The sequence below is a fragment of the Triticum dicoccoides genome, chromosome 2B, assembly GCF_002162155.2.
Source record: "Triticum dicoccoides isolate Atlit2015 ecotype Zavitan chromosome 2B, WEW_v2.0, whole genome shotgun sequence".
Taxonomy (NCBI): Eukaryota; Viridiplantae; Streptophyta; class Magnoliopsida; order Poales; family Poaceae; genus Triticum; species Triticum dicoccoides.
The window spans coordinates 611,493,718-611,565,806 of NC_041383.1; positions in this window are offsets into that span (position 1 = coordinate 611,493,718).

Here is a 72,089-nt window from a genome sequence, read left to right on the forward strand (position 1 = left end):
TCCATGATCTGGCCCCGAATTTCATCCTCAATATCTCGGCATTTATCGTCGTGTGTGAGGCCTTCCTCTGCATCCAGCCCCACTTCGGCTTGTGGCTCAAGACCTTCAGTGTCAAGCCGAAGGTTGTGAAGGGCAGTCAAGCGGAGTGCGGAGGCGCCATGGTGGGCAGGATGTCCCATGTTACTTAGCTTGAGGGCACTTTCGTGGAAACCATCAAGGGGTGGCAATCGGGGTGGTTCTACATCACCGAGCCGCGTGACCCCGAATGGGCAGCGGCCCCCGAATTCAGATCTGGCATCCCCACATGGCTCACCTCCTGGAAAGAGAGCGGCCGGACTTGGGGTGATTCAGAGGAGCTGACCGGACTCCAAGCCTGCGTCCAAAAGCTGGTGGACAAAAAGCTCAAGCTTGTCAACGTGGTCCAGGTCATGCTCATCCGCCAGATTCTCCCGTGCCAACGACGGGGCTTCAACATGTGGGAGTTCGATCCGGCGCAACACCAGACTTTGAGCGGGCTCTTCGACACTACGTACGAAGATGTCTGGAAGGTGATGTTCAAGGGCGCCGAGGCTCCCGCATCGGCTACCGAAGATCGCGGATTCAGCTCGCAGCGTCCAGCTGACGAGGTAAGTGATTTTTGTCCTTTACAGGACGCTTGTTTTCCATAATTTGACTCTATGCGGGATCTAAACTCCCTTTCCTTTGACAGGACTGGCTGAAGAAGGCCGAACAGGCTATCTGTCCGGCCCCATTGCCAGAGGACCCAGCGGACGCCCGCTTAACGGGGCTGCTGGCTCCGACACCCCACGTGGTGCCGGGGAAGAAGGCCAAGAAGAAGGCCACGGGGACTCGGAAGAGTTCCCGTTTTCAGGTGCTATCGGATGATGAATCCGAGGCCGACTCCTCCCACCAAGGCGAGGAGGAGAAGAAGAAAGCCTCTCCCCCAGCGGGGGGGGGGGGGGAAGAAAAGGAAGGCCTCCCCAACAAGGGAGGCCGAAGGGTCCAAGAAGGAAAAAACTCTTCCCCCGGACTGCTCTGCCAACGCCAAAGACGACGACGAGGACTGGCCTCCTAGGGCCAAGCCTCCGGCGAGATCGTAAGTATACGGACTTCCGAATAACTTCATGGTTTTTCTTTCTTTGCCACACATTGTCTTTCTAATGCCGCATACAACCCTGCAGTCCGCCCAAGGACGATCTTCCCGCTTCGTCGAGCGGGTCCTTAGGTGCGTCGGATATGGATTCTCTTCCGACCGCCTCCACCCCCCGTGACACGGATGATGCCGAGGTGGGATCCCGGGAAGGGACCCGCTAGGAGGAGGAGGCCCTGGAGGTGTCGCAGGACAACCTCCCGGACTTTGCACCGAACTCGGCTTCGGATCCCATAGTGGCTCCGGAGTTCGGCGGGCGGCCCCTTCGTAAGAAGGGCAAGACCGTGACACCGACAGCCTCTGTCCAACCGGAGGCGCCGGATAACTTGCTAGAGGCGCTCAATGGCGCCACCATTGAAGAGGAACACCGCACTATTATGAGTGCGGTGATTCAGAAGGTGTAGCTCACCAAGAGCGGGCTGACCGAAGCCTGCAGCAGCCTTCTAACAGGCTTTGAGGTAAGAATTTCAATATATATAAAATGGTACCGCATAGACAGTAGCCCCTGATGCTCGGTTCGGTGTTCGGAAAGAAAAGCCGGACTGAGGATCTAAAAAGATATACGCAGGAGTCATAAAAAATATGTCAATATTGGATTGCAGGCGTCGCTGCTGACCTCTGCCGCACTGACTGCGGAGGTCAATACTTTGAAGGAAAGCCTCGAGTGGTCCGAGAACGAGCTCGGCCGTGCCAAGAAGCAGCTCGAGGACAAGGAAGGTGAGTAGCACCTTATTAAAATTGTACCTTACAAAAAAGGATTTTGGTTGCAAAAAGAATGAGAAGGATAACGTGGGTATTGCAGGGGCCACTAACGAGTTGGCGATCCTGAAGGAGGCGGTGGCCGCGGCCAAACGCAATGCGGCCGCGGAGTGCACCGAGCGAGAGGAGCAGGAGGCGCGGGTGGCGGAGGTACAGCAAGAGCTCCAGGATCTCGTGAAAAAACATGAGAGCCTGGAGCGTGACTCGAAGACTCGAGAGTCTGAGCTTGCAACGGCTCTTGAGAGTGCCAAAGCCGCTAAGGCCGAAGCCTACAAGGCCCTCCAAGAGATCGAGGCAGTGAAGAAAATAGCAGCAGGTAAGGCATTTTTCATGCAAAGTAAGCATGTGAGTGTTAATTTCCTGTTGCTTACCCGAATTCGGAGCTCTCCAGGGGCGTTCGCAGATCTTCCTCGCAGCGTGTCCGATGCTGCCGCATTCTACTGGGCCGAGGAGGGGAGCTCAACGGAGAAGGTCTTCTGGTCTCAGTATGTTGAGGCCGGACATCTGGTGCCCCTTAGCGACCAGCTGAAGCAGCTGGTCGAGCTCCACAAGGCGGCCGAACAGGCCATGAAGGGCCTCATAGTTTGGCTGTGGCCAAAGGAGGCCATGCCTGGGAGCTACTTCGGCCTGGTGCGGCGGCTGGTGGATGCGTGCTCGTGGGTTGAAGTCATCAAGCACTCGGCCTATATTGAAGGTGCCCGTCGGGCCCTTGCCCGCGCAAAGGTGCACTGGGGCAAGATGGATGCCCAGAAACTCGTGATGGACCCGCCACCAGAGGGCAAGGAGCATCGCACACCTGAGATGTATTATAAGAGTGTGCTGAAGGGCGCCCGCACTATTGCGGGTGAGTGCTCCAAAGATGTAATATTTGAGTAGAGTCGCATTTTGTTATCCTGTGCGCTGAAAACTTAGTTCATATGCGCTAAGCAACGCTTGTTAATTTAAAATATTACCTTCTGTGCGGCTGTTTATCAAATCTGAGAGATGGCAAGTCGTCGGCTTCAGCCCCCATGGCACGAGTGCTGGGGTGTTCGGGATAAACTTGAGCACTCTTGTTCCCATTGTTGGGTCCATCTAGGGAGGCGCTCAACACAGCGAACAAGGCAACCGGACTTATAATGCTTGAACACTCTCACTTAGCCATAGAATTCTATAATTTTAAATTTCGGCGAAGCTCCTAGTCTTCGGAAGGCCGAATTTGGGGCGCTATCCACGCCTGGGGCGGACAAGATCCGGCTCCTCGCTCTAAGCGGCATAAGTCTTTAAGGACTCGCAAAAAACCTCTCGAACAGCGACCGGCTCTCGCCTCATCATGACGGTCAGTTTTAGCTTTCTCCACTGAGGCGTTAACCCAGCTCAACTGGGGCGCAATCGCAGTGGTTCTCCCAGTGCTACCTTAGCCGATACAACGGAACGTAAGGTACCAAAACATGGGAGCCGGGCAAACCCAACTATTGACCCAAGACATGATTCGGAGGCGATGCATATAATGCTATAAGTTCGGGGTGCCGCACTTGTGAAAGTGTTCGGACTTATCACACCATGATGCGGGAAACATAAGCCCCTGGTGTATTTAGCCGTACCAAAACGTACGGATGCGTAATGTTACAAATGAACATATGTATAAAAGAGAAATGCAATTGGAAGCAAAAAGGTGCTGCATTACTTATTCAAGAAAAACTGATGTAAGTGCAGAACGATACAAATGGTGCGATAAGCAAGGGATGGGACTGTTAAACATGTCCCCCTCCAGGGGTAGGCTACGGAATGGTGCATAAAACGGATTAAATGCTCATAATGGAGACCACCTGGATATTCGTTGTAGCCTTTATCCTTCCCTGGCTGTTGCATCGTGAGTTCGGCAGGTCTGCTGCCGGACAGGGCCTCTGACGAACGGAGTCCTGTGAGTAAAAAAAGGAAAAGAAAAAAAAGAACGACACACTTGAGAGCCCCTTGGTGTGGTTGAGCCGCAGTCTAGGCCTATCGTGGTCGCGCCGCTCTCCCCATGCCCATGGTATCTTCAGAGCGTAATGGTGTACGCGAAGGATCTGTCTTGACATTTTACAGGGGCTGGGGTTGGGGCCGCACTGCTACGCGTGCTCGAAACGTGCCAGGTGGTCTTGTTTTATATTACTCCGGGCGCGCTTAGCCGTGTCCGGTCTCTTAACGGCCGGACTTGAGAATTGCCTTAAGAGGCTGCACTGTACTTCTGCCGCGAGAGCCACTGTATGTTCCTCCGTTCGGAGAGAGCGTTCAGTGTTTCCGTTGACCGTGATGACCCCTCGAGGGCCTGGCATCTTGAGCTTGAGGTATGCGTAGTGCGGCACCGCGTTGAACTTTGCGAACGCACTACGTCCAAGCAGAGCATGATAGCCGCCGCCGAACGGAATTATGTCGAAGATTAACTCCTCGCTTCGGAAGTTATCCGGGGATTCGAAGACCACTTCCAGTGTAACTGAGCCTGTACAATTGGCTTCTACACCTGGTATGATGCCTTTAAAGGTCGTCTTGGTAGGTTTGATCCTTGAGGGGTCTATGCCCATTTTGCGCACTGTGTCCTGATAAAGCAGGTTCAGGCTGCTGCCGCCGTCCATCAGGACTCTGGTGAGGTGAAATCCATCGATGATTGGGTCTAGAACCAATGCGGCGAATCCGCCATGTCGGATGCTGGTGGGGTGGTCCCTCCGGTCAAAACTGATCGGGCAGGAGGACCATGGATTGAACTTCGGGGCCACTGGCTCCATCGCGTATACGTCCCTTAGTGCACGCTTCTGCTCCCTTTTGGGTATGTGTGTTGCGTAGATCATGTTCACCGTTCGCACCTGTGGGGGGAAACCCTTCTGTCCTCTATTGTTCGGCGGTCGGGTCTCTTCCTCGTCATCGCTGTGCAGCCCCTTGTCATTGTTTTCGGCAATTAACTTGCCTGCCTGCTTGAATACCCAACAGTCCCTGTTGGTGTGATTAGCTGGCTTTTCGGGTGTGCCGTGTATCTGGCACAAGCGGTCGAGTATTCGGTCCAAATTGGACGGACTCGGAGTAGTTCTTTTGAATGGCTTTTTCCGCTGACCGGGTTTAGAGCCTCTGAATCCGGCATTGACTGTCGTATCCTCACTATTGTCGCCGTTAATGCGGCGTTTGTTTTTGTTACAACGCGACCTGCCATTACGGTCCTTGATATCCGGACTGGCAGAATTTTTGCTGAGGTTGTTGCTGCGTGCTAGCCAGCTGTCCTCACCCGCGCAGAAGCGGGTCATGAGTGATGTGAGGGCTGCCATGGATTTTGGCTTTTCCTGTCCCAGGTGCTGGGCAAGCCATTCGTCACGGATATTATGCTTGAAGGCTGCAAGAGCCTCCGCGTTCGGATAGTCGACGATTTGGTTTTTCTTGGTTAAGAACCGTGTCCAGAATTGTCTGGCCGATTCGTCTGGCTGCTGAATTATGCGGCTTGGGTCATCAGCGTCTGGTGGTCGCACATACGTGCCTTGGAAGTTATCGAGGAATGCGGCTTCCAGGTCTTCCCAACTCCCAATTGACTCTGCTGGCAAGCTGTTAAGCCAATGCTGGGCTGGTCCTTTAAGCTTGAGGGGGAGATATTTGATGGCGTGAAGATCGTCACCGCGGGGCATGTGGATGTGAAGGAGATAGTCTTCGATCCAAACTGCGAGGTCTGTTGTGCCATCGTAAGGTTCAATATTCACGGGTTTAAACCCTTCAGGGATTTGCTGATCCATTACTTTGTCTGTGAAGCATAGTGGGTGTGCGGCGCCTCTGTACTGGGCGATATCACGACGGAGCTCGAAAGAGCTTTGTCTATTTTGTTCGGCCCAGCCGGACTTACTGTGTCCGGCGCGACGGTTGTCGTCACGTATCATGGGGCGCCCACACGATCCATAGATCGATCTTGATTGTCTTGCCCTATCCTCCAATATATCTCGCAAGTCCGGAGCATTCCCCTGTGGCCTTGTGCTTTTCGAGCGATGCCGGGGTACGGGTTTAGTGAAGGGCCTAGAAGCCTCTCTGTCCCGACCACGGGGTGGTCGGTCAGCCGTATTGTCTCCTGGTGATGTGGGTTCATACGCCTCCTCCTCTAATTAGGGGAGCAACTTGCGTTTAGGGTAGCTTTTGGAGGGGCGTTCGAGCTCATGCTCTTCGGCCGCGAGGACTTCAGTCCATCTATCGGCTAGCAGATCTTGATCAGCTCTAAGCTGTTGCTGCTTTTTCTTGAGGCTGTTTGCCGTGGCCATAAGCCTGCGTTTAAAACGCTCTTGTTCGACCGGATCCTCAGGCACGATGAATTCATCATCGTCGAGGCTTGCCTCGTCTCCGGAGGGAGGCATATAATCCTCTACCTCTTCTTCTGCCGCTCTCTCATGAGGGTTGGCGTCTCCGTCCTCCTGCGCTGGATCTTGCTGGAGTGGGTTGTCTTCGGCACTATCCGGTGTATTATTATCTCCGGTGCCGGAATCTTCATTCTTGCTGTGGCGGGACTTAGAGCGGCGCCACTGACGCCGGCGCTTAGGCTGTTTCTTGGAGGGGTCATCCTCCGCTGTTCCTTCGCCATTCCCATCCTTTGGGATATCCACCATGTATAGGTCATATGATGAGGTGGCTTTCCAGTGCCCGGTGGGCGCTGGTTCTTGGTCGTCTCCGGCATCGTCGTCCATACCGTCGATGTCTTCGGAGTCGTAGTCTAGCATGTCGGTTAGATCATCGACATCGGCTACCAAGTGGGTGGTGGGTGGGTTTTGAACTTCTTCGTCGTCCGCATCCCAACCGTCCTGACCGCAGTCCGGCCAGGGCTCCCCTGATAATGAGAGATACTTTAGAGAACTCAAGATGTCGCCGAAAGGTGAGTGTTGAAAGATGTCCGCTGCGGTGAACTCCATGATCGGCGCCCAATCGAATCGGAGGGGCGCGGGAGGTTCGGAGTCCGGCGAGGAGTCCGACACCTCGGAGCCATGAGCTTTATGAGGGACAAGGTCAGTGTTTGGCTCTATCGCCGTAGAGGTTGCAGCCCCCGAGGCGGTGTCTAGCCATCCGTCCTCGATCTGCGCAGCCGGCTCCGAATTGAAGATCGGAGCGGGTTCGAGTGCGGCCTCTAGGGTAATGTCCGGCTGTAGAGCGAAATCATGCTTGCCGTGACAGTGCGGCATGCTCGGCTGTGGCTCGAATCCATCGAGGATCAAGTCCCTACGGATGTCCGCCGTGAAGTTCAAACTTCCAAATTTGACCTGACGGCCAGGGGCATAACTTTCGATCTGCTCCAGATGGCCAAGTGAATTGGCCCGCAGTGCAACGCCGCTGAATACGAAGATCTGTCCGGGGAGGAAGGTCTCACCCTGGACTGCGTCGTTGATGATGATCGAAGAAGCCATCGAGCCTATCGGTGACGACACAGAGGAACTCTCAATGAAAGCACCAATGTCGGTGTCAAAACCGGCGGATCTCGGGTAGGGGGTCCCGAACTGTGCGTCTAGGCGGATGGTAACAGGAGACGAGGGACACGATGTTTTACCCAGGTTCGGGCCCTCTTGATGGAGGTAAAACCCTACGTCCTGCTTGATTAATATTGATGATGTGTGTTACAAGAGTAGATCTACCACGTGATCAAGGAGGCTAAACCCTAGAAGCTAGCCTATGGTATGATTGTTGTTCGTCCTACGGACTAAAGCCATCCGGTTTATATAGACACCGGAGAGGGCTAGGGTTACACAGAGTCGGTTACAATGGTAGGAGATCTACATATCCGTATCGCCAAGCTTGCCTTCCACGCCAAGGAAAATTCCATCCGGACACGGGACGAAGTCTTCAATCTTGTATCTTCATAGTCTTGGAGTCCGGCCGATGATGATAGTTCGGCCATCCGGACACCCCCTAGTCCGGAACTCCTTCACTTGTCTTCCGCCGTCTTGCGTTTCGCCGTCCGTCGCACCCATGTCTGACGCTCGCCGAGCTCGTTGATACGTCTCCAACGTATCTACTTTTCCAAACACTTTTGCCCTTGTTTTGGACTCTAACTTGCATGACTTGAATGAAACTAACCCGGACTGACGCTGTTTTCAGCAGAACTGCCATGATGTTGTTTTATGTGTAGAAAAGAAAAGTTCTCAGAATGTCCTGAAAATCCACGGAGGCACTTTTTGGAATTAATAAGAATTTTTGGCGAAAGAATTAATGCTAGGGGCCCACAGCCTGTCCACGAGACAGGGGGCGCCCCCCCAGGGCGCGGCCTCCTATCTTGTGGGCCCCCTGGACCTCCACCGACCTCAACTCCAACTCCATATATTCCGTCTCGGGGAGAAAAAAATCAGAGAGAAAGTTTCATCGTGTTCTACGACACGGAGCCGCCGCCAAGCCCTAATCTCTCTCGGGAGGGCTGATCTGGAGTCCATTAGGGGCTCCAGAGAGGGGGATTCGTCACCGTCGTCATCATCAACCATCCTCCATCACCAATTTCATGATGCTCACCGCCGTGCGTGAGTAATTCCATCGCAGGCTTGCTGGACGGTGATGGGTTGGATGAGATTTACCATGTAATCAAGTTAGTTTTGTTAGGGTTTGATCCCTAGTATCCGCTATGTTCTGAGATTGATGTTGCTATGACTTTGCTATGCTTAATGCTTGTCACTAGGGCCCGAGTGCCATGATTTCAGATCTGAACCTATTATGTTTTCATGAATATATGTGTGTTCTTTATCCTATCTTGCAAGTCTATAGTCACCTATTATGTGTTATGATTCGACAACCCCGAAGTGACAATAATCGAGATACTTCTTGGTGATGACTGTAGTTTGAGGAGTTCATGTATTCACTATGTGTTAATGCTTTGGTCCGATTCTCTATTAAAAGGAGGCCTTAATATCCCTTATTTTCCGCTAGGACCCCGCTGCCATGGGAAGGTAGGACAAAAGATGTCATACAAGTTCTTTTCCATAAGCACGTATGACTATTTACGGAATACATGCCTACATTACATTGATGAATTGGAGCTAGTTCTATATCACCCTATGTTATAACTATTGCATGATGAATCACATTCGGCATAATTATCCATCACTGATCCATTGCCTACGAGCTTTTCATATATTGTTCTTGGCTTATTTACTTTTCTGTTGCTACTGTTACAACTACTACAAAAACCCAAAAACATTTATCTTTACTGTTGCTACTGTTACCTTTATTATCATACCACTTTTGCTACTAAATACTTTGCTGCACATACTAAGTTATCCAGGTGTGGTTGAATTGACAACTCAACTGCTGATACTCAATAATATTCTTTGGCTCCCCTTGTGTCGAATCAATAAATTTGGGTTGACTACTTTACCCTCGAAAGCTGTTGCGATCCCCTACACTTGTGGGTTATCACCCGTGCCGAGCGTCGGGCTGCTCTCACGGCGCATGTCGCCCAGATGGCCCCCGTTGGCGGGCCTCCCCATCGTTCCCCATCACCTGCCGCCCACGCCGCCACCGGCCCGGCGGGGAACGAACAGCAGGCGTCGTCGCTGCATCCCCCGGTGCGGCGAGAAGGCCGCACCGCCACCCCGTCGCTGACTCCAGCAGGCTCGTCGTCGCACGCTCGTCACGCTCCCGCAGATGCGCACGCTGCGTTGCTCCTGGCACGTGAGCTCCTGCACTACCGCCCCGTCGATGACCTCTATGATGAGTGGCTCACTCGCATCACCGAGCTCATCAGCGCCGCAGGGGGCTCCCCTACGCCGCCCCTCTGGCTGCATCGCCCTCCGTCCTGCGCGGGCAACGCAGCTCCGGAGGCGCCTCCGACGCCTCCTCCCCAAGAAGGCACCCTGGCCCCAAGGCGTGCGGCCCCTGGACGAGACCCACCACGTCCAGCACCTGCACAACAAGAAAAGAGCTGCCAAGAAGTCCCTTGCCCCCAAGAAGGTGCTCGCGTGCTCCCTGCGCCAGCACGCCATGACCGTGCTCCTGCTCCAGCGTGCCAAGACCCTGCGCTGCTCCTCGCAGCAGCGCGCGGAGACCTCCAAGATCAAGCCCTACGTCACCAAAGGCCCTCAGTGGCCACCGCAGGCTACCGCGCCTTCACCGCTGAGCTGCACAGCATGGCCGGGCCGGGCAAGTTCAAGCTAGATCTGCCTCCTCGCTACGACGGCACCGCCGACCCCGCGGAGTTCCTCCAGCTCTGCGAGCTAGGCATCGAGGCGGCCAACGGAGACGAAAAGGTCATGGCGAACTGGTTTCCCATGGCGCTCAAGGATGGCGCCTGCACCTGGCTCCTGAACCTGCCTCCCAGCACGATCTCCTCTTGGGACGAGATGCGTACTCGCTTCATCGCCAACTTCCAAGGCACTCGCGATCGGCCCCCGGCCATGAGTGACTTGCGCCGCATCAAGCAATAGCCAGGAGAGACCCTACAAAAGTACATCCAGCGCTTCAACAACGCCCGCCTCAAGATCCCCAGGGTGACTGAGGAAGCCATCATCTCAGCCTTCTCCGATGGCGTTCGTGACATCAAGATGAAGGAAGAGCTGGCAATCCATGAGGATTTGTGCACATCTTTGGAGTTGTTCAATTTGGCGACCAAGTGCGCCAGGGCTGAGGAAGGGCGCCTCTCCCTCCTCGAGCTTCCAGCTGCTGATCGTGAAGAGAAAAAGCTCAAGGCAAAGGACGTAAAGTGCAAATGAGCGGTTGTGCTCGCAGATGAGCCAGACACCAAGCGTGGTAGAGATCAGCCGGAGTCATCCAAGGGCAGCCAGTACTGCATGTACCACGACCTCCACACTCACAACACCAACAAATGCCAAGAGCTCAGAGCCGTGCAAGATGGACGTATCGGCCGACGCCCCGAGCGCAACGATCGGGGCTATGGCCGAGGAGGAGGAAGAGGTGGAGGACGATGGGAATACCGTGGCCCTCGCCAAGGGTGGCGTGACCGACCTCGCGAGGACCGCTGGCAGGACCAGCCTCGCAAGGGAGGTTGGAGGGATCAGCCTCATGACGATCACCCGCAAGGCAACGCAGGCCTCCCTCCACTGCCACCACCGCCGAGGAGGAACGAAGACCAGCATCAGGACGAGGGGGCTAGGGGCTTCCAGGAGCCGCGCGCTATCACTTGCATCCTGGGCGGAGCTCAAGCCCCGGCCTCTCAGCGCATCTTCAAGCAGTTTGCTCGCGAGGTGAATGCAGTCCTCCCAAAGCCCGAGCCTCGCGCCCTCTCAGGTTGTCCACGTGTGCCATCACGTTCAGCTCAGCGGACCAGCTCAAGTGCGCAACAACAGCTGGGGTCCTCCCGATGCTCTGTTCCCCAGTCATCAGCAATGTGCAGGTCACCAAGACCCTCATCGATGGTGGCGCAGGGCTCAATGTTCTGTCTGTCGAGACATTCAACAATCTCCAAGTGCCTTACGACCAGCTTCAGCCGACCAAACCTTTCTCAGGAGTCACTGATGGTTCTACCACCCCCATAGGGCAGGTCCGCCTCCCTGTCACCTTCGGACAGAGCAAGAACTACCGCACTGAGCTCATCGACTTTGACATCACCCACATTCGCCTGCCATACAATGCCATCCTCGGGTATCCGGCCCTTGCCAAGTTCATGGCGGTGACTCGCCATGGCTACAATGTCCTCAAGATGCCAGGAAGCGGTGGTGTCATCACAGTCCCCTGTGAGGAGAAGGATGCAGTGTGTTCTCTCGAGCGTGCCTTCCAGGCTGCATCAATCGAAGAGCCAGATCACAGGAGCGGGAGCCTTCCCGAGGTAGTCCCTAAGAAGAAGAAGACATCACCTGGCCTGAGCCCTCAGGAGGTAGGCACCTCCAGTGGCACCGCATCAGGGTCCGCGCCCGTTCAAGGGGCGCCTCCCTCTATCGCATAGGAAGGCACCCCGGCGCCCTCCTCGGGCAAGGCTCGGGGGCTCTCTCCTGGAGGGCCACTGACTTTGCCAAGGTCACGAGGGAGGCGCTCGGGCACCACTTGGAGGCGTGCTTCACGACGCGTTTCCCTCAGGAAGGTGCGAAGCAGGGAAGGTCCAACCCTCAGGAGTTCATCGCAAGAAACACTCAGGAGCTGCAGGAATCAAGAGTCATGCGTGGCAGTTGCCGCTTACCCGCTGTAGCTCCCCATCCAGGCGAGGATGGTGGGCTGCGTGTCTGCATCGACGTACCAGGGCTCAACCGAGCCACGTCTCAGGAGCGCCTCTTGCCCTCGTGCATTGGACGTTGCGAGGGTCCACCTCACAGCTACGTTCGCATACCTCTCGGCCTGCCGAACACGGCCGCTGCCCATCAGCGCGTGATGAGGAGCATTTTGGAGGCTCACGAGGTCAGGCACTGTGCGGTCCTGGCAGAGAGGGAGATGGTCTTCGAGGAGCCGCCTGGGCCCCCAGAGCCTCCCGAGGCTCCGGGTCCTGGGAGCTCGTGAGGATCAGCTTCCTCACCGCGCGTCGTCCGCTACTTCAGCATCCCTTCATCCCCAACGATATCAGGTGACATCTTTCAAGTTACATTTTCAGCTGGGAGTCCCCCCGGGGCTGCATCATTCCCAGGCCGCGTGGGTCCGTCCCTGCGGCGTGTATCTCTTTTGCTCATGTCTTTAGTTTACCTTGCTGGGGGCGCCCCTCGGGCTGCATTATCCCCAAGCCGCTTGGGCCTGACCCGGTGGCATGTATCTTTCCCGCATCTGTCTTGGTCGTGTGCCTCGCATATTTGACCCGCTATGTTTATTATCTAGTGCCTACCACGGCGCCCCTTTTTCTCCTTCATGCTAATCGCTTGCACGTTAAAAGGGGGGCAACTGAGCATCGCAACTCACGGGCTCTTACTGGTGCTCCAGCCCTCACCTATTGGCCTTGTCCACGGCATCGCGACCTGGCATACCAGCGAAGGCTGAGCTCGCTCGAGGCCCTGGACCTGAGGACGTAGAGCGTTGGCATCTAACCAATCTTGCAGGAGCATACTACAAACAAAGGCCCAGAGCCAGGCGCAACCCGCCTTGAGGTAGGGCCTCGTGAGTCCCGCGCTGGCTCACGGGTGCCCAGATACACCTCGTCAAGCCCTACCGTGCTAGCCACGTGTCAGGGCGGGGCTGTACACACCCCGAGGGCTCCTCCCGGAGGGGCCCCCCTCCCACGTACCAGTGGAAGCACCATGCTCCGCACTGGCTGACGACACTGCCGAGGAGCGGCTATGCCCGTACACATACAGAAGCGCTATGCTCCGCGCTGGTGATAAACAACTGAGGCGGCCCACGGCCACATCAACCTCAGGGAGCCCAGAGCTTAGTGTCTGGCCCTATCGTAACGCCTCCCCACGGGAGCGCCACGCGAGGGGGCTGGACATGGGGGCTGCGTCTGGGCCACGCCCAGGCGCACGCCACCCAGCTAGGTCCCTCGGACCTGGTTCGTCGCGTGCCCCTCCCCGAGCGGAGCCAAGGTATGAAGACCATTTGAACGTCAAGGGGGACCCCTGAGCATCGCGACTCAGGAGCCTAACTGGTCACGTAGCCCCTCACCCCTTGGTCCGTCCTGGTTTCCGGTCGGGGCTAACGGCGGTTGAGGTATGCGCGGGGCCGGGCCCTACCGACGTAGAACGACAAATCCGCTCCTGCGCCTCCCTTCCCTATTTGCTGTTCGCGCGTAAAGGGGGACTCCTAAGCATTGTGACTCAGGAGCCTAACTGGTCACATAGCCCCTCACTCCTTGGTTCTGTCCTAGTTTCTGGTCGGGGCTAACGGCGGCTGAGGTATGCGCGGGGCCGGGGCCTGCCGATGTAGAACACAAGCAAATAGGAAGAAAAAGTGCAACTTCTAGAGGATTCAAAAGCAAATATTACAGGCCATAGATTGTTTCCACAACGCCAAACACAAGTTTAAACGCCTCCACGAGGCATGATGCATGTTGCAGGAGTTAAAACAGGATAGAAGCCGCGAAGAGATCACTTCTTGGCAGCACTGTCGCTTGTGGTGGGGTTATGCTGGGTAGCCCCACCTCCTGGAGCCGCGGGGCTGGCAGCATCTTGCCTGGGCCTGGTGCTGAAGGCGCGGAACTTCGCCAGCAAGGCCTCTGCTCGGCCCTTCACAGCCTCAGCAGCAGCGGCGCCAAGCCCGCCGCTCACAGGTTCCAGCAGGCTGTCAAGGTCGACGTTGGGGTCACGAAGGTAGACGTGGCTGAGGACACGCGTCAGCGCCGCAGAAGAAAGGACGCGCGCCTCGGCCTCGGCCGTGGGACCGAGGCCATCTGCGACATATTCAAGTGCATGGACCAAGAAGGGAAGCAGCTCGGCAGGACCGTCCTCTGTGCCAGCTAGCGGCTTCTCTAAGCCGCCATCATAAATCGTCTTCAGTGCGGCACGAGCTCTCTCCTCCAGCTTCACGAAAGCCACCCGATCCTCAGCCAAGACCTTCGCCTTGCCATCCAGCTCAATCCTCTCCGCCTTCAGCGCCTGCTCCACATCTCCAACCGGCCACGACGGTCATCAAGCTCAGCGTTCCGATCCCTGGCGGCAGCTTCTCGAGTCTTCATCTCCTTCTCCTTCTCTTGGCGGTCGCGGACCTCCTTGGAGAGCTCGTCGCGCAGGCCTTGCAGCTCGTCCTCCAGCGCCTTGCAGCGGCTCTGGGCGTTCGCAGCGTCACCCAAGGCAGCGTCGCGGGTGGTCTTGGCCTGAGAGGTGGCTTGCTTCTCCTCGTCGAAGGCCAACACAGCCCGTCTCAGCGCCGCTCGGATGGAGACGTTAGAGCGGACCCAGCCAGAGGCTAGCTCTAGGCGCCTGGCCACTAGGCGGGGGTCGGCGCCCTGGAGATCTTATCGCAGTCGGCTCAGCTCGGCAGTGGCGTGGTCCAAGATGGTGGAAGGAGTGAGGGAAGCGACAATCGGCGGAGTAGGAGGAGAGGACGGCAGCGTGATCACGGCATCAAGCGTCGGGGCCTTCTGAGCCTCGACGGCCTCGGCAACAGTGTCAAGCGCGGCTGCCTCGGGAGTCGCCAGGACCACGGGTGCTGGATCCACGCCAGTGCTCCCCACCTGGCCTCGCGAGAACGACCGGGCAGGGGAGGCGCGAGCCTCGTCACCTCTTTTTCCCCCAGATGAAGGCGTAGTCGCGGCAGGCGAACTCGCCCCAAGCAGGGCCACCGAGGCCCCTTTCAACCTTTTTGTTGTAGGCGCCAGCCTAGCCAAAATATGTAGACATCAAGCCTTGGCGATGGAAACGAGAAGCAAAGAAGAAATCGAGCACTTACTGGTCATCATTCGTAGACTCAAGCAGCCTCCGACCAAACTTGAAGCCTGAAAGCCTACTGCAGGGGTCAGCCTCGGGAGGTTCAGAAGTAGAGGGCGCGTCAGAAGGGCTGGAGCTGGCTTCAGGCAGCCCCAGCGCCAGAGTGGACCCTCGGGAGATCAGCCCCGTCCTGTCCTTCCTCGGGACCGAGGGCGAGTCCGCTCTGCCTCGCCTGGCACCGGTCTCGTCGTCGTCTGGCATGGAGCTGAGAGAGCGGGACCTACGCCAAGGGAAGGACTCCCCCGACCCCTCGCCGGTCGCCTCAGAGTCGGCCTCTTCTTCCTCCTCCTCTTCTTCCTACTCCCCCCCGCTGGAGTCGTCGGAGGACAAGTTCACCGTCGCCAGCGCCGCCAGATCCTCCGGAGCTTCCGCCGGCACCAGCCCCTCCCCGTTGAAGGTGGACATGGCATTCACTACCTGCTCCCAGTCATCGCGAAGGAACAGGGGGATAGGAGCGCCCTCCGGGCTCGCCACATCTTCCCCAACAAAGGAATGGAGGGCCGTGGCCAGATCTTCGTCGGCCAGGGCCTTAGAGCTCAGGCAGAGAGTGGCATCTGCTTCCCCGAGCCTCCACAACAGAATCGAGTGCGCCCTAAGTGGAGCCACCCGGTGCTCCAGGAACTCCCTCAGGCACATGGCCCCGGTCAACTTCACCGCCCCCAAGTTGGCTGGCCTCAGGTCCGCGTTCATCCTCTTCAGCACCACCTTTCACCCGGGGGTCATCAAGCTCCGCGCGAGAACACGCATCGACGGCCTTGGGCTGCCCCGTAAGCAGCACCAGTCGAGGGTGGATGCGCCCGACGTCCACCATGACCTACTTGCTCCGGAAGCCGTTGATCCTCTTCCCGGTCTTTTATATGGCGTTGGACTTGGAATATGCGATAAAGCTCGTCGGCACCGGAAACTCGGAGGGAGAAGTAATGGCGCAGCAGGGCCACTGAGGGCATCACACCAACGTGGGCCTCGCAATAGTAGGTGAAAATCGTCAGGAGAAAAATAGAGTTGGGGTGGAGATGCAGGGCTTGCAAGTTATATTGGCGAAGAACATCAAGGAATAACTCAGAAAAGGGGGGCACAAGACCGGCAATGATGGCGCTCACAAAGAGCAGGTAGAAGGTACTCCCCTTGCCTTCCGGCTGGGCAGAGCCAGGCTTGAGCATAGTCGCCCCCTTGTTGCCCTGCACCACCGTCTCAGGCGCGTGAGGGCGAGATTCTTCTCCGACATATTCGGAGGATCCAGAGCCGGCGAGTACCAGGCCCCGGCCGGGGTCTTGCGAGGTGCCATGGCTCGCCGGAGGTGAAAGATTGAGGAAGATCTGGAGGATTTCGGAAGCAAGGAGGAGGAGAGCGAGAAAGGGGATCTGGAGCAAGACGGAAAAGAACAAAGAAAGTAAGCCTGACCCGGGCCGCCATTTTTTGTCAGTTGGACGGTTGCCGAGGCATCATGGGGAAGCAGAGACGATCACGTCCAATCAACAGCCATGCGGCGCCCAAGGCCGCAGGCTATTGGGGCCCGCGGCGCTTCGCACTTGCCCCTTCGCTTCTCTGCTAAGCCAAGTCCGGGCGCACTTTGGGCCCGGGGGCTACTGTCGGCGTTCTGGGAACGGGGGTCCCCAGACTTGCCTGCCTGCGGCCTGCGGCGTGGCTCAAGCAGTGGCCCAGTGCGTCCCACCTTCATCAGCTCAAGCTCAAGACCCTCGCGAGGGGCCAAGCCTCGCGGGGCGGACGACAGGAAGCTTCCTCGGGAGCAGCCTCGTCAGGCAGGCTCGCGAGGAGGCGGAGAGATCAAGGCAGGGGTACCTCGCGAGGTGCCCATGACGCAAGCCATGACGATCGAGGCCAGGCGGGCGCCAAGCGGGCGCCGGCTTGTGTAGTGTCCTTGTTTCCTCTTTGGTGCAAAGGGAGCAAGCACAGGCCAAGGCATCAGGCAAAGGCTACCGTTTCAGTGCAACAAGACCAAGACCAATAGAGCGGTAGGATGGAGGTCACCGTGGATCCCAAGACAGCGTCACCGTCAGAGTCTTTGGCAGTCGAAGATCTTCATGAGCTGATCTCAATTTCTCAAGTTCCTGCTTCCTTTGAAGATAATCATAGGAAATCTTTTCATGAGAGGTTGAGAGCGATTCATGTCGACCTTCAAGTTCCTGGTACTTAACATGAAGATTTTTTATGTCTTCAATTAAGGACTGAGTCTTAGTCATTTCCGCATCCAACATGTCATCGCTTTTGTCTAACAGTTTTTGAATATGTTCCACAGCTTTCTGTTGTTCAGTTGCAATTTTAGCAAGTGTTTTGTAACTAGGTTTGGATTCACCATCAGAGTCATCTTCACTTGATGTTTGAAAGTAAGCATCGCGTGAGTTTACCTTGGCACCACATGCCATGAAGCAGTAGGTGGGAGCCGAGATGTCCTTGTCATTGTCATCAGCGTTGGTGACGGAGCCATTGTCTTCAGAGTTGAAGATGGACTTGGCGACGTAAGCTATAGCTAGATCCAGACTCGCAACACCAGAGTCGGACTCCTCAGACTCCACCTCCGCCTCCTCAGAAGCAGACTCCTCCTCTGAATCCATCTCCTTGCCAACAAAAGCACGAGCCTTGCCATATGAGCTCTTCTTGTGTGATGAAGACTTGGAAGAAGACTTGGAAGAAGACTTTGAGGATTTCTTCTACTTCTTTTCATCAGAATCATATTCTTTGCTCTTCTTCTTCTTCTTCTTCTTCTCATTGTCCCACTGTGGACACTCAGAGATGTAGTGACCAGGTTTCTTGCACTTGTGAGGTTCTCTTCTTGCTGTCATGGGTGGAAGCTTCATCATTTCTTGAGCTAGATTATGAAGACTTTCTGAAGCCTTTATTCTTGGTGATTTTCTGGAACTTCTTCACAAGCATAGCAAGCTCCTTTCCAATGTCTTCAGGATCACCACAACTGCAGTCAGATTTCTTCAAACGAGGAAACAGCCTTTGCCTTCAAAGCATGAGTTCGGCCATAGTTGGGGCCATAGATATCTCGTTTCTCAGATAGCTGAAACTCATGTGTGTTGAGCCTCTCAAGTATGTCAGACAGATCGAGAGTCTTGAAGTCAGGGCGTTCTTGTATCATCAGGGCTAAGGTGTCAAATGAGGTGTCAAGTGATCTCAATAGTGTCTTGACTATTTCATGCTTCGTGATCTCAGTGGAGCCGAGTGCTTGAAGCTCATTTGTCATATCAGTGAGGCGATCAAATGTGAGCTGGACATTCTCATTGTCGTGTCGCTTGAAGAGGTTGAAGAGGTTGCGGAGGAACTGATCCTTTGATCTCGCTAAGTTGAGACGCCTTCATTGACCTTGGAGAGCCAGTCCCAGACTAGCTTCGAGGTTTCCAGAGCACTCACACGACCATACTGTCCTTTGGTCAGATGACCACAGATGATGTTCTTGGCGGTAGAGTCCAGTTGAATGAACCTCTTGACATCAGCAGGGGTGACACCTTCACCAGTCTTGGGAACGCCATTCTTGACGACATACCACAGATCGACATGAATGGATTCAAGATGCATGCGCATCTTATTCTTCCAGTAGGGATATTCAGTGCCATCGAAGAGGGGGCACGCATCGGAGACTTTGATTATCCCAGCAGTCGACATAGTTAAAACTCCAGGTGGTTAAACCGAATCACACAGAACAAGGGAGTACCTTGCTTTGGTACCAATTGAATGGGTTAGTTATCGACAAGAGGGGGGGGGGTGAATTGGCGATTTTTATGGAAGTCTTCAAAACATGGGAGTTTCAAAGTCAAATGATAGAAATGACACTATTCGTATGCAGCGGAAGGTAGATTACACTAGACAAGCCATAGTCAATTATTCAATAAAGTGAAAGCACGAAGACTATCAGCAACTAGCTAGTAAGGATCAAGATGGAAGATAGTATGAAGCCAATCAGACCAAGTAGTCACGCAGTGAAGTCAAACAGATAATGCAAGCAAGCAATGACCTCACGAAGACAAACTGTAAGTAAAGAGAAGTGAGAGATAGAACCAGTCGCTTGGAGGAGACATAGATTTGTTCGACCAGTTCCAGTTGCTGTGACAACTGTACGTCTGGTTAGGGAGGCTGAGATTCAACTCAGAAGACCGCGTCTTCACCTTATTCCCCTTGAGATAAGGACACCTAGTCCCTGCCCAATCACTTAGGTAAGTCTTCAAGGTAGACTTCCAAACCTTCACAGACTTCGTTCACCGACAATCCACAATGACTCTTGGATGCTCAGAACGTGACGCCTAACCGGCTGGAGGATTCACAGTCCTCAAGTGTAACAAGTCTTCAAGTCACGTGAAAGACTTCAGTGATGGCAAACACTCTTTGGGCTCTGGGTGGTTTGGGCTTTGTCCTCGCAAGGATTCTCTCTCAAAAGCTTCGGAGGTGGGTTGCTCTCAAACGACAAAAGCCATGCACTAACTCTGAGTAGCCACCTATTTATGGTGTAGGGGGTGGGCTATTTATAGCCACTAGGCAACCCGACCTGATTTGTCTGAAATGACCCTAGGTCACTAAGGAACTGACACATGTTCCAATGATTAGATTTCAAACACACGCGACATCTTGACTTGGGCTACAAGTAAAGTTGACTCATCCGACTCTGGATAAGATTTGCTCTCATTGTCTTTGCTCGAAGACATAGGATTTGGTTGAGCATCACTTTAGTCACTCTGACTTTGTTCACTTGGACCCCACTTAACAGTGCGGTGGTTCCTATGACTCAACAAAGAAGAAAAGAAAATAACTAAATAGCTAAGTCTTCGCGCTCCATAGTCTTCATGCGATGTCTTCTCATGTTATAGTCTTCAACATGAATAGCTTCACAGACCACCATTGTCTTCAATGTCTTCACACATTTTTAGGGGTCATCTCCGGTAGGTAAACCGAATCAATGAGGGACTACTACCTGTGTTGTCCTGCAATTCTCACAAACACATTAGTCCCTCAACCAGGTTTGTCGTCAATACTCCAAAACCAACTAGGGGTGGCACTAGATGCACTTACAGGTTCGGTGCTCGGCGCCCTTGCCGGGGACGCCCCCCGAGGCGGCGTGGTTGATGGGGGCGGCGTGTTGGGGGTGGCCCTCAGTGGCTCCTCCTGCTGCCGTCCTTCTCTTGCAACCACGACAAGGTCAGTGCCAAAGAATTTCACCCTGGCACATGTTGATAAGGAGTGGGTGGTGAACGCACGCTGGGGGTTGAGACGGGGGCTGCTGTTCGGGCTGCTCTCCACCACCAGCGGCGCGTTCGAGGTGCCTGCCGGGGGCTGGCTGCCTGTCGAGGCCTTGGCCCTCTTCGCCACCCGCTGGGCCAGCGCCTCTGCATCCTTGCTAAGACAAAGGCAAATCAAGACAAGCAGCACGGTTGAGGAGGGCGGAAATGACATGGGGTAAGATGCATACTCGTCCTCCGCCTCCTCTTCCGTTGCCTTCCTTTTCCTCCTTGGGATGAGGGACAAAAAGTCGAAGGCGACCCCCGTGTTGGCGTCTGCGAGGGGAGGGGAAGGCGAAGGAGTCCGGTAGCACTTCGATGAAGAAGAGGCGGTCATCTTCTTCTTCACCACCGCGGCCTTCTTCTTTGCTGTTGCGGCCCTCGTTTCGCGCACGACCTCCCCCTGGGCCCCTTGCCGCCACTCGGCCCTGCCGGACTGGACCGGCTCGCCAGAGCTGGCCCGCCACAGGACACGCTTTTTCTCTGTGGCCGGAGGATCATTAGCTTCGGCCTCTTCTTCGGCCAAATCCTCGGCCACATCTTTGACAAGGGGGGCCTCGGTGCCGGTGCCACTACCTTCCCTGGCAGACTTCACCCACTAGCCGAGCTCCTCCTCCTCTACTGCCACGACGGACGCGTTCTCCATGCTGCCGGCGTTGCCAACCGCCCTGGCAAGCTCCGCCTCTGCCACCCTAGCGGTGATGTAGTTCAGTTCCTCCTGGGTGGTGTCCTGGATGAGCAGAACCTCATCATGGTCGAGCTCCTCAACCAGGGTGTCGAAAAACTCCTGCAACACATGTGTCGGGGGATCGACCCAGGGCGGGTTAAGGCCATGTGCGTTCAATATTGCATCATGTCGAGGATGTCAGACTGGCGGGAGTTGTTGCTCAGCGGGACCACTCCCGCCGGCAACCCGAATAAGGGCCCCTTGATGGCCTTGCCGGACTTCGTGGCCTTGCCGGTCCTCTCCACCCTGCCATCGGCAAACACATCGAGCTGGAAGAGCCTCTGGCAATACCAGGAGTGCCCCAACACCGTGAGGTTGTTCTTCAGGCCGGTGCGGAGCCTCATGATGTCAGCCACGTTCCTGAAATCCCAGGCTGGGCTCCCCTTGTTGTGCAGCAGAGCGATTCGGTGGCGGATGAAATCCGCTCCAATCATCTCAAGGATGAGCCCGGCCTCGGTGAGGCGGTGAATCCTGGTGATGGCGATCGAAAAATTCTTGTCATCGGCTTCGAGGTTGCTCCATTCCGCGCTACGGATCGGCGGCTCCCGACGAACACCCCGGCAGAACTCCGGTGGGTTCTCCTCCGCAATCCAGCACCACCGGCCCCGCCACTCCTCTCAACTCTCCTTCAGGGCACCCTCCGAGTATGCGCCTTTCCCCTGGGCCCTTGGGATCCAGGCGACGCTCCCAGAAAGGGCGCCCCCAGGTTGGATGCGGGGATAGAAGTAGTGGCAGAAGAGCGCCGTGCTGGGGAGCACCCGGCGAAGCCCTCACAGAGGTGGGAAAAGAACGCCAAGCACGCCACGACATTCAGCGTGAGATCCAATAGATGGAAGCCAAAGGTGCGCATGACATCGTTGAAGAAATCAGAGAAAGGGGGGCAGAGCCCGCAGAAGAAGAAGTCGACAAAAATGGGTACCTTTCTGGGCCGCCCTTGCCGCAATTGGCGGGAATGACACGGGTGGCAGGGTGCCCTGTCGTCTCCGTCCCCCACAAAGGCCTGAAGTAGTCCTTGAGGTTGAAGATGTCGATCAACGACGTTGAGAAGTAGGAGAACTGCGCCCGCCACGCTACCGCCTCGCTCTCCGGCACCTCCTTCGCCTTCGCGTCCTTGGCCGCTCCTTTACCCTTGCTGGATTTAAGGCGCCATGGCGGATGGAAAAGGCGAGGGGTCAAGAGCGATGGAGGGCGCAGCGGCGCGAGCGAATGCGGGAGCTTGAGGAGGAAGAAGGACGGGACGGCGGTCCCGAGATTGGGGAGAGTGCAGGGGGTAAATGAGTAGCGCGCCCGCGGTTATTCCTTTTTATGGGGAAGGTGTGGGCCGCCTATTTTCCCATTAACTGCGATGTGATGCATGCCTGCAGTAGCCGCTCCATGCATGACCCCCACGTCACACACGACCCCCACATCGCGCGTCCAGCACAAGTCATGGGGAAGTGCAGCAGACAAGAGAAGTTACTGCGGTAAAATCCGCCCCACCTGCCCGCACACTGTTTTGGGCCTAGCCTAACAACGCATTGCACTTATGTGTGGCCCAGGCCCGGGGGCTCCTGTCGGTGTACTAAAGTAGGGGCTCTCCTTTTTACCCCATACTAGTGCACGGGTAGTCAGAGTTGCACCCATGACCACAATTAGCAGGGCAGAGGGAGGAGTCAAAGCCGCAGGGAGGAGTCAAAGCCGCAGAACGGTCAAAACAATGCCAAGACGAGGAACACAAAGGCCAAGAGGGTGAGGTGGACTCCCCCGGCAAAATCCTTGCTGGGGCAGCCTCCACAGCTCCGGCAGGAGCCTTGCCGGGGCAACTCTCCCAACGCCAGCAGGGTGCACCACCCTTGTGCCCAAGGTTTCCAAACACCATTAATCACGTTGGAACCAGGGCTCGGGAGGCACCTCTGTGGTGGCATGCAGATCTTTGTGAAGACAAGGATCAGAAGACGACAATCCTTGGCGAGACCCTTGCCAAGGGAATCCACAAGACCTCCGGCATGATCCTTGCCGGGGACGACCATGGTGCCGCGGCAAGGCCCTTGCCGAGGGCATCCACGAGGCCACAGCCAGGCCCACACCCGCCAAGGTTCCACCGCCGATCCCATGCAGCTGCCAGCCCACTAGCTAGGCAGGCACCTGTGTGTCAACAAGAGGCCTCTAGGCCAACTCAGCGAACGCCTACATGGCGGCATGCAAATCTTCATGAAGACCCTACCACCATGCCACCTCAACAGCGCCAGAAAATAGTCTTGATAACCCACAAGTATAGGGGATCGCAATAGTTTTCGAGGGTAGAGTACTCAACCCAAATTTATTGATTCAACACAAGGGGAGCCATAGAATATTGTCAAGTATTAGTAGTTGAGTTGTCAATTTAACCACACCTGGATAACTTAATATCTTCAGCAAAGTATTTAGTAGCAAAGTAGTATGGAAGTAACGGTAACAGTAGCAAAAGTAACAGTAGCAGTTTTGTAGTAATGGTAACAGTGGCAACGGGAAAGTAACTAAGCAAAGCACAATATGTGAAAAGCTCATAGGCATTGGATAGGTGATGGATAATTATGTCGTATGCGATTCCTCATGTAATAGTTATAACACAGGGTGACACAGAACTAGCTCCAGTTCATCAATGTAATGTAGGCATGTATTCTGAATATAGTCATACGTGCTTATGGAAAAGAACTTGCATGACATCTTTTGTCCTACCCTCCCGTGGCAGCGGGGTCCTAATGGAAACTAAGGGATATTAAGGCCTCCTTTTAATAGAGAACCGGCCCAAAGCATTAACACTTAGTGAATACATGAACTCCTCAAACTACGGTCATCACCGGTAAGTATCCCGATTATTGTCACTTCGGGGTTAACGGATCATAACACATAATAGGTGACTATAGACTTGCAAGATAGGATCAAGAACTCACATATATTCATGAAAACACAATAGGTTCAGATCTGAAATCATGGCACTCGGGCCCTTGTGACAAGCATTAAGCATAGCAAAGTCATAGCAACATCAATCTCAGAACATAGTGGATACTAGGGATCAAACCCTAACAAAACTAACTTGATTACATGGTAAATCTAATCCAACCCATCACCGTCCAGCAAGCCTATGATGGAATTACTCACGGACGGTGGTGAGCATCATGAAATTGGTGATGGAGGATGGTTGATGATGACGACGGCGACGGATCCCCCTCTCCGGAGCCCCAAACGGACTCCAGATCAGCCCTCCCAAGAGAGTTTAGGGCTTGGCGGCGGCTCCGTATCGTAAAACACGATAATTCTTTCTCTATGATTTTTCTCTCCGCGAAAGCAAATATATGGAGTTGGAGTTGAGGTTGGTGGATGTCCAGGGGGACCACGAGGCAGGGGGCGCGCCCTAGGGGAGGGGGCGCGCCCCCACCCTCATGAACAGGGTGTGGGCCCCCTGGCGCTGATTCTTTGGCCAGTATTTTTTATTAATTCTAAGAAGTTTCTCCGTGGATTTGCAGGTCATTCCGAGAACTTTTATTTCTGCACAAAAATAACACCATGGCAGTTCGACTGAAAATAGCGTCAGTCTGGGTTAGTACCATTCAAATCATGCAAGTTAGAGTCCAAAACAAGGGCAAAAGTGTTTGGAAAAGTAGATACGACGGAGACGTATCAACTCCCCCAAGCTTAAACCTTTGCTTGTCCTCAAGCAATTCAGTTGATAAACTGAAAGTGATAAAGAAAAACTTTTACGAACTCTGTTTGCACTTGTTGTAAATATGTAAAGCCAGCATTCACGTTTTCAGCAAAGATTATGAACTAACCATATTCACAATAACACTTAGGTCTCATGTTTACTCGTATCAATGGCATAATCAACTAGCGAGCAATAATAATAAAACTCGGATGACAACACTTTCTCAAAACAATCATAATATGATATAACAAGATGGTATCTCGCTAGCCCTTTCTGAGACCGTAAAACATAAATGCAGGGCACCTTTAAAGATCAAGGACTGACTAAACATTGTAATTCATGGTAAAAGAGATCCAGTCATAGTCATACCTAATATAAACTAATAGTAATGCATGCAAATGACAACGGTGCTCTCCAACGGGTGATTTTTAATTAGAGGGTGATGGATCAACATAAAATTAAATAGATAGGCCCTTCACAGAGGGAAGCAGGGATTTGTAGAGGTGCCAGAGCTCGACTTTGAAATAGAGATAATAACATTTTGGGTGGTATACTTTCATTGTCAACATAACAACTGAGAGATCTTGATATCTTCCATGCTACACACGTATAGGCGGTTCCCAAACAGAATGGTAAAGTTTATACTCCCCCTCGACCAACAAGCATCAATCCATGGCTTGCCATAAACAACGGGTGCCTCTAACTAACAACAATCCTGGGGGAGTTTTGTTTAATTATTTTGATTTGATTTGAGCATGGGACTGGGCATCCCGGTGACCAGCCATTTTCTCGTGAATGAGGAGTAGAGTCCACTCCTCTTGAGAATAACCCGCCTAACATGGAAGATACAGACAGCCCTAGTTGATACATGAGCTGTTCGAGCATACAAAATAGAATTTCATTTGAAGGTTTGGAGTTTGGCACATACAAATTACTTGGAACGGCAGGTAAATACCGCATATAAGAAGGTATGGTGGACTCATATGGAATAACTTTGGGGTTTATGGAAGTGGATGCACAAGCAGTAATCCCACTTAGTATAGGTGAAGGCTAGAAGGAGACTGGGAAGCGACCAACTGAGAGAGCGACAACAGTCATGAACATGCATTAAAATTAATAGACACTGAGTGCAAGCATGAGTAGGATATAATCCACCATGAACATAAATATCGTGAAGGCTATGTTGATTTTGTTTCAACTACATGCGTGAACATGTGCCAAGTTGAGTCACTCAATTCATTCGAAGGAGGATACCACCCTATCATACCACATCACAACCACTTTAATAGCATGTTGGCATGCAAGGTAAACCATTATAAGCTCCTAGCTAATTAAGCATGGCATAAGCAACTATAATCTCTAATTGTCATTGCAAACATGTTTATTCATAATAGGCTGAATCAGGAACGATTAGCTAATCATATTTACAAAAACCAGAGAGGTTAAGTTCATACCAGCTCCTCTTATCCCAATCATTTCATAATATATCATCATCATTGCTTTTCACTTGCACGACCGAACGGTGTCGATAATAATAATAGTGCACGTGCATTGGACTAAGCTAGAATCTGCAAGCATTCATTTCAAGAGAGAAGACAAAGTAATATGGGCTCTTGGTTAAAGTAAATCAATTATGCATATGAGAGCCACTTAGACATTTTCATAATGGTCTTCTCCTCTCGACCCCCAAAGGAAAAGAAAAGAAATAAAACTATTTACACAGGAAAGCTCCCAACAAGCAAAAAGAAGAACGAGAAATCTTTTTGAGTTTTTCTTTTAATTACTACTACTACAGCATAGAAAAATAAACTAGCTAAAAGCTATTACTATTTTTTTGTTTTTCTTAAGGTTTATCAAACACACAAGAAGAAAGCAGGAAAATAAAATAAACTAGCATGGATAGTATAATGAAAGAGTATGAGCACTGACACTAGAATGAGTGTGTGAACATGAATGTAAAGTCGGTGAGGAATGCATACTCCCCCAAGCTTAGGCTTTTGGCCTAAGTTGGTCTATGGCCATGGGTAGCCTGGCTGATATCCGAAGTTATAACTGGGGTCGTACTGAGATGCAGCAGCCATTGCCTCCTGCGATGCAGCATGGTGGCGAGCTGCATCCATCCTCCTCTCGTACTCGTTTGCCTCCTCCCTGGTGATAACATATCTTCTTTTTGCCTGATAATCAAAAAGGGTAGGAGCAGGGAGAGTAATATGGGCAGCGCGACGTCTGTCAAAGATTAGTTGATACTGGAGGAATTGTTCATTCCTCTCAAGAAAATGATGACTAACCATGGCATTATAATCTAAATAAGTGGTAAGCAACTCCGTATCATTTTCATGTGCAGGTATACCAAGATAATTGGCCACACGGGTCGCATAAATTCCTCCAAACAAGTCTCCAGCTAAACCATTATGATGCAACCTACATGCAACAATTGCCCCCAAGTTGTATTATTTATCACCTAATACAACACTCTTGAGAACACAAAGATCAGGAACACACATGCGACATGCTTCATCTTTACCGTTAATGCATCTACCAATGAAGAGAGCAAAATAATGTATAACAGGAAAATGAATGCTCCCGATGGTAGCTTGTGCTATTTCTCTAGATTCTCCCACATTAATACTAGCAAGAAAGTCTTTATATTCAGATTTACGAGGTTCATTAACACTTCCCCACTGCGGGAGTTTACAAGCAGTAGTAAAATCTTCTAGGTCCATGGTATATGATTTATCTTGCATGAAGTCCTCAAGGTCAGCATTACGCACATATGCATCAAATTCATCCTTGATACCCGCTTTGACCATAAACTCCTCTGACGGCCATTCACAAGGCCGCACGTCAGCTACCCTTGGTGGTTCATCATCTTGCTCACGTATTGCGAGCCTGGGTCCTTTCTTACTTGAAGAACCACCTTGATACATTTTCCTAGACATATTTCTTCCTCTGCAAAATTTCTAAAAATTTTAGTGACTCAAAAATAAAAGTGAAAAAAACTCAGTAAAATTCATAGCAACTACTCCCACAAGTGCCTAGAGCCTCTATCATGCATCAGAATTAATTGGGACCTCATAAATTTAACATGCAAGCTCAAGAATAGGGTCACCTTAGCAGCAAGAAATTGTAATGAATAAAGCACTAGAACAAAAACTAATTGGACCATTGGAGGAGTCACATACCAAAGAACAATCCCCCAAAGCAGTTTTGTGAATGGAGCTTTGAGCAAGGAGATCGAAAATGGCACAAAACGAGCTAGAACTCGTGCTTGAGATGGATAGTGAATTTTTTGGGAGGAAGAAGGAGTGTGTGGGTGCAGGAATAAGTGGAGGGGAAGCACCATGGGCCCACGAGGCAGGGGGCACGCCCTGGACCCTAGTGGCCAGGTGCTTGCTCCCCTGTTGTGTTCTCAGTGCCAGATATTCTCAAATATTCCAGAAAAAATCATATTAAATTGGCATGGCATTTGGAGAACTTTTATTTTCGGGATATTTTTTATTGCCTAGATAATTCAGAAAACAGACAAGATATACTATTTCTACTTTATTTATTCTAAGTAACAGAAAGTGTCGGTGTTCTGGGAACGGGGGTCCCCAGACTTGCCTGCCTGCGGCCTGCGGCGTGGCTCAAGGGCGGCCCAGCACGGCCCATCTTCATCAGTACGAGCTCAAGACCCTCGGAAGGGGCCAAGCCTCGCGGGGTGGACGACAGGGAGCTTCCTCAGGCACGGCCTCGTCAGGCTGGCTTGCGAGGAGGCGGAGAGATCAAGGCGGGGTACCTCATGAGGAGCCCATGACGTAAGCCATGACGACCAAGGGCGCCAGGCGGGCGCCAGCCCGCGTAGTGTCCTCCTTTCCTCTTTGGTGCAAAGGGAGCAAGCGCAAGCGAGAGCATCAAGCAAACGTATCCGTTGTGGTGCAACAAGACCAAGACCGTCGCAACGGCGGGAAGGAAGTCATTGTGGAGCCCAAGCCGGCGTCACCACCAGAGCCTTTGACAGGCGAGGACCAACTTTAGTCAGGATAAGTGTACTAGATGTTCCCCTTCGAAATGGCCAATTGTTGGCGCCCTTCCCGCTCAATATTTGGGGAAGAGGACCAGGGCCTTGCTCTATAAATAGGACTAGCCACTCTCAATGCAGGGGATCGACCAATCGAACCTTAGCCAGAACCACCAATGCAAGAACCCCGCCCCTCGCGAGGCCGTTCTTCCTTTGTATTCTTCATCATCAGCCCCTGAGGCAATCCACACACCACACACTGGAGTAGGGTATTACACCACAATGGTGGCATGAACCAGTATAAACCTTGTGTCCCTTGTGTTGTTCTTAGTGTAGCTTAGATCCTTTGCGAGGTGGCGAGGTGCAGGTAGGTAGAGGGCGAGATCTCCGCGCGCACCCCAGTGTTTGAACCTAGAGGGCCTGCCAAAACCAGAAATCCGACATTTGGCGCGCCAGGTAGGGGTGCGCTGGAATTCGTCTTCCGCCGCCCTGTTCTTCACCGACCATCGCATCCATGTCAGACGCTCGTCGGGCCCGCGCCAAGCACCGAGCCGCTCTCGCTTCCTGCGTCGCCAGATGGCCCCCGTCGGTGGCCACCCCCGCCTTTCCCCGTCGCCTGCCGTCAACGCTGCCAACGGCCCGGCGAGGAACGAGCAGCAAGCATCGTCCCAACATCCGTCCGTGAGGCAAGACGGCCGCACTGCTACTCCCTCAGTCACCCCAGCTGGTTCTTCGTCCCGCGCACTCCGCGCGCCCATGGAGGCTCGAGCTACGCTCATCGCGGCAAACGAGCTCCTGCGCTACCGCCCAGTCGACGACGTCTACGAAGAGTGGCTCGACCGCGTCACCGAGCTCGTCCGCACCGCAGGGGGTTCCCCTGCGCCGTCCATCTTGCTGCACCGTACCCCGCCCTGCACGGGCAATGAAGCTCTAGGAGCACCTCAGCCGCCTCCCCCTCAAGAAGGCACCCTGGCCCCAAGGCGCGTGGCCCCTGGGCGGAACCCACTCCGTCCGGCGCCAGCGCGGCAAGAGCAGGGTTGCCAAGAGGTCCCTCGTCCCCAAGAAGCTGCCCGAGTGCTCCCTGCTCTGGCCCGTCGTGACCACGCTCCTGTTCCAGCACGCCAAGACCCCGCGCTGCTCCCAGCCGCAGCACATGGGGACCCGCAATACCAAGCTCTTCGTCGCCAAAGGCCTCCCGTGGCCACAGCAGGCTGCCGCGCCTTCACCGCCGAGCTGCGCAGCGTCGCGTGGCCCGGCAAGTTCAAGCCAGACCTGCCTCCTCGCTATGACGGCACGACCGACCCTGTGGAGTTCCTCTAGCTCTACGAGCTGGGCATCGAAGCCGCCAACGGGGACGAGAAGGTCATGGCGAACTGGTTTCCCATAGCACTCAAGGACGGGGCCCGCACCTAGCTCCTGAACCTGGCTCCTGGCACGATCTCCTCCTGGGACGAGATGCGCACCCGCTTTATCGCCAACTTCCAAGGCACTCGCGACCGGCCACCTGTCGTGAGCGACATGCGCCGCATCAAGCAGCAACCAGGGGAGACCCTGCAGAAGTACATCCAGCGCTTCAACAACGCACGCCTCAAGATTCCCAAGGTGACCGAGGAGGCCATCATCTCAGCCTTCTCCGACGGTGTGCATGACGTCAAGATGAAGGAGGAGCTAGCGATGCATGAAGATCTGTGCACTTCCTTGGAGCTGTTCAACTTGGCGACCAAGTGCGCTAGGGCTGAGAAAGGGCGCCTTTCCCTCCTCGAGCTGCCAGCCGCAGACCCAGAAGAGAAGAAATCCAAGGCCAAGGACGTGAAGCGCAAGGGGGCTGTCGTGCTCGTGGTAGAACCAGACACCAAGCGGGGCAGAGATCAGCCCGAGTCTTCTAGGGGCAGCCGATACTGTGTGTACCACGACCTCCACACCCACAACACCAACGAATGTCAAGAGCTCCGAGCCGTGCGAGAAGGGAGGACCGGCCGACGCCCCAACCGTAACGATCGAGGCTACAGACGAGGAGGAGGAAGGAACGCAGGACGCTGGGAAGACCGCGGCCCTCGCCAAGGGTGGCGCGACCAACCTCGCGATGATCGCTGGCAGGGGCAGCCTCGCGAGGGGGACTGGAGGGATCAGCCTCGCGAGGATCGTCCGCAAGGAAACGCAGGCCTCCCTCCACTGCCGCTGCAGCCAAGGAGAAATGAGGACCATCATCAGGACGAGGGGGCTGGGGGCTTCCAGGAGCCGCGCGCGATCGCCTGCATCCTTGGCGGAGCTCAAGCCCCAGCCTCTCAACGCATCTTCAAGCAGTTCGCCCGCGAAGTGAATGCAGTCCTCCCCAAGCTCGAAGCCACGTGCCCCCTCAGGTGGTCGGCGTGCGCCATCACGTTCATCTCAGTGGATCAGCTCAAGTGCGCATCCACAGCCGGAGTCCTCCCGATGCTTTGCTCCCTAGTCATCAACAATGTGCAAGTCACCAGGACCCTCATCGACGGCAGGGCAGGGCTCAATGTCCTGTCCGTAGAGACATTCAACAATCTCCAAGTGCCTTACGATCAGCTTGAGCCAACCAAGCCTTTCTCCGGAGTCACCGATGGCTCCACGGTTCCGATTGGGCAGGTCCGCCTCCCTCTCGCCTTCGGGGCGCGCAACAACTACCGCACCGAGCTCATCGACTTCGACGTCGCCCACATTCGCCTGCCATACAACGCCATCCTCGGGTACCCAGCTCTCGCCAAGTTCATGGCCGTGACTCATCACGGCTAAAACATCCTCAAGATGCCAGGAAGCGGTGGAGTCATCACGGTGCCTTGTGAAGAAAGAGACGCAGTGTGCTCCCTGGAGCGAGCTTTCCAGGCCGCATCACTTGAAGACCCAGATCGCCGGAGCGGGAGGCTCCCTGAGACCGCTCCCAAGAAGAAGAAGACATTGCCAGGCCCGACCCCTCAGGAGGCAGGCCCCTTAGGGTCTGCGCCTGCTCAGGGGGCACCTCCTTCTGTCGCATAGGAAGGCGCGCCCGACGCCCTCCTCAAGCAAGGCTCAGGGGCTCCCTCCTAGAGGGCCACCGACCTTGCTAAGGTCACGAGGGAGGCGCTTGGGCACCACTTGGAGGCGTGTTTCAAAGCACGTTTCCCTCAAGAAGGAGCAAGGCAAGGAGGGCCAAACCCTCAGGAGTTCGTCAGTCAGATCACGCAGGAGTTGCAGGAGTCAAGAGTCATGAGTGGCAGCCGTCGCTTACCCGCCGCAGCTCCCCATCCAGGCGAGGATGGTGGGCTGTGCGTCTGCATTGACATCCCAGGGCTCAACCGAGCCGCCTCTCATGAGCGCTTCTGGCCCTCACGTGCGGGGCGCTGCGAAGGCCCACCCCACAGCTACGTTCGCATGCCCTACGGCTTGCCGAACGCGGCCGCCACGTACCAGCGCCTCATGAGGAGCACCCTGGAGGCTCAGGAGGCCAGGCATTCCACAGCCCTAGCGGAGATGGAGATGGCCCACGAGGAGCCACCAGCGCCTCCGGAACCTCCCAAGGCTCCCGTGCCTGGGGGCTCGTGAAGATCGGCTTCCGCAGCCCACGACGTCCGCTACTTCAACACCCCTTCGTCTTCAATGCTATCAAGTGACATCCTTCAAGTTTCGTTTCCAGCTGGGAGCGCCCCCAGGGCTGCATTATTCCCAGGCCGCGTGGGTCCGTCCCTACGACATGTATCCCTCTTTTACTTTATGTTCCTAGCTTACTTTGTTGGGGGCGCCCCTCGGGCTCCATCATCCCCAAGTCGCTCGGGTCAGACCCGGCGGCATGTACCCCTCTTGCGTTTATTTTCGGGCCATGCATGACCCATCATGCTTGTTATTTGATGCCTGTCCACGGCACCTCTTCTTCCTTCATGTCGCTCGCTTGCACGTTAAAGGGGGGTACCTGAGCATCGCGACTCATGGGCTCTTACTGGCTCTCTAGCCCTCACCCTCTGGCTTTGTCCACGGCATCATGACCTGGCATACCAGCGATGGCTGAGACCCGCTCAAGGGCCGGGACCCGAGGACGTAGAGTGTCGGCATCTAACCAGATTTGCAGGAACACATCACAAGTTAAGGCCCAGTACCAGGCGCAACCCTCCTTGAGGTAGGAGGCCTGCGGCCGAGGTTGGTACGACGAGCTTCAGTCCGTGTTGTGGTCCATCCGCATGACCGAGACCAAGCCAACTGGCGAGACCCCATTCTTCCTGGTCTATGGAGCTAAAGCGGTCCTCCCTCATGAGGTCAGACGTCGTTCCGCACGGGTCCTAGCATTCGACGAGGCGCGGCAGGACGCCATGCGGGGGACGGACCTTGTGCTGGGGGAGGAGCATCGTCGGGAAGCCGCGCTCCGAGCGGTAAGATACCAACAAGCGCTGCGGCGATACCACTGCCGCAACATCCGCCCCAGGACTCTTGAGGTAGGGGACCTCGTGTTCAGGCGGGTTCTCTCTAGGGAGGGACTGCATAAGCTCTCTCCCATGTGGGAGGGCCCGTTCAAGATTGTTCATGTTTCCAGGCCTGGCTCCGCGCGCTTGGAGACTCAGGAGGGGGTACCCGTCCAGAACGCGTGGAACATTCAGCACCTCCGGAGGTTTTACCCCTAAAAAGGCCCAGAGCCTGCGTAGAAGGCGAACGCCTGTGAAGCTGTTGCGTTTTGGAAAAGGCCCAGAGCCTGTGAAGAAGGCGAATGCCTGTGAAGCTGTTGCGTTTTGGAAAAGGCCCAGAGCCTGTGAAGAAGGCGAATGCCTGTGAAGCTGTTGCATTTTGGAAAAGGCCCAGAGCATGTGAAGAAGGCGAATGCCTGTGAAGCTGTTGTGTTTTGGAAAAGTCCCAGAGCCTGTGAAGAAGGCGAACGCCTGTGAAGCTGTTGCATTTTGGAAAGGCCCATAGCCTGTAAAGAAGGCGAACGCCTGTGAAGCTGTTGCGTTTTGGAAAAGGCCCAGAGCCTGTGAAGAAGGCAAACGCCTGTGAAGTTTACCTTTCTGAGAAAGGCCTGGAGCCTGTGATGAAGGCCAATGCCTGTGAAGCTCGCCGCCCGTGACACTCTCACGTAATAATGAGTTGGGGCTATACACGCCCCGGAGTCTCAGGAGCGCCGGCCTCAGGCCCTGGCGCTCGGAGCAAGGCGTCCCCAGGAGGTAGGCCCTCTGCCGGGGAGGTGCCTCAGGGCCTACCCCCGGCAGAGGACCCGTGGTCGTCGGGGGAACCGCTGGCGACCGCTCTATCCCATCAGTGGTGTCCTCGGTCTCCGGCCGTCGTGGATGTCAATAGAGTGTGGCGCAAGGCGGGGCCCTTGTCTGGCGATATGAAGCAAGGCCGGTACCTGTGAAGAAGGCCCAGTGCCTATGAAGCTCGCCGCCCCGTGACACTCTCACGTAATAATGAGTGGGGCTGTACATGCCCCGGAGTCTCCAGAGAGCCGCCCTCGGGCCTCGGGGGCTCTCGCCCACGCCCGGTGGCAGCACTTAGCACTGCACTGGTGAGAAGACGTCGAAGACTAGATTAGGTGCCGGACACGACTTTTCTCATTTGCTTTCTGCACTTGGCTTGTTCATCCCCATTCGAGGTTTTATTGAGGTTGTTGTCGTCTTTGGCTTGTGACTCTTTGCCTTTTTCGCTCTCCTGCCCCGATTTCTCTCGCGCAAGTCTCACGAGGGAGCAATGCAGGCACCCTCGCGAGCGTTTTCTGCCCTTATCGTTCGAGGCTTCCCTACCCGGGTCCACTACAGGAGCACCCCTCCAGTCCGTGCCCCACGGGCACCGCGACACGAACACATGACCTGGGTCGGTCGCCTCCACAACTGAGGCCGGGAACTACCTCTCCAGACTAACCCTCGCAGGACGTGAAGCGTTCGACAAGGCCTCGGCCTCGGGAAGCAAAGGTCACGACAGCCCCCCCAGCTAAGTAATTTCTACGCGCAGGCGTGCAGCGCAAAGGCACAATATCGGAATAGCGGAAGCAGTACGATAATTAACAGTAATAGTCCAAGCACACCCTCGCGGGGCCCTACACTATTGTCTCTTTGCGCAGGAAAAGGGAAAAAGAACAAAACAGGCGCGACTTGCCCGACACCAACTCGCGGGGGAGACTCGAACTGCCTCCGGAGCTCAGAAGGACTCCATCTCACGCTTCACCGAGGCGCGACGGCGGGCGGACCCGCTACCTCCCTCCAGGCGGGCGCGGCGGTGCGGAGGCTGATCGCGGCCACCACTGGAGGAGCCGCTGCCCTAAGAAGAGCCATCGAAGCTCGATGAACCACGAGCGCCGCCGACCACGCGCGCGTTGTCGTCTTCGTCGTCGCTGGGGATGGACCCATGGTCGCGGTCGTCATTCTCAGGGAAGCACCCCGCGTGGCGGCCATCTTCCTCGAACACCCCCACGTAGAGGGTGGCATCACCGTCGAACTTGAGGGTGCACCGCCGGCTCAGACCACGCGCGCGGGCAAACGGTTGCCAGCCGCGGGTCAGGGCCCGGCTCCTGGCTGCAGAGACCTCCAGCGCAGCCCAGGAGGCTCGGCTGCAGCAATCGCCCGCCTGAAGCCAGAGGCCGCCCAGGGCGCCAGCCAGAAGCTGACCTAGGAGGATGCGAGGAAGTTGGAGCCGGGTGCTGGCCGGTTCCGCCGACCACACAACGAACTCCGACAGAACCTCTGCCGAGTGGGAGCACAGCCTAGGGGGTCGCGCGGCCATAGCGCGCCCCCAGCGGTGGCCTGGCGCCCGTCACCATGCGGGAGATCACCTCCACGGCCGCGAGGAGCCACCATGGGAGTCGCAGGGTGTTTGAGGTGACGGCCTCGACCGCGCTTGGGCGGGGGAGGGTTAGGACCCACCTGGCGGGGGAGGGTTAGGACCCACCTGGCGGAGCCATTAAGAAGAAGGAGAAGCAAGAGGGGATGGACCGGAAGGGCAGGCACCGTCCCGTACTTATAGCCAGAGGAGGCCAACCGCCGGCCTCCACGATCACAGGTAATCATGACCCGCTTTGCATGCAGGGACTTGTCAGTTCGTGTGGTTGCCGAGGCGTCGTGGGGGAGCAGAGCCGCCCACGTCGAATCAACCGCCACGCGGCGCCCAAGGCCACAGGCTGTTAGGGCCCGCGGCGCTTCGCACTTGCCCCTTCGCTTCTCTGCCAGCCAAGTCCGGGCTCGCCTTGGTCCCGGGGGCTACTGTCGGTGTTCTGGGAACGGGGGTCCCTAGACTTGCCTGCCTGCGGCCTGCGGCGTGGCTCAAGGGGCGGCCCAGCACGGCCCATCTTCATCAGCACAAGTTCATGACCCTCGCGAGGGGCCAAGCCTCGCGGGGTGGACGACAGGGAGCTTCCTTAGGCACGGCCTCGTCAGGATGGCTCGCGAGGAGCCGGAGCGATCAAGGCAGGGTACCTCACGAGGAGCCCATGGCGCAAGCCATGACGACCAAGGGCGCCAGGCGGGCGCCAGCCCACGCAATGTCCTCCTTTCCTCTTTGGTGCAAAGGGAGCAAGTGCAGGCGAGAGCATCAAGCAAAGGCATCCGTTTCGGTGCAACAAGACCAAGACCGTCGCAACGGCAGGAAGGAAGTCATTGTGGAGCCCAAGCCGGCGTCATCACCAGAGCCTTTGACAGGCGAGGACCAACTTTAGTCAGGATAAGTGTACTAGATGTTCCCCTTCAAAATGGCCAATTGTTGGCGCCCTTCCCGCTCAATATTTGGGGAAGAGGACCAGGGCCTCACTCTATAAATAGGACTAGCCACTCTCAAGGCAGGGGATCGACCAATCGAACCTTAGCCAGAACCACCAACGCAAGAATCCCTCCCCTCACGAGGCCGTTCTTCCTTTGTATTGTTCAACATCAGCCCTTAAGGCAATCCACACACCACACACTGGAGTAGGGTATTACACCATAATGGTGGCCTGAACCAGTATAAACCTTGTGTCCCTTGTGTTGTTCTTAGTGTAGCTTAGATCCTTTGCAAGGTGGCAAGGTGCAGGTAGGTAGAGGGCGAGATCTCCGCGCGCACCCCAGTGTTCGAACCTAGAGGGTCTGCCGGAACCCGAAATCCGACAGAAAGTAAAAGAAGGTAACAGAGAGTTGTGCCCTCTAGCTTCATCCATCTCATGCTCCTCAAAAGGAATCCACTAACAAGGTTAATCAAGTCCTGTTAACAAACTCATTCCGAATCACATGAAACCGGAGAAATTTCAAAGTGACACTAGGTTACCTCAACAGGGATATGGACATCCCTAATAACAAGAATATCATACTTTTTCTTTGCAGTAGGAAGAGGGAATTCGAAACCTCCAATAATAATTGATGGGATTTTTCCAATAGAATTTATGATGTGAACTTGAGGTTGTTTCCTCAGAAAGTGTACAGTATGCTCATTACCATTAACATGAAAGGTGACATTGCCTTTGTTGCAATCAATAACAGCACCTTCAGTATTTAAAAAGGGTCTACCAAGGATAATCGACATACTGTCGTCCTCGGGAATATCAAGAATGACAAAGTCTGTTAAGATAGTAACGTTTGCAACAACAACAGGCATGTCCTCACAAATACCGATATGTATAGCAGTTGATTTATCGGCCATTTGCAAAGATATCTCAGTAGGTGTCAACTTATTTAATTCAAGTCTACGGTATAAGGAAAGAGGCATAACACTGACACCGGCTCCTAGATCACATAAAGTAGTTTTAACATAATTTCTTTTAATGGAGCAGGGTATAGTAGGTACTCCGGGATCACCAAGTTTCTTAGGTATTCCACCCTTAAAGGTATAGTTGGCAAGCATGGTGGAGATTTCAGCTTCAGGTATTTTTCTTTTATTTGTAATGATATCTTTCATGTATTTAGCATAAGGGTTCATCTTAAGCATATCGGTTAAGCGCATACGTAAGAAAATAGGTCTAATCATTTTAGCAAAGCGCTCAAATTCCTCATCATCCTTTTTCTTGGATAGCTTGGGAGGAAAAAACATGGGTTTCTGAACCCATGGTTCTCTTTCTCTACCATGCTTCCTAGCAACAAAGTCTCTCTTATCATAACGTTGATTCTTTGATTGTGGGTTATCAAGATCAACAACAGGTTCAATTTCTATATCGTTGTTATTGCTAGGTTGAGCATCTTCATGAACATCATTATTAGCATTATCACTAGGTTCATGTTCATATCCAGATTGTGTTTCGACATCAGAGATAGAAATATCATTAGGATTCTCAGGTGTTTCTACCATAGGTTCACTAGAAGCATGCAAAGTCCTATCATTTTTCTTTTTCTTATTTTTAGAAGGACTAGGAGCATCTAAATTATTTCTCTGAGAATCTTGTTCAATTCTCTTAGGGTGTCCTTCAGGATACAAAGGTTCCTGGGTCATTTTACCAGTTCTAGTAGCCATTCTAACAGCAAAATCATGTTTATTATTTAATTCATCAAGCAATTCATTCTAAGCCTTAAGTACTTGTTCTGCTTGAGTGGTGACCATAGAAACATGTTACTAGTGAGTTTAAGTTCACCCTTAACTCTAGACATATAATCACTCAAGCGTCAAATCATATAAGAATTATTTTTCAATTGTCCACTAACATAATCATTGAAATTTCCTTGTTCACCCATAAAATCATCAAATTCATCTAGGCATTGGCTAGCAAACTTAGTAGATGGGATTTCAACTTTATCATATCTATACAGAGAGTTTACCTTCACTACCTATGTCGGGTTATCAATACCTTGTATTTCCTTAAGTGGTATATTGAGGCCATGAATTTCTTCAATAGGAGGTAAATTTTTAACATCTTCAGCTTTAATACCTTTCTCTTTCATAGATTTCTTTACCTCTTACATATCTTCAGGACTGAGAAATAGAACATCTCTTTTCTTCAGAGTTGGCTTAGGAGTTGGTTCAGGTGGTGCCCAATTATTTTCATTGGCCAGCATATTATTCAATAGCAATTCAGCTTGGTCGACTGTCCTTTCCCTGAAAACACAACCAGCACAACTATCCAGGTGGTCCTTGGAAGCATCGGTAGTCCATTATAAAAGATATCAAGTATTTCATTTTTCTTAAGAGGATGATCAGGCAAAGCATTAAGTAATCGGAGAAGCCTCCCCCAAGCTTGTGGGAGACTCTCTTCTTCGATTTGCACAAAATTATATATCTCCCTCAAGACAGCTTGTTTCTTATGAGCGGGGAAATATTTAACAGAGAAATAGTAAATCATATCCTGGGGACTACGCACACAACCAGGATCAAGAGAATTAAACCATGTCTTAGCATCACCCTTTAATGAGAAAGGAAATATTTTAAGGATATAATAGTAGCAAGATTTCTCATTATTAGTAAATAGGGTGGCTATATCATTTAACTTAGTAAGATGTGCCACTACAGTTTCAGATTCATTGCCATAAAAGGATCAGATTCAACCAAAGTAATTATCTCAGATCAACAGAGAAATCATAATCCTTCTCAGTAACAAAGATAGGTGAAGTAGCAAAAGCAGGGTCATGTTTCATTCTAGCATTCAAAGACTTTTGTTTCAGCTTAGCTAATAATTTCTTAAGGTCTGATCTATCATTGCAAGCAAGAAAATCTCTAGCAGTTTCTTCATCGATAACATAACCCTTAGGAACAACATGCAATTCATATTTAGGGGGAGAACCCTCATCATCAGTATCATCAATATTATCAGTTTCAATAATTTCGTTCTCCCTAGCTCTAGCAAGTTGTTCATCAAGAAATTCACCTAATGGAACAGTAGTATCAAGCATAGAAGTAGTTTCATCATAAGTATCATGCATAGGAGAAGTGGCATCATCAATAACATGCGACATATCAGAATTAATAGCAGAAGCAGGTTTAGGTGTCGCAAGTTTACTCATAACGGAAGGAGAGTCAAGTGCAGAGCTAGATGGCAGTTCCTTACCCCCCCTCATAGTTGAGGGATAAATCTTAGTTCTTGATCTTTCAAGTTCTTCATAGGGATCAGCAGATATAAATCCAAAGTGACTCAAAGAATAGAGCTATGCTCCCCGGCAATGGCGCCAAAAAATAGTCTTGATAACCCACAAGTATAGGGGATCGCAACAATTTTCGAGGGTAGAGTATTCCACCCAAATTTATTGATTCGACATAAGGGGAGCCAAAGAATATTCTCAAGTACTAGCAGTTGAGTTGTCAATTCAACCACACCTGGATAACTTAATATCTACAGCAATGTATTTAGTAGCAAAGTAGTATGGAAGTAACGGTAACAATAGCAAAAGTAACACTAGCAGTTTTGTAGTAATGGTAACAGTGGCAACGGCAAAGTAACTAAGCAAAGCACAATATGTGAAAAGCTCGTAGGCATGGATAGGTGATGGATAATTATGTCGGATGCGATTCCTCATGTAATAGTAATAACATAGGGTGACACAAAACTAGCTCCAGTTCATTAATGTAATGTAGGCATGTATTCCGAATATAGTCATACGTGTGATAATCCCCAAGTGCAGGGAATCATCGTAGGAATTCCCAAAGGTGGAAGTGATAAGTATGGAGTGTCGAACCCACAAGGAGCTAAAGGTAAGATCAATATTCTCTCAAGCCCTGTTTTCCACTGATACGACTCTACGTGCACTGAACGTTTGCTTCCAACTAGAAACAAGAAATAAAACTGTGTTGTGGGTATAAAGAGGATAACTTTGTATGATATCGGAGAGCTAAAATATAAAAGTAGGTGCTGTTATCATAGAGTTAGAATATAATACTAAATAATATAAATAGCGAGTGTGGAATAATGGTGGATCGGTGTGCGGAATTGTCCTAAGCAATTGTTAACAAGATCGATAGTCGTCATTGCAATTTCATATGAGGGAGAGGCATAAGTTAACATAATTTTCCATCCTTGGATCATATGCACTTATGATTGGAACTCTAGCAAGCATCCGCAAATACTAAAGATTCATTAAGGTAAAACCCAACCATAGCATTAAGCATCAAGTCCCCTTTTATCCCATACGCAAACAACCTACTTACTCGGGTTTGTGTTTTAGTCACTCACGCAACCCACCATAAGCAAATCATAAACATATTGCAAACCCTACAGCGGGAATCCCTCACGCTTGCGTGACACGGAGGGCACCATAGGACAGCACCAATAATAAAACATACAACTCGTACCAATCTAGATCATCAATCAACTCAAGGACAAAAGATATCTACTCAAAACATCATAGGATGGCAACACGTCATTGGATCATAATATGTAGCATAAAGCACCATGTTCAAGTAGGGATTACAGCGGGGTGCGGGAGAGTGGACCGTGTAAAAGAGATGAGGATGGTGATGATGATGGTGATGTTGATGAAGACGATCACCGCGCGGCGATGATTCCCCTCCCGATGGCACTCCGGTGCCACCAAGAGAGAGGAGGAGAGGTTCTCCCCCTTGTGCTTCCTCCTCCATGGCTTTCCCCCTCTGGTCCTTGGCCTTCATGGAGATGATGGCCCCTTCGAGATCCTCCTCCATGGCCTCCGGTGATGATGGCCCCCTCCGGCAGCCTGCCAGAGAGGGCCTAGATTGATTTCTCATGGCTACAGAGGCTTGCGGTGGTGGAACTTCTGATCTAGGTTGATTCCCAAAAGTTTCAGTATTTATAGGAATTATTGGCATTGGTTTCACGTCAGGGGGGTCTCCGGGCCGTCCACGAGATAGGGGGGCACGCCTCCCCTAGGGGGCGTGCCCTCCTATCTCGTGGGCAGCCCGAAGCTCTTCTGGCCCAACTCCGATGCTCCGTGGTCTTCTTTTGGTCCATAAAAAATCCTCAAAAATTGGCACGTCATTTGGACTCCGTTTGGTATCCCTTTTCTGTAAAACACAAAAACAAGGAGAAAACAGAAACTGGCACTGGGCTCTAGGTTAATAAGTTAGTCCCAAAAATCATATAAAATGATATATAAATGGATATAAAACACCATAGATGGGTAATATAATAGCATGAATACTTCATAAATTATAGATACGTTGGAGACGTATCAACGTGCTTATGGAAAAGAACTTGCATGACATCTTTTCTCCTACCCTCCCGTGGCAGCGGGGTCCTAATGGAAACTAAGGGATATTAAGGCCTCCTTCTAATAGAGAACCAGACCAAAGCATTAACACTTAGTGAATACATGAACTCCTCAAACTACGGTCATCACCGGTAAGTATCCCGATTATTGTCACTTCGGGGTTAACGGATCATAACACATAATAGGTGACTATAGACTTGCAAGATAGGATCAAGAACTCACATATATTCATGAAAACATAATAGGTTCAGATCTGAAATCATGGCACTCGGGCCCTAGTGACAAGCATTAAGCATAGGAAAGTCATAGCGACATCAATCTCAGAACACAGTGGATACTAGGGATCAAACCCTAACAAAACTAACTTGATTACATGGTAAATCTCATCCAACCCATCACCGTCCAGCAAGCCTATGATGGAATTACTCACACACGGCGGTGAGCATCATGAAATTGGTGATGGAGGATGGTTGATGCACTACTAGGAAAAGGCCTACTAATGGCGCACCTAATTTGGCCATTAATGGCGCATTAGTGGTGCGCCATTAGTATATTTTACTAATGGCGCACCACTGGTGCGCCATTAGTATCTAGTATACTAATGGCGGACCTCAGATGCGCCATTAGTATATACAACAGTGCGCCATTTGTATGCCTCCCAGGGGGCCATATATACCCAGGTGCTTTGGCATACTAATGGCGCACAACAACAAGATGCGCCATTAGTAACTTCGGCATACTAATGGCGCACTGTTTAATGATGCGCCATTAGTATCCTTTGGCATACTAATGGCGCACTGTGATGTGATGCGCCATTAGTATGAATATTAGGTTTTTTTATTTTTTTATATTCTGTTTTTTGCACAGGTTACAAAATGTATAATTGGACAAAATATAGATAGCACACATCAACAACAGATTCATCGAATACAATAGAAGATTAGTCTCTGAATACAATTCATCATATTAGTCTCCGAATACAATTCATCATATTAGTCTCCGAATTGAAAAGACCGAACAAAGATAGAACATTATATTACAAGTCTCGAGACCACGAGTAGCGAGTTTGTCTTCACATTACAAGTCGATATCGATCATCTAAACTACCATCACATAGAAGAGAGCTGCGATCATCACGATGAGCATCATCACGATGAAACTCGTCTTCATCCAGTTCCTCCAACGCTCCCTCCCCTCTCCCGCTAGATAGCGGGCGTATCTAGATTCGGCCTCGGCCCTAGTGGTGTACCCTTTGTAACTGTTACCGCTGAATCGATGAACCTGTCTCCGACACTCCTCCCAGTCGTCGTAGACTCCGGGAACCTTACCCTTGTACACGACATACGACGGCATCGCTATGCACTAGCCAAACGAAACGTTAGTACCAATTCACAGACAATACATAAGCAATATATAAGTATGCAACAGAACGATCGGAAGAGAAAAGCAAGACATTAATAGCATCGATTACATCTAAGTTGAACGACTCTCGAAACCAAAGAGACATACTACAAGTTCATTAAAGTTTAATTACAACATGAGCCAATCGATGTTTCAGAACTAGACACAGCATCACTGCTTTCGACTCGACTCAAGGGACCGGAGCGTGGATGAAGCCGCCGTCTATCGTGGGAGTCATGAAATAATGGGCGTTGTCAGCCTGCATTTGTAGCATTGTGTCGATCTCACTGTTGGACGGTTGATTTCTGAGGTAGAACTGCCCCGAGGTACGAAGGACATCTTGATGGATGATTTCCGCAAACTCCGACTGGATGCGAAAGAATTCTTGTCTGATGTCCGCGTCCTGGATTGCCGACACGCTCGCGGCCCAATCTTTGAGTTTACTCGGTAGCAGAAGTTGATGATGGTCCCGTACGATCGCCCGCATGTGATGGATGGCGTAGTAGGCACCCTTCTGACCGCCAGGCGGCTGCTTGACGCAGCAGAACATCGTATTGTGGGAGAACACGTGCTTGCCGTACTTACGAATAGGCCTGGTGAAGGTGCCTCCAGATTTGGCGTAGACGGGGAGAACATCATCAAGAACCTTCTTGACATTTGTGTAGTCTACGTTCGACTGAAGGTCTGCGTCGAAATACGTGGCCATGGAATATTTGGGGCTTAGGAGGATGAGCGTGCAATGTGTGTCACTGCAGAAAACACGGAATGTTAAAAGAAAAACGATCGAAATCTAAGAATTCATATGTTACGGGCCGGTTGAGGGGAGGACTTACTCGGGAAAGTAAGTCATGAGGAAGTTATCCTTATCTTGGTTTGCCAGAATGACGCCTTCGAGGTAAGAACTCGCGACTTGCCGGTCCCCTGCGCTGCCCAAGATCTTGGCACGCATGTAGAAGGGGTCGACTATCACGATGTCCAGGGTCTTGTCGCGAATGATCCGCATCTCCATACTCAACGAAAATAGCCGAACGAAGGTGTAGTGAAGTGGATGAAGGTTCAACATAGCGTGGATGTCATCAAACCACAGGACGATCATACGCCCGATGGAGTTATCCACAAAGCCCTTGCCCTCTGGCACCTTGACCGCGAAAACCGGGTATGCCACATCCTTCTCTCTGAGACGCCGCTTCTCCAAAGAAAGAACACTGTCATGCAGACTCCGCATAGCACCGGTTGCAGCATTGAGCATATTTGTCGGTAGCATCGCCCTACCCGCCACATGCACCCTCCTCGAGATATCCTTAGGTGAAGGTGGCCCTTCCTGAGCACGGATCGTACTCGGTGCCGGCTGGCTCGCACCCTTGTTAGTCTTTCTTTTGCGTGCCTTCTTCTTCTCCTGTAATGGGACCGAGTTCTGCTCACAGACCGCCTTCTTGAGTGTGTTGGGGCTGATAATATTTTGCACCTCGCCTATCTGAGGCTCGGTGAAGTCGGCAGCTGGAGGCGTCTCCTGAGAGCTGAACGGCAGACGACGCCTATTGCAACTTGGCTTCTCCGCGGTACCAGCTAGATCGCGCACGTCTTTTCTTGGGTTGGGTTCTTGAGAAGGAGGCCCCATGAAGTCGCCATTGTACCCATGTTCGGCAAAGTACTGATCAACGTTGCCAAATGTATCGTCATCGTCGTCGTTCTGATCCTGTGCCATATGCATGTTTGGATCTAGTGGCATAGGGATGTCCGGCACCGTTGCGGCGGTCTTGCCATGCGGCCGACTTGGCGCCGGCATGACTGGCGGTGTAGTCTTTGGGGTGGTGTCCCCCGCCCCCAAACGAATCTGGCTCTTCGGCCAAAGCAGGGGCCAGCTCAGGCAGGCACTTAGGGTCATCACATCATCATCGTCGGCCCCGACGGATCGAATCAGAGGTAACAACTCGTCGCAGCCTGGCAGCACCCGAACCAGTTCAACCCTAAACAAGTTGGGTGGCATCTCGGTACCGTGGAACAAGGGGTTGCCCGGTTGAATGATTTTGCCCTTGGCGACATCGACCAACTCGTTGTTCACGAAGTGCAGGAGAGTGCACGGAACGTCGGCGGCGCCCTGCGAAAACATGTAGGGCGTCAGGGATGCCCAGTCAAAGGCAAGGAGATGAAGTCCTCGGCCGAGAGAGGCTTAATTAGTTACCGTGATGATGGCGTCGAGCTCGACTAATGTCGAGGCACCGCCAACGGCGGGCGTGCAGTTGACGGAGGGGCCGCTTGCTGCAGAGGTGCCAGCCGGCGTACACCCGGGTGCATTAAGCTCCCATGCCGGCGTCAGAGACACCAATGCCGCCTCCGCCGGAGACACCAATGGCCCCGCCATCGCATTCTGCGAGTTGCTGGCCGTGAAGCTAGGAATCGGGGGCGGCCCCTGTTGGCCGCCCGCAATCCACGCACTCAACCCCTCTATAAAGGTAGGCACAATGGCGGTGATCGTCGCTCCGAGTTGTTGTTGCACTTGCTCTTGGACAATCTCTGGAATCCGCGCCACCTGTGCCCTGAGTTCTTGAACCTCGCGCGCCTGGCTTTCCGAGCTGGTCTTTTTCTCCTTCCGCACACTAGCGGTATAGTATGACCCCCATTTTGTGGACAAGCCTTTGCCGGCCACACGACCAGCTGACGTCGGCTTACTGAGCTTATCCTTGTTCTTCATTACATTCAATGCCCTATTTAGAGTGGTGTCCCAAGGGTTGCTCTTAGTCGACCCCGCGCTACTGCTTTCAGTCGCCTGCGGAAGGAATGTGAACCATTTAGAAATTTGGCTTCATTAATTTGAATGCAACCATATGGAGCTACTTACGCGGGTGTGTATTCCTTGCCTGAACAAGCTCAAGCACCCTGGTCTTTGGATCCGTGGTAAGCTCCTTTGTTATCGGGTCCTCCTTGTACCGGGCCCTGACATAGTTCCTGGTCTGCTTGTTACCGCTGTATTTCTCGAAGCGGGGTGGTAGGCCTTGCTCGGCACGCTCCGCGTCCTCCTTGTCCCATATAGGCTCCGCCACTCTGTAACCGCCGGGACCGAGTTTGTGTTCCCCTAAGTTCAACTCCCGCATTTCTTTCCCCCACTGACTTGATTCGGAGTTCGCGGTGCTCGAGCAATTGATCTTGAAGTCGTTGTAGTCATCTTCGGTGATTGAAGGATTTTTCTCCTTGATCTTCTCATAACTCTCACCTTTCTCGATCATTCTCTTCACATTGCTTTTCCAAGTAGACAGGGCCTTTCTCATCTTCGTGAGGGCAGCATTGTTCACTTTATTCCCTTTGAGGCTTGTGTTTTCAAATTCAGCGGGGAACTTGTATTGTTCATGGAGCTTCGTGAAGAGGAGGTTGCGCAAATTCCCTCGGTCAGGGTGCCTCAGGTGAGGTTCTGCACCGCAGGGCCCAGCTTCTTGCCGATCCAAGCGACAATGGTGTCCCTGCAGCAAAGGAAAAACAAAATTCTCAGCAGCTGCAGAGCGGGAACAGGGAGGGAATTGGGGATCTGCAAACATTGCTCACTTGGTCCTCTCGCCGGAGTAGTCCCTGGGCACGCCGTCAATGAAGAAGAGGAGGGTGGGGTAGCCCTGCACGTCGTGCGCCTGCGCCAGGTCGTGCTCCTCGGTGGCGTCGGGGCGGCGTCGAGGCGGCGTCGAGGCGGCGGGGCAACGGCGTCGAGGCAGCGTCGAGGCGGCGGGGCAGCGGCATCGAGGCGTCGAGGCATCGAGGCAGCGTCGGGGCGGCGTCGAGGGGTCGAGGCGGCGTCGGGGCGTCGAGGCGGCATCGGGGCGTCGAGGCGGCGTCGAGGCGGCGAGGCGGCGTCGGGGCGGCGTCGAGGCGGCGGGGCAGCGGCGTCGGGAGAGGAGAGGGGAAGGGGATCGAGGGCGAGGGCGAGGGAGAGAGGGGATAGGTTTGGGCCGGGGAGGAAATATGGATGGGGGCGGCACAATACTAATGGCGCACCACCCCTCGGTGCGCCATAAGTACATCCATACTAATGGCGCACCTCACCCTGGTGCGCCATTAGTATTTTTTTTGATTTCTGCTCGAGCCAACAGGTTATCTTCCACCTGACCTGATCCACATCAAGTTCCCTCTACTAGCTCGACTAGTCAGCAGCCAGTTCTCACACCAGGAGGTCCTGGGTTCGATCCCCAGGCTCCACAATTTTTTTATGCATTTAAAATGTTGTTTGATACTTATTTGTGTTTAAATATGTTCAAACTTGTTTAAATCATAACAGTAATATTTTTTTTATAAGACAGTAATAATTTTTTTAAAAATATCATCAAACAGTAATGCCGGTGGAGCGGGGGAGGGTGCGGGGGGTGCGGGGGGTCGGCGGCGGCCGTTGAGTAGGGGAGGGGTGTGCGGGGGGTCGGCGGCGGCGGTTGAGTAGGCGAATCGAGGGTGCGGGGGGTCGGCAGCGGCGGCCGGTGGACCGGGGGGTGCTCGGCGGCGAGGGGGACCGGATCTGGCGAGGTGGGATAGCGATCGAGATCGAGTGTCCATGAAATTTAAAAATATTCATGATAGTTCAAAAAGTGCCCATGAAATACAATCGAGAAATGAAGGCTACAATTTAAATACAATCGATCTTAGCTAGTATCTGTTCACAATCTTCTTGCCCTTCTTTTTCGCAAATGGAGTTCTTCTGTGGAACGGGCGTCCTTTAGGTAGGGTGGTCCTGCTTCTTCTTGTGGTGTATGCTGCTACTTCATCATCGTCGTCATGTTCGATCCTCGGGTCGCCGTACTTGTTGAAGTCTTGCTCATTGGCTACTCCATCCATTCCGATGATCTTCCTTTTGCCTCTCCTCATGACAACACGACTGGGCTTTGGCGGGTCGGTAATGAAGAAGCATTGGTCCACTTGGGAAGCCAGTACCCATGGCTCATTTTTCGCGGTGACGTTTGCGCCCGCGGTCTTGGATTTGGTTTCGGGTATAACCATGGTGGTGAAATACTGGTCTTCTTTTAGGACGCTCTTGGCCCATCTGACACGGAACATCGGCACCTTCTCTCCAGCGTAGCTCAGCTCCTAGATCTCCTCGATCCTTCCGTAGTATCTGTCCTTGTCCTTACCGGTGTAGGATTCCATCGTCACCCCGGAGTTCTGATAACCATCGCTCTTCATGTCCTTGTCCTCGGTGTAGAATGTGTAGCCGTTGATATCGTACGCCTCATAGGTCATCAGGTTGTGCTCGGCGCCCTGTGACAAGGCGAATATGAGTTGTTCTTCCGCGGAAGAATCCTCATGTAAAGGGTACGACAGAAGCTTCTGCTTGAACCAATGCGTGAAACATGAGTTGTGCACTTTGATTATATCTCCGTCCGTCCTCTGTTGGCCTCGGTCATTGTACGTCTTCTTAATAAACGTTTTGTGCTCTACCACCCAAGGATCGACCACGTCTATGTGTTGTAGCACGACTAGGTTTGCTCTTTCAAAGTCGGCGAGTCGACCCTCTAAGTCGACATGCATTTCACGGATACCCTCACGGTGACCCCATCCAGCGAGCCTGCCGAGGTGCCTGTTGACGGGCAGACCAACGGGGTTCTCGATGCCTAGATAATTCGTGTAGTAGGAGATGCACTCTTCGGTCAGAAAGCCCCTGGCTATACTTCCCTCTGGACGTGACATGTTGCGAACGTATCCTTTGATGACACCATTCATCCTTTCGAACGGCATCATGCTATGCAGGAACGTCGGCCCGAGTTGGATGATATCCTCCACTATATGGACCAGCAGATGCACCATAACGTCGAAGAATGCGGGCGGGAAGTACATCTCAAGCTCGCATAGTATCACCACGATCTCTTCCTTTAGCCTTCTGAGTTGCCTCACGCCAATCGACTTCCGAGAGATGACGTCAAAAAATTTGCATAGGCCAAATAGCATTTCACGGACGTGCGCGTCCATGATCCCACAGATTGCAACTGGAAGTATCTGCGTCATCAGCACGTGACAGTCGTGAGACTTCATCCCACTGAACTTCTGCTTCGCTGGGTCTAGGTATCTGCTTATCTTCCCCGCGTAACCGTAAGGAAGTTTTACTCCTAGGAGGCAGGTGAAAAACTGCTCGATCTCCTCCTGACATAGAGTGAAGCACGCGGGAGGGTAGTCATTTCCGGTCTTCTTGGCCTTTTTGCCTTTGTGATGACTTACTGTGTCCTGCTTCGCCTCATCATCATCATCATCATCATCATTAGCGTGAAGCTCCTGCCTGATGCCCATTGATTTCAAGTCTGCCCTTGCTTTCGGCCCATCTTTGGTCCTCTCTGGCATGTTGAGCAGGCTACAAAGCAGACTCTCGCACACGTTCTTCGTGATATGCATGACATCAAGGCTGTGAGGCACACGATGGATCTTCTAGTACGGCAAGTCCCAGAAAATAGACCTTGTTTTCCATACCTTCAGCAGCGGCTCTGGCGCCTTTCGCTTCTTTCCCGGCTCTGGTGCCTTTTGCTTCTTTCCCGGCAGTGGGCAGTCTTTCCAATTTTTCAACAGCTTGTCTATTTCCTCGCCGCTCCTCGTACACGGGTGTTTTCGGGGTTCGGTTTCACCATCGAACAGATCCTTGTGTTTCCTCCACGGGTCATCGTCACGAAGCCACCTTCGATGTCCCATGAACACGGTTTTCGAAGACCCGGGATCTCTATCTAGCTGGCGATACGTTTTGTCATCCATGCACCTTACGCATCGAGAAAATCCGTGGACTACCTGCCCCGCGAGATATCCGTAATCGAGATAGTCGTGCACCGTCGTGAGTAGTGCGGCTCTCATAGGGAAATATTCTTTCTCTGCGGCGTCCCACGTATTGGCTGGCGTTTTCCACAGCGTGTCAAGCTCCTCTTTCAGCAGCCCCAGATACAGATTGATGTCGTTCCCTGGTTGTTTCGGCCCTTCAATTAGCATACTCATGTGAATGTACTTCCTCTTCATGCACAACCAGGGGGAAGGTTGTACATCCACACAAACACAGGCCAGGTGCTATGTGTGCTTCTCTGGCTGCCAAACGGATTGACTCCATCGGTGCTCGCGCCCAGCACGATGTTCCTTGGATCCTTCCCAAATTCTGGGTCTTCGAATTTCAACGCTTGCCACTGGCTCGCATCCTTAGGGTGACTCAGCATCTTGTCTTTTTTATCTATCTCCGGATCATTTGCGTCATCTTCTCGCTTCTTCTCCTCCCTATCCGCGTGCCAATGCAGGAGCTTTGCTACCTTAGGGTCCGTGAAATACCGCTGTAGACGAGGAGTGATCGGAAAGTACCACACCACTTTTCGAGGAGCTTTCTTCCTCTTCTTGTATCGAGTGACGCCGCACACCGGACATATGGTAGACTCCGCGTGCTCGTCCCGATAAATGATGCAATTGTTCATGCACACATGGTATTTCACGTGCGGTAAATCCAAAGGACACATGATTTTCTTCGCCTCCTCCAAACTGGTCGGGCACTTGTTCCCCTTGGGAAGACGTTCGTGCCAGAATGACATGTTCTCGTCGAAGCATGCGTTGATCATTTTGTGTTTTACCTTCATCTCCAGAGCCATGAGCATTACTTTCAGGCGGGTATCCTCAGGCCTGCATCCTTCATACAATGGAGTAACCGCGTCTAACTCAAGTTGATCCATCTTGGCTTTCTCTCGGGCGGCAGCTCTTGCGTTATCCGTCTGCTTGAGAAGCAGCTCTTGAATATGAGGGTCCTACACCCAGCCCATCGATGGTCCAGCGTCGTCTGCTTCGCCGGCATCATCATCTTCATGATCATGCCCGTCGTCTGCTCCGGCATCTTCCTCATCATCATGTCCTACATCTTCTACATGATGACCGTGTACAGCATCACCGTCGTGATCATCTCCTGGGGATTCTTCGTCTTCTCACCCGCCCGAGCCGCGGTGGTTGTCTTGCTGCCCTTCCTAATTTCTTGCCCGGCCCCCATGGACGACTTCGTAGTCATCTTCATCATCTTGCCACCGATAGCCATCCATGAAACCACGCAAGAGCAGGTGGTCCCGCACCTGCCCGGAATCCGGGTCCGCAATAAGGCTCTTCAGCTTGCATCTTTGACACGGACATCTTATCTCCGTCTCGTTCTTTTGAAGCATCTCGGCCTTCGCGGACCTCAAAAACCTATTCACGATGCCTTCGGTCATCGTGCGGACCATGGTCGCCTGCGGGGTAGAGCAAAACGATATTTTAGAACCAAGAAAAAATTTGGCATGACTTTCCCTAAAAATAGGACCAAAAAGAATGCTTAATGCCAAAATCTCGCTGAAACGGAAGTGAATCAACACTCCGGCAAAATATTGGCAACTATCACATTTCAAATACCGGTACACCTCCGAACACAAACACATATGCAACACCACAAACATATGCAACACCATGAACATACATAGATCTAGCTAGGCCATAAAAAGTGCATGTGCACATTGTTGTAGGGAGAACAACATAAATATAGCTTCCCCCTTACTTACCTATCAAAACAAGGTAATTTAACCACTTAATTTGAATGAATCTATGGTGGAAATGAGGTGAAAAAGAGGAGGCACCCGAGACAAGGAGGAGGTGGAGAGAATGAAGTGGAGAGAAAGTGAGTGTGGGTCGGAGAGGCTGTCCAAAATATCTTGTTGCTGCCCACTTACTAATGGCGCACCAAATCTAAATGCGCCATTAGTAATCCAGGTTACTAATGGCGCACCTTCTGGTGGTGCGCCATTAGTAGTTTTGCAAAAAAAACATACTAATGGCGCACTGTTCCACAGTGCGCCATTACTAGTTTAAACTAGTAATGGCGCATGATGGAACAGTGCACCATTAGTAGTTTTGCAAAAAAAGGAATAAAAATATATTAAAAAAACAACATTGGTGGTGCACTTTCCGACAGGTGCGCCATTACTAGTTAAAACTAGTAATGGCGCACTGAGTCCGGATGCGCCATTAGTAGTTTCAACTCTAATGGCGTATCAGAAGGTGGTGCGTGGCGCACCGCTTGTCTGGTGCGCCATTAGTGTCAATCCCATCTATAGCCCTTTCTCTAGTAGTGATGATGACGACTGCGATGGATCCCCCTCTCCGGAGCCCCGAACGGACTCCAAATCAGCCCTCCCGAGAGAGTTTAGGGCTTGGCGGCAGCTCTGTATCGTAAAACGCGATAATTCTTTCTCTCTGATTTCTTTCTCCGCGAAAGTAAATATATGGCGTTGGAGTTGAGGTCGGTAGACGTCCGGGGGGCCCACGAGACAGGGGGCACGCCCCCACCCTCGTGAACAGGGTGTGGGCCCCCTGGCGCTGATTCTTTCGCCAGTATTTTTTATTAATTCTGAAAAGTTGCTCTGTGGATTTGTAGGTCATTCCGAGAACTTCTATTTCTGCACAAAAATAACACCATGGCAGTTCTGCTGAAAACAGCGTCAGTACGGGTTAGTTCCATTCAAATAATGCAAGTTAGAGTCGAAAACAAGGGCAAAAGTGGTTGGAAAAGTAGATACGACGGAGACGTATCAGTTTCCGTCCCCGATAAAGTGAGGAGGACACCTAAGGGGCGCATTAAATGCGTCTTGTCCTGTAATGGCTAGCGATAAGCTTAGCCACTATAAACCATTGCCACCTCATGTGTGCCACTGTGGCGATCCCCTTGACTATAAAAGGAGGCCCGAGGCATACTGGAGAGGGATTCGGACCCCTTGACAAGTTACACATCGTAGCTAGCTCAAGAACTCTAAGAACACTCAAATAGATAGTAAAGCAGGACTAGGGTATTACGCACGTCGCGACCCAAACCTGGGTAAACGACCTGTGTGCTTGATTGACTGCTGATCCCGCTCTTCTCTCGACCCCGCACCCCACAACCGTAGTAGGGATTCCCGTGATCCCATAGGTGTCGTTCCCACCGACAAAAGTGAAGATCAAGAAGGTTCGCAGTTACAACGGAACGGAGTTCAAGAGCGTCAATGTGGACACTGAGGGAGTCCTGGATAAGGGGGTATCCGGACTGCCGGACTATATACTTTGGCCGGACTGTTGGACCATGAAGATACAAGATAGAAGACTTCATCCCGTGTCCGGATGGGACTCTCCTTGGCATGGAAGGCAAGCTTGGCGATTCGGATGTAGATCTCCTTCTCTGTAAACCGACCTTGTGTAACCCTAGCCCCCTCCCGTGTCTATATAAACTGGAGGGTTTTAGTCTGTAGGACTCACGATCATCAACAATCATACCATACGCTAGCTTCTAGGGTTTAGCCTCTCTGATCTCGTGGTAGATCAACTCTTGTAATACTCATATCATCAAGTTCAATCAAGCAGGAAGTAGGGTATTACCTCCATCGAGAGGGCCTAAACCTGGGTAAAACATCGTGTCCCCAGTCTCCTGTTACCATTAGCCTTAGACGCACAGTTCGGGACCCCCTACCCGAGATCCGCCGGTTTTGACATCGACATTGGTGCTTTAATTGAGAGTTCCTCTGTGTCATCACTACAAGGTTAGATGGCTTCTCCAACCTTCAACCACACAGTCCTGGGCGAGACTTTTCTACCCGGACAGATCTTCGTGTTCGGCGGCTTCGCACTTCGGGCCAATTTGCTTGGCCATATGGAGAATATTGATAGCTACGCCCCCGGCCATCAGGTCAGGTTTGGAAACCTAAACTACACCGCCGACATCCGCGAAGACTTGATCCTCGACAGATTCGGGCCTCTGTCAGGAGCGCCGAACAATCACGACGTGCACGACCTAGATTGATAGTCGGATAGTATTCGGAACATCGCACCTGCTACCGCTCCGGACTTCGCTCCAGAGCGGGTCATGCCTTCCAAGGACGGGTGGATGGACCCCGCCCCTGAGGCTGCATACTCCTGGGTGTTGGAGCCGAGCACAGACTCCCCTCCTAAAGGGATCTGTGTCCCTGGACCCCCGGACTCACTTCCGGTTGTGTGTTCCGGACCACGCGCGCTCGTGCCTATCGAATCTAACTGGGCTCCGGTCATGGAGTTCACCGCCGCGGATATCTTTCAGCACTCGCCCTTCGGAGACGTGCTGGATTCTTTAAGGTCTCTCTCTCTATCAAGAGACTCCTGGCCGAACTATGTTCGGCTAGAGTGGGAAGCTGGCGACGAAGAAATTCGTTCCCCACCCACCACCCACTTAATAGCCACGGTCGATGACTTTACCGACGTGCTTAACTTCGACTCCGAAGACATCGACGGTATAGACGACGATGTGGGAGCAGAACAGGAACCACCGCCCACAGGGCGTTGGACTGCCACCTCCTCATATGATATATATATATGGTGGATACTTCCAAAGAAAACAATGGCGATGAGGCAACTGGAGATAACCCCTCGGGGAAGAAAGGAAAACATGGGCGTCATCGGCACCGCTCCAAGCCCCGCCACAACAATACCGGCACTGGAGAAGAAAATCCAGATGGTGCCGAAGAGGAATACGATCCTGATCAACCCACCTTTGAGCAAGCTGAACAGGAACACGGGCTAGCTAGCCCAGATGAACAGGCGACGGACGGATACTTGGAGGACGATAACTACATGCCTCCCTCCGAAGACGAGGTGAGCCTCGGTGATGACGAATTCGGCGTACCAGAGGATCCCATAGAGCAGGAGTGATTCAAGCGCAGGCTTATAGCCACTGCAAGAAGCCTGAAGAAGAAGCAGCATCAGCTCCAAGCTGACCAAGACCTGCTCGCAGATAGATGGACCGAAGTCCTGGCAGCCGAGGAATACGGACTCGAGCCCCCGAGTAGGGGATACCCAAAGCATAAACCGCTAGAGGAAGAGGTTGAAGAGCCTGAACATCCAGCGCAAGATGAGGCTAACCAGCCACCTCGTGGCCGGGATAAAACAGGCTATCAGGCCGGACACCAGCCCGCACCCCCACACCGGTTCACCACGGCCCGGGGGAATACACAGGACCTGCGAGACATATTGGAAAACAACGCACGACAACCAAGATCGATCTACGGATCACGGGGGCGCGCCATAGCTCATGACACCGATCGTCATGCCGGATACAATGTTTATAAATCCAGCCAGGCCGGACATTACCGACCAGGCCCAATCGGAATATGCCGCGACATAGCCCGGCACAGAGGCGCCGCACACCCCCTATGCTTCACTGACAAAGTAATGGAACATGAATTTCCAGAAGGGTTTAAACCCATCAACATCGAGTCATACGATGGCACAACAGACCCCACGGTGTGGATCGAGGATTTTCTTCTCCACATTCACATGGCCCGTGGTGATGACCTACATGCCATCAAGTATCTCCCACTAAAGCTTAAAGGGCCAGCTAGACACTGGCTGAATAGCCTACCCGCAAACTCCATTGGCAGTTGGGAAAATCTTGAGGACGCATGCCTCGATAACTTCCAGGGCACCTATGTGCGATCACCGGATGCTGATTACTTGAGTCACATTACCCAACAGCCCGGAGAGTCAGCCAGAAAATTCTGGACTCGGTTTCTCACTAAAAAGAACCAAATTGTCGATTGTCCGGATGCTGAGGCCCTGGCGGCCTTTAAGCATAATATCCGAGACGAGTGGCTTGCCTGACACCTCGGCCAAGAAAAGTCGAAGACCATGGCGGCCCTCACGACACTGATGACCCACTTTTGCACGAGTGAGGACAGTTGGCTGGCTTGTAGCAACACTGCTCCTGGAAACCCTGGTACGTCAGACACCCGTGACAATAATAGAAAGCCACGGTGCAATAGACACAAGCGTCGAAATAATGGCGACAATGCGGAGGATACGGCAGTCAATGCCAGATTCAACAACTCCAAATCCGGTCAGCGAAAGAAGCCGTTCAAAAGGAACAATACGGGACCGTCCAGTCTAGACCGCATACTCGACAGCTCATGCCAGATTCATGGCACCCCTGATAAACCAACCAATCACACTAACAAAGATTGTTGGGTGTTCAAACAGACCGGCAAGATAAACGCCGAGAACAAGGACAAGGGGCTACATAGCGATGATGACGAGGAACACCGACGTCCGAACACTGGAGGACAGAAGAAATTTCCCCCCTAGGCCAAAACGGTGAATATGATTTATGCCACTCACATCCCCAAGCGGGAGCGAAAGCATGCACTTAGGGACGTCTATGCGATGGAGCCCGTCGCCCCAAAGTTCAACCCATGGTCATCCTGCCCGATCACCTTTGATCACAGAGACCATCCCACCAGCATCCGCCATGGCAGCTCAGCCGCATTGGTCCTTGACCCAATCATCGACGGATTCCACCTCACGCGAGTCCTCATGGACGGTGGCAGCAGCCTGAACCTGCTTTATCAGGATACTGTGAGCAAAATGGGCATCGATCCATCACAGATCAAACCCATCAAGACCACCTGCAAAGTTGTAATTCCAGGGGTAGAGGCCCGCTGCACGGGCTCAATAACACTGGAAGTGGTCTTCGGATCTCCGGATAACTTCCGAAGCGAGGAGTTAATCTTCAATATCGTCCCTTTCCGTAGTGGCTATCACGCACTTCTTGGACGAACCGCGTTCGCTCATTTCAACGCGGTACCGCACTATGCATACCTCAAGCTCAAGATGCCAGGACCTCGGAGGGTCATAACAGTCAATGGAAATACAGACCGCTCCCTCTGTACGGAAGAACATACTACGGCCCTCGCGGCAAAAGTACAAAGCAGCCTCCTCCAACAAACAACCAATCCGGCAACGACATCTCCGAACACCGTCAAGCGAGTCTGGAGTACCCTACAGCATGATAGTCAGGCGCGCCAGGAGCTTGATTAGCAATCTGGCCTCCACCCCAGCCCCATTCAAGCAGCATTCGTACCACGTGTGCACAATTACACGCTCACAATACCATGGGCATAGGTGGAGGCGAAACCACAATGCGTCCAAAGTGCGGTTCAGCCGCCAGGAGGCCTGCATACCTTTTCTTTTTTTTCAGCACCCCACTTTTGGGCAGCCCCTTCAGAAGAGATCGGATAACCGGACTCATTATGGAGAGGGACACCAAGGAGGCAAGAGGCTTTTGCACACAAGGGAACACTTAGGTGGTCTTCTTCAATGATCGTTATACCTGCTCTTACATACCCACATGTAGCCTGCCCTTGGATAGGATATGTCAAATAATCCTACTTTTTTTGCTTAATGCAATAATTTTACACCTACGCCTTGTCGTATTGTCCAAATAAATTGGAAGTAGTACATAGCGTCAGCTTCTTATTACTGTCCTCATATTTCCTGTTGAATCTTTATTCAATATTTCATTCATACATTCTGGTACGGCTATTTTGCTAGGGGCTTTTTATTGAGCCCCATACTATGGCAAGGAAAGTCCGAACACTTTCAACAGTGCGGCACCCGAACTTATAGTATTATACGCATCAGCTCCGAATCATGTCTTGGGTTAATAGTTGGGTTAGCCCCGCTCCCTTGTTTTGGTACCTTACGTTCCGTTATATCGGCTAAGGTAGCGCAGGGAGAACTACTGCGATTGTGTCCCGGTTCTGCCGGACGAGCACCTTAGTAGAGAAAGCCAAAAACTGACCGTCATGATGCTGTGAGAGCTGGTCGCTGTTCGCGAGGTACCAAAATCCCTAAAGATTTTTTCTGCTTAAGGCGATGAATCGGCTTCGTCTGATTTAGGCGTGTATAGCGCCCCAGTTCGGCTTTCCAAATACTAGGGGCATCACCGAAATTTAAAATTGTAGACTTCTATGGTCAAGTGAGAGTTATAAAGCCGAATAGTCCGATTGCCTTGTTCGCTGCGCCAAACATCTCCTTAAAGGACCAACAATTTGGATAAAGAATGTTTGGGTTTCCACGAACACCCCAGTACTAGCTACAAGGGGGCGGAAGCCGACGACTAGCCTACTTTCAGATTTTGATAAACGACCGCGGAGAAGGTAATATTTTAAATCAAACAAAGTGTTGCATAGCACAAATAAACCCATTCTCATATTACATGGACAACATGAGTATATTCACTCAAATATTATGTTCTTCGGACATTGATTTGCTACAAGACGAGCGCCTTTCATAACGCCATCATAATATTTCTCGGGGCAGCGATGCTCCTTGCCCTCCGGGGGTCCATCCTTCACGAGCTTCTCAGCGTCCAGCTTGCCCCAATGCACCTTCGCGCGGGCAAAGGCCCGTCGGGTACCTTCAATACATGCGGACTGCTTGATGACTTCTAGCCGTGGACAGGCATGCACCGTCTGCTTCACCAGGCCAAAGTAGCTGCCAGGTAGGGGCTCGCCAGGCCACATCCGGACTATGAGGTCCCCCATGGCCCGTTCGACCGCATTATGGAGTTCGACCAGCTGCTTCAGTTGGTCACTCAGAGGCATTGGGTGTTCGGCCCCAGTATATTGGGACCAGAACAACTTCTCCATAGAGCTCCCTTCTTCAGCGCGATAGAACTCCGCAGCATCCGAAACACTGTGTGGCAGATCTGTGAACGCCCCTGGAGAGCTCCTGATTCGTGTAAGTAAAAGAAATGACTCCTCCACATGCTTGCTTTGCATAAAGAATGCCTTACCCTCCGCTATCTTCTTGGCCGCCTGGATTTCCTGAAGGGCCTTTTGGGCTTCAGCCTTGGTGTCGGCCGCGCTCTGGAGGGCCTTTGCAAGTTCAGACGCTTGCGGCTTGTAGTCACGCTCCAGGGAGCCGAACTTCTGGCCGAGCTCCTAGAGCTCCTGCTGTACCTCTCCCACCCGAGCATCTTGCTTCTCTCGCTCGGTGCGCTCCATATCCGCCTTGGCTTCGGTCGCGGACAGCGCTTCCTTCAGGGCCGCTACTTTGGTTGCGGTCCCTATCAAAAGCCATGATGCTTTTTATTAGCATCACCAACTTTTTTGTCCTTCGTACTGCATACGGACGGGGTTTCTCTTACCTTTGTTCGCCTCGAGCTGCTTCTTAACGAGGCCAAGCTCTTCTTCGGCCTGCCCCAGTTCGCGCTTGAGTCCGGCAACCTCAGCCGTGCACGCAGCCACGGTCAGCAGCAGTGCATGTTTGATTCATACAAACAAATACTATTAGCCTCTTGCGTTCCTTTTTTTAGTTGACCCTCTGTTTTGCTTTTCTTTACGAACACCAACCAGAGCATCAGGGGCTACTATCTATTAGGTGATATATCCTCACACTTTCTTTACCTCAAAGCCAGTTAGCAGGCTGGTGCAGGCTTCGGTCAATCCGCTCTTGGCGGACCGCACCTTCTCAATCACTGTACCCATAAGGGTACGGTGTTCATCCTCCATGGAAGCTCCTCGAAGCACTTCCAACAAATTATCTGATGCCTCCGGCTGGGCAGAGGTCATCGGCATGGCCGGCTCGCCCCCATTCCCGAGGGACTGCTTACCGGAATCCGGAGCCTTTGTAGGCTCCGGCGCAGTAGCCGGCCAAGAGCCAGGCTTGCTATGGCTCCCGGCAGCATAATACATGGGGTTCTCATCCCCCATGTGTCCTGCGCCCGAGATTTTGCCTTGAGGCGTCTCCGGAACCGTCACCTCCTACTCGGGCATCCTCCGGGACAACACCTCGATGTCATCCATGGGTCGTGGAGAGGTCGCCGTCGGGAGCGAATTCATCTCTGACTCATTCAGAGACTCCTCCGAAGAGGACTCATCGAGATCGGACCCGGCCGAACTGCATATACGTGTTCAGCATCATTACAAACTATGAGGTCGAAAGTTGCATGAAAAAATATTATGGAATGTGGATACTTACGACCTCGCTCGGGGTGTGCCCCTGGGCAGCCACTCCTCGTCGCTAAAAGCGGCGGTCATGGACTGATCTGGAAGGGACGCCTTGCCCTTCTTCAGCGTCCCGGCCTCCCCCGATGGGGCGGCCTTCCTTTTCTTCTCCTCCCTGGCACGGGGAGGAGGCATTTCTTCATGATCTCCCCCGCCTTCGGGGGGAGAATCTTCCTCGTCGACTTCGGATGACGAATCTATCACGACCCTGTGTCGGTGACCCTTCTTGGTCCCCGTGGCCGCCTTCTTGGACCCTTCGGCCCACTCAGTTGAGGCGGCCTTCTTCTTCTTCCCCTGCTCCCCTTCATGGGAAGAGTGCGTCTTGTCCTCTTTTGGCGAGGCATCGAGTGCAGCCTCGTGCCAAAGACCCTTTAGGGTCCCCGTGGCCTTATTTTCGGCCTTTTTCTCTGGCACCATGTAAGGCGCCGGAACTAGCATCTTCGCCGGGAGTGCACTTCTAGGTCCTCTGGCAGTGGAGCCGGACAGTTGATCCGCTCCGCCGTCTCCACCCACTCCTTTTCGGTCAACGAGATGACTTAAGAATCCTCCCCCGAAAGTACTAAGGGAACATCTCGAAAATAGTCAAGGGACTTACAGGACTGGCAAGGCGCGCCGCGCTGAGCTCCCGGTCCTCGGAAAGAGGAGGAGGGACTTCGCCGGTCTTGAACAAAACTTTCCAGATTTCTTTGTGCATTGTGCCGAAGAGCTCTTGCAGCATCTGGTGTTCGGTCGGGTCGAACTCCCACATATCAAACGCCCGTATTTGACACGGGAGAATCCGGTGAATGAGAATGACCTGGACCACGTTGACGAGCTTGATCTTCTTTTCCCTCATACTCATGAGGCAAGTCTCGAGTCCAGTCAGCTCTGTGGGTTCGCCCCAGGCCCGACCCCTCTTCTCCCAAGAAGTGAGCTGCGTGGGGATTCCGGATCTAAATCTGGGGGCCGCCACCCAGTTGGCGTTGCACGGCTCGGTGATGTAAAACCACCCAGATTACCACCCCTCTATGGACTCCACGTAGGAGCCCTCGAGCCATATAACATTGGGCATTTTGCCCACCATGGCACCTCCGCACTCCGCCTGTTGGCCGCTCACGATCTTCGGCTTCACGCAGAAGGTTTTTAGCCACAAGCTGAAGTGAGGTTTGATGCGGAGGAAGGCCTCGCACACGATGATGAACGCCGAGATGTTGAGGACGAAATTAGGGGCCAGATCGTGAAAATCTAGCCCGTAGTAGTACATGAGCCCGCGGACGAAAGGGTGGAGTGGAAACCCTAGTCCATGGACGAAATGAGGGAGAAATACCACTCTCTCCCGAGACTTCGCTGTAGGGGTAATCTGTCCCTTCGTTGGAAGCATGTGCGCGATATTAGCGGCCAAGTATCCGGCTTCCTGAAGCTTGGTTATGTTCTCCTCTGTGACAGAGGAAGCCATCCACTTGCCTCCTGCTCCGGACATGTTGCGGTCTTACGGAGAAGGTGAGGTACTTGGGCGCTGGAGCTCGAGGGTGTGAGAATGGATGAGCAAAGGAGGAAGAAGGCGTGGGGGAAAATGGGAGATTTCTGCCCCTTTATAAAGGCAACATGAGTGTGCGCCTCCCCACTTGCCTCTCGAAATCTCTTATTTTTCCAGGCGCCTCGATTAATGGCGCTGGTTGGGTTACCCATACCCACATTAATGGAGATCCCGCGATAAGGGGACACGATCTCTGCTTTGACAAGACGTGCCAAAGAAATCGCCTCATAATATGTGCGGAGGCAGGTTGTGGGAAAACGGTTCGAATAAAAATAGGACCGTGGCGTGATGTCACTTTTCGAAGAATTTTCAGCGGATTAGACTCGTGGATTATTATTATTCTCTCTAAAGTGGTATATGGAAGGATTATCTTGCAGAGCCGGACACGGTCCTTGTGTTCAGAATTTATCTTGGAGTATTCGGAGATGGAACCCGCCTCGCAATGCCGAAGACAATCAACGCGCCGGACTCATCGTCATTGAAGCCTGGTTCAGGGGCTACTGAGGGAGTCCTAGATAAGGGGGTATCCGGACAGCCGAACTATATACTTTGGCCGGACTATTCGACCATGAAGATACAAGATAGAAGACTTCATCCCGTGTCCGAATGGGACTCTCCTTGGCGTGGAAGGCAAGCTTGGCGATTCGGATGTAGATCTCCTTCTTTGTAAACCGACCTTGTGTAACCCTAGCCCCCTCCGGTGTCTATATAAACTAGAGGGTTTTAGTCCGTAGGACTCACGATCATCAACAATCATACCATAGGCTAGCTTCTAGGGTTTAGCCTCTCTGATCTCGTGGTAGATCAACTCTTGTAATACTCATATCATCAAGATCAATCAAGCAGGAAGTAGGGTATTACCTCCATCGAGAGGGCCCGAACCTGGGTAGAACATTGTGTCCCCAGTCTCCTGTTACCATTAGCCTTAGACACACAGTTCGGGACCCCCTACCCGAGATATGCCGGTTTTGACACCGACAGACACCTTTCTTGACGAAGAAGGGATTTTACATGAGTTCTCGGCTACGTACACACCTCAACAAAATGGAGTTGTTGAGAGGAAGAACCGGACGCTCATCAAAATGGCAAGAACGATGCTTGATGAGTACAAAACGCCAAAACACTTTTGGGCGGAAGCGGTTGAGATAGCTTTTCATGCAACGAATCATCTATATCTTCACAAGCTACTCAGCAAGACATCATACAAGCTTCTGACCGGTAACAAACCCCAAGTTGGATACTTTCGGGTATTTGGCTCAAAGTGCTACATTCTTGATAAGCATCATCGTTCGAAATTTCCTCCTAAATCTCATGAAGGTTTCCTACTCGGTTATGGCTCAAACTCTAACACTTACCGTGTCTTCAACAATTTCACCCGAAAGGTTGAAGAGACGGTAGATGTGAAGTTTGATGAATCTAATGGCTTGCAAGTAGAGCAATTGCAAATTGATGTAGGTGACAAAGATCCTTCGGAAGCAATCCAAGACTTGTCTATTGGCAAGATTTTCCCAATGGAGGTGAAGGGGAGTACCTCGTCCGTCCAAGTGAAAGCCTCAACTTCACGCCAAGGTGAACCACAAGTTGACTTGGAGGCATCCACAAGTGGTACACACCAAGATGATGAGAATGAGGATGTACAACAAGATGAACCTCGACGACCTCCTTCCCCACCACCACAGGAGAACAACAATGCAAACAACAATGAAGAAAGATAAGAGGAAGAGCAAGACAATGAAGAGGATGTTCCACCCTGACCCAAACAAAAGCTCTCACAAGTTCGAGCAAGAGTCTCAAGAGATCATCCCGTCGAACAAATCATTGACGACATTCAAACCGGGAGAATTACTCGCTCTAAATCTCGTTTTGCTAACTTTTGTGAACATTACTCATTCATTTCTAGCATTGAACCTATGAAGGTTGAAGAAGCATTGGAAGATCCGGATTGGATAAATGTCATGCATGAAGAGCTACACAACTTTGAGAGGAACCAAGTGTGGACGTTGGTTGAAAAGCCCGATGAGAAGCACAATGTCATTGGAACTAAATGGGTGTTTCGGAACAAGCATATGAAGATGGACAAGTTGTACGCAACAAGGCTCATATCATTGCTCAAGGCTACACTCAAGTCGAAGGTATGGACTACGGTGAGACTTATGCCCCCGTTGCTAGACTTGAGTCCATTCACATCTTAGTTGCCTATGCCAATCATCATGACATTACCTTATATCAAATGGACATCAAAAGGGCTTTTCTTAATGGTGAAATTGATGAGGAAGTCTATGTTAAACAACCTCCCGGCTTTGTTAATCCTAATACCCGACCATGTTTACAAACTCAACATATCTCTTTATGGTCTTAAGCAAGCTCCTAGAGCTTGGTATAAATGCTTGACTAAGTTTCTTCTTGAAAAAGGGTTTGAAATTGGTAAAATTGATTCTACACTCTTCACTAAAAGGGTTAATGGAGAATTATTTGTGTGCCAAATTTATGTTGATGATATCATATTTGGTTCAACTAACCCTCATTTTAGTGAAAAGTTTGGAAAGCTTATGTCGGAGAAGTTTGAGATGTCCATGATGAGTGAACTCAAGTTCTTTCTTGGTTTGCAAATCAAGCAAACTAAGGAAGGAACCTTTATCTCTCAAACAAAGTATACAATGGACTTATTCAAGAAGTTCAACATGCAAGAATGCAAAGGTATGAATACCCCCATGCCTACTAGTGGACATCTTTACTTGACAAAGGATGGAGAACCGGTTGACTAAAAGGTTTACCGCTCTATGATTGGTTCATTGTTATATGTATGTGCCTCTCGTCCCGATACCATGTTAAGTGTGTGCATGTGTGCACAATATCAAGCGGCCCCCAAAGAATGTCATATTAAGGCTGTGAAAAGGATAGTGAGATACGATACATACACCAAATTTTGGCATTTGGTATCCTAAGAGGTCTTCTTTTAATCTTGTTGACTACTCCGACTTGGACTATGCCGGTGACAAGATTGATAGAAAGTCCACTTCGGGTACTTGTCAATTTCTTGGTAGATCTCTTGTGTCTTGTTCCTCCAAGAAACAAAACTCGGTATCCTTATCCACCGCCGAAGCGGAATACATTGCCGCCGGTTCATGTTGTGCTCAATTACTTTGGATGACCCAAACTCTTAAAGATTATGGGATATATGTGAAACATGTTCCATTGCTTTGCGACAATGAGAGTGCTATTAAGATTGCTCATAATCTCGTGCAACATTCTCAAACTAAGCATCTTGAAGTTTGTCATCATTTCATTCGAGATCATGTTGCTAAGGGAGATATCAAACTTAAGCATGTTTGTACCGATAAGCAACTGGCGGATATATTCACCAAACCACTTGATGAGAAAGTGTTTTTCAGGTTGAGAGGTGAATTGAACAACATTGATGCCTCAAAGTTGTAGTAGAAACTCCATGTGGATGCATGCAAGGCATGAACCTTACTATGACAAATCCTTGACATTTCTCTTATGATGATGATCATATGTCTTGGATATTCTTATACTCTTGCATGCTATCTAACCCTTGTAGGTACATGGAGGAACCCAACTATATGAGATTGCAACTCAATCACATTCTAAGCAATATCTACATCTCCAAGTCTCTACAAATTGGTGGTTGAAGAAAAGGAAGCACGAATCCATTCAATATATCCTTTGACAAATTCCTTATATCAAATTTCAATTGGTATCAAATTTCATGATTGTCATTTTGGATACACAAGTGCTCTTCCTTGCAAGACTAACCCATGTAGGAAGATGAACTCCAACTACAAGTGGTGCTCCCAACTCTTGATGATCTACATCAATTTGAGCACCCTACACAAGTCAACTACATGATCAAGTTCAAGACCACCACCCAAGGTATGTCATTCCATCTTAGAGAAGCTTACCCTAAGACATGGGTCAAAGCAACTCAAAAAGATGTGAATACATCAGAATGCTTAAACGAAAAATGGCAACCCCATTTTGAGCTTAAACGGCGAGTATGACCTATGATCAAGTGTCTTCACTTGACTCCTAAGTCAATATACTCTAACATAGGTGACTTTGTCAGCGACCAATTCTCGATGAAGTTCTTTATTGTTTCTTTGTGCTCTTGCATTTGTCTCTTGCATGCTAGTTCCCCTTTCAAAAAAACTTCATCTAGATTTCTTTTCTTTTCTCCGCCTTGTTCTGCATTTCCTTGCATTCAATTCATTGCAAATCCTTCAGTTGATTTCTTGCATATCCTTGTGAGATCTTAATTGCCTAAGTGAGCTGAGTTGACAAGCATTTTCTCTCTAGGTTGAACTCGGCCTCACCGGTTTGTTTATGTTGGTCAAACCGAACCATCTTTGTGCCACCGAAAATAACAACTCGTTCTACTGATTTCAATACTGAGATAAAAAAACCGTATCATTTGCATCCTGCATATCTGTCCCAGCTCCACTCTTTGATACTTGTCCTCTACCAGCATCCTGTTGGGTAGCGCAGTAATTTCAAAAAAAATTCCTACGCACACGCAAGATCATGGTGATGATATAGCAACGAGAGGGGAGAGTATTCGTCCACGTACCCTCATAGACTGTAAGCGGAAGCGTTATGACAACGCGGTTGATGTAGTCGTACGTCTTCACGATCCGACCGATCCAAGCACCGAACGTACGGCACCTCCGAGTTCAGCACACGTTCAGCTCGATGATGATTCCCGGGCTCCGATCCAGCAAAGCTTCGGGGATGAGTTCCGTCAGCACGACGGCGTGGTGACGATGATGATTCTCTACCGGCGCAGGGCTTCGCCTAAACTCCGCGACGATATAACCGAGGTGGAATATGGTGGAGGGGGGCACCGCACACGGCTAAGGAACGATCCGTAGATCAACTTGTGTGTCTAGGGTGCCCCCCCCCCGCCCCCGTATATAAAGGAGCCAGGGGGAGGAGGCGGCCGGCCAAGGGGGGCGCGCCAAGGGGGGAGTCCTACTCCCACCGGGAGTAGGACTCCCTTCTTTCCTAGTTGGAATAGGAGAAGGGGGGGAAGAGGAGGAAGAAGGGAAGGAAAGGGGGGGCGCCGCCCCCCTTCCCTTGTCCTATTCGGACTAGGAGGGGGAGGGGCGCGCGGCCCCCTCCTGGTTCCTTCTCTCTTCTCCCTCGTGGCCCATGTAGGCCCATTAACCCCCCGGGGGGTTCCGGTAACCTCCCGGTACTCCGGTAAAATGCCGATTTCACCCGGAACCATTCCGATGTCCAAACATAGGCTTCCAATATATCAATCTTTATGTCTCGACCATTTCGAGACTCCTCGTCATGTCTGTGATTACATCCGGGACTCCGAACAAACTTCGGTACATCAAAACTTGTAAACTCATAATAAAACTGTCATCGAAACGTTAAGCGTGCGGACCCTACGGGTTCGAGAACTATGTAGACATGACCTAAAACCATTCTCGGTCAATAACCAATAGCGGGACTTGGATGCCCATATTGGTTCCTACATATTCTACGAAGATCTTTATCGGTCAAACCGCATAACAACATACGTTGTTCCCTTTGTCATCGGTATGTTACTTGCCCGAGATTTGATCGTCGGTATCCAATACCTAGTTCAATATCGTTACCGGCAAGTCTCTTTACTCGTTCTGTAATACGTCATCTCATAACTAACTTATTAGTTATAATGCTTGCAAGGCTTAAGTGATGAGTATTACCGAGAGGGCCCAGAGATACCTCTCCGACAATCGGAGTGACAAAACCTAATCTCGAAATACGCCAACTCAACATGTACCTTCGGAGACACCTATAGTACTCCTTTATAATCACCCAGTTACGTTGTGACGTTTGGTAGTACCCAAAGTGTTCTTCCGGTAAATGGCAGTTGCATATTTCTCATAGTTGCAGGAACATGTATAAGTCATGAAGAAAGCAATAGCAGAATACTAAACGATCAAGTGCTAAGCTAACGGGATGGGTCATGTCAATCACATCATTCTTCTAATTATGTGATCCCATTAATCAAATGACAACACATGTCTATGGTTAGGAAACATAACCATCTTTGATTAATGAGCTAGTCAAGTAGAGGCATACTAGTGACTATATGTTTGTCTATGTATTCACACATGTATCATGTTTTCGGTTAATACAATTCTAGCATGAATAATAAACATTTATCATGATATGAGGAAATAAATAATAACTTTATTATTGCCTCTAGGGCATATTTCCTTCACATCCTATATTACATGATGCTTTGTAATGCGGCTCAAGGACCAAACCTACTTGACTCATGCCCAGAAGTCCCTTCTTGGAAATTGATGTCAAAGGGGGAGAGAGAGCACATCAAAGCTAATCACATAAGAGAGAATGCACTCCTATAGCTTCTCCCGATGCTTCTATCCTTAAGAGGAAAGTTGTCTCATGTCTTCAAGAGGAAAGTTTTCTCATTTACTATGATTTTCTATTACCCTATCTTCTCCCATTATCCTATGTCAGATTCAGGGGGAGAGAGCTCAGTCCTAAGGGAAGAAAATCTTTCGAATTCATTGCATATCTTTATCCTTGGGGACATGTCTATAACCAAATAGAGTACCCAGTACTCACTCTCTGCATGTCAACCCAGTCTTGGTATTCTTGTGATCTCCAATTCTTGCTCTGTCTAGTAGATGTTCTTGTGTTATCTAACCTTGTTTACTTAGGTTCATCTCTTCCAAAGCCAGTTCAAGACCACAAGGTAAGTATATGCATCACACTCATGTGCATGAAGATCTCTTGCTATGGTATATATTGTTTGCAAGAGAGCCTCATGAACATGAAGGTATATTTCTAGTATCTACACCATTTGCTCTGATGCATATAGCCAAGACACATGTAACTCATTACTTGCTCTGTAATGTTTATGCATTCTCATATTATTATGATTTATCATCACATAATTGCATACATGTAGGGGGAACTAATGCATGTTGCATGTCCTTCCAAAGCTTTACTTGCTACTTTTCTTCATATCCTTATGTAAAGCTTTGATGTATGTTGTCATCAATTACCAAAAAGGGGGAGATTGAAATCACAAGTGCTCCCTGGGTGACTTTGCTAATTAATGTCAACATATCTCTTGTTGGACTAATGTTTCTACCTAGTATATTTCAGATAGGTTCAACATGGGAGTGGCATGGACATGGACAAGAGGATGTGGAACCCCTTCAAGATGCTAAGGACAAATATTGGCAAAAGCTCAAGACTCTACATTTTCATTTTAGTGATCCAAGATCACATTGAGTCCATAGGAAAGCCAATACTATTAAAAGGGGATGAGGTGTTGCATAATGGCTTGCTTGCTCAAAGTGCTTAGTGATATCAACCACTTTCTCACATCCACATATGTCCTAAACCTAAAAATCAAACTCGGTCCCACCGATTTGATCTATCCGGAGCCACTGAGTTCATTTGACATAGCCACTGCCAAACCCTAATCAGTTCATTCTCACCAATGGGATCTCAGTCTCACCGAGATGGGCTTGCAAACTTCTTGTTACCAACTGCAACAATTTTGGTCTCACCGAGATTGTGCAATCGGTCCCACCGAGTTTCCTTGACCAATACTTAGTTTGCTTATTACCAAAATCGGTCTCACAAAGCTTGAGTAATCGGTTAAACCGAGTTGAGGTTTTACCCTAACCCCTGCACATCAGTCTCACCGAGTTGACCTTGTCGGTCCCACCGGACACTCTAATGTTCACATTTTGACCTGAATCAGTTTGACCGAGTTTTACCATTCGGTCCCACTGAGTTTGGGAATCTGTGTGTAACGACTAGATTTTTTATGGAGGCAATATATACCCTTCCACCCATTCTTCATTCATGGAGAGAGCCATCAGAACGTGCCTACACTTCCAGCATTCATTTTTTGAGAAAGAACCACTCATGTGTTAAGACCAAGATATTCCATTCCAACCACAAGAATCTTGATCTCTAGCCTTCCCCAAGTTGCTTTCCACTCAAATCATCTTTCCACCATAGCCAAATCTGTGAGAGAGAGTTGAGTGTTGGGCAGACTATCATTTGAAGCACAAGAGCAAGGAGTTAATCATCAACATACCACCTATTACCTTTTGGAGAGCGGTGTCTCCTAGATTGGTTAGGTGTCACTTGGGAGCCTCCGTCAAGACTGTGGAGTTGAACCAAGGAGTTTGTAAGGGCAAGGAGATCGCCTACTTCGTGAAGATCTACCCAAGTGAGGCAAGTCCTTCATGGGCGATGGCCATGGTGGGATAGACAAGGTTGCTTCTTCGTGGACCCTTCGTGGGTGGAGCCCTCTGTGGACTCGCGCAACCGTTACCCTTCGTGGGTTGAAGTCTCCACCAACGTGGATGTATGATAGCACCACCTATCGGAAACACACCAAAAATCTCCGGGTCTCCAATTGCGTTTGCACACTCCAATCCCATCCCTTTACTTTCTTGCAAGTTGCATGCTTTACTTTCCGCTTCTCATATATTCTTTGCATGGTTGCTTGAATTGTATTGTGATTGTTTGAAATTGTGCTAATTGTCAACCTCAACTTGAAAAACTTAAAAACTGCCACCTTTATTTGTTGAGGGTCTAATCACCCCCCCTCTAGACACCTCTTCTCAATCCTTCCAAGTTCAACACTCTTATTTATCAAAAAAGGCTACAAACGATCCCATATATTGTTGGGTTATCAAGACCTTTTTTCTGGCGCCGTTGTCGGAGAGCAATAGCGTGGGGTGAATATTCTCGTTTGTGCTTGTTTGTTTTATCACTAAGTAGTTTTGATTTTATGTTTTAAGTTGTTCTTTATCTTTAGTTATGGATATGGAACACGAAATGCTAAAAAAATAGTTGTACTTTATACTCATGCAGATGGGGAACCTCCTAAAACCCTCGATGCTCGTCATGTGAAAAATATTAAACACTACTTTGATAATCTTAAGAAAACTCGATTCAACTTGATAATGGGAGACACGTTGGATCAACATGAATACTTTAGGGATTATTGTTTGACGCAAAAACGGAAACTCTTATGGGATCAATGTTGCAATGGTATGCTTGGAATTTATGCTCAAGATATGATTATACTTGTTGCTCTATGATCAAGTCTCGACACCTTCCCTTTTCATGTGAATTTAATGATAATGAAACATTGGCTTCTTATGCTAACGGTAGATATGATTAATATGATGTGGAACGAATAGAAGAATTTGTTGCTTTTAAGGGTGCTTATGAAATTGAATCTTTGTTTGAAAAGTATGAAGATTTTGATGATGTTGTTTATAGGCCTGAAAAATTTGTTGTACTTAAATATTGTTATGAAAATATAAATACAATTCCTATATTGATGTATTTCTTTAGGAAGTCTCCGTTGTCCAAGAACAGACCAATATTTTGCAGGAAACTATGGAAGAAGAAATTGCTGAAATTGTGAGCTCATTAGATGAAAAGATGAGGAGGAGAGCGAAGAACAAAAGGAGGAAGAGTGTATTAGCTACCTGTGCCCACCTTCTAATGAGATTAACTCTTCAACTCATACATTGTTTAGTTTCCCTTCATGCTTACCGAAGGATGAATGCTATGATGATTTCTATGATCCCGCTGATTCATTTGAAATATCCCTTTTTGATGAACTTGCTATGCTTGTAGCCATGATGCCAATATGAATTATGCGTATGGATATGAACTTGCTATAGTTCCTTATGTTAAAAATGAAATTGTTTCTATTGCCCCGACACATGATAGTCCTATTTGTCTTTTTGAATTCTCTAAACTACACTATATCGGAGAAGTTTGCTCTTATTAAGGATTACATTGATGGGTTGCCTTTTACCATTGCACATGATAATTTTGATGAATATAATATGCATGTGCTTGCTGCTCCTACTTGCAATTATTATGAGAGAGGAACTGCATCTCCACCTCTCTATGTTTCCAACACAATAAAATTGCAAGAAACTACTTATGCTATGTATTGGCCTTTACTTGATGTGCATGAATTTTCCTTTATGACATGCCGATGCCTAGGAAGAGAGGTTAACTTTGTCATTGCATGATATATGTTGCTTTGTGATCACTACTAAATTATAAATCAGTGTTAATTAAAATTGGCTTTGATATACCTTCAGATCCGGGTGGATCAATTACTTGAGCACTTTATACCTAACTTAATAACTTTAAAGAAAGCGCTGCCAGGGAGACAACCTAGAAGTTTTAGAGAGTCATTTACTTCTGTTGTGTGCTTTTATAAAGTTTAAAAATAAAACAATATATAGGGGAACCTAAAATTTTACAAAAAGAAAAGTGAAAGTGAGAAGGACGAACACATGGAGTGGGGGATATCCTTGAACTTGTTCATGCCCATGGAAATTTTGTGAATCTTGAACAACAGAAACTTTTCAACAAAAAAAATTATCCCCTTGTACAAATCCATTGTGTTATAAAAATAATGTGCCAAGATTTGCCTTTAGGATGATTAGATTGCTTGTTGGTATGTGAAGTGCAAAAACAGAAACTTTGGTTATAGTGTGTGATTTTACATTTCTTTACTGGAACGTCAAAAGTT